The sequence below is a fragment of the Puntigrus tetrazona genome, chromosome 8, assembly GCF_018831695.1.
Source record: "Puntigrus tetrazona isolate hp1 chromosome 8, ASM1883169v1, whole genome shotgun sequence".
In the NCBI taxonomy this organism is placed as follows: Eukaryota; Metazoa; Chordata; class Actinopteri; order Cypriniformes; family Cyprinidae; genus Puntigrus; species Puntigrus tetrazona.
The window spans coordinates 17,041,558-17,113,646 of NC_056706.1; the positions used below are offsets into that span (position 1 = coordinate 17,041,558).

A 72,089-nucleotide genomic window follows, 5' to 3' on the forward strand; every position below is an offset into this window, starting at 1 on the left:
TTTATTTATATATATATATATATATATATATATATATATATATATATATATATTTTTTTATGTTTTTTTCTGTCTTTATATTATGCCCAATATAAAAATCTAAATGAAATTTAATTCCAAAATGATGCTCATAGAAACATGTTTAAGACATTTTATGTATGAATGGAATAATTAGATATTTTTAAATAAAGGAGGGGGAAAAAATTGCACCACATCATTTGTCCTTGGAGACACAATATATATAAATATAATAGATAATAAAAATATTTTTCTTCCTTAAGAGAAGTCACTATGAGTGGCATAACAGAACTAATCTCACAAGTGTAAAAATATACTATTCTGTGCAATTTTCCCCTTGAGCTAGAGAGTCTCAGGTCTCTCGCTGCCGTGAGGCTTATAAAGATTAGGGTCTGATGTTGACATGTCATTTGAAAAACTTATCTAAGGGCAGTGTATTATTGACTCGTAGGCTATTTGAGAAGGTTTGGCTGAATTACTAAAGGATTAGATCAGAGCATATGGCCTCCAAGGGTTAGTGCCCTGAAATATTGACTGGGGAAAATTAGTTGAACTTGACATCATCTTTTAATAGTGCAGAAGCGTGCAATCTTCCAGTCAAGCCTCAATTCTTCACCTCTCAATCTGTCTATCTCTGAGGCATTCATCTGAGCTTTAATCTGGATGATATGACAACTTCAGGGATGGACGTCTTGGCAAACCGAGTGCAGGAAGTGAATGTCTCAGACCTACCTTCGTCAGACCATCATGTGTAAGGTGGTCACAGACATGCGTGTGGGGGAGTTTAATTGTCTACTGTGAATTTGATATGTGGACCTGCACGCTATAATCACTTTTATTTCTGGCTGTAGTTTCAGCTTGAGTGTAGTCTACAGTTTGGATGCTCAAGTGGATGATATGGTTTTGCCGTGTTATTGGACATGTTGTATTCAACATCGTGATATTCAGAAGTTTTGCTTTTCCATGAAAAATATTGCCACTGTTACACTAGGATTTTGTGAATGATTGTCAGGATGTTATTTTATTATTATTATTATATTTACAAATCCAAAGTTCTGGCATGAAATTTTAGATGGTGCAGTCAGATAGGTCAGACTCAATCTGATATAATGACATCATTATCACTTGGCAGAGCTGATTGGCCCTTTTTGTATCAGCAGCCAATGAGCTCATTTCAGACGCCCTCCACCATCCCCAGCTCCACCTGTATAGATCTGCTTAGGGGTGATTCATATATACTATAGGGGTTATTTCATATATGTTATATGAGTAGCAGCAGTATTTCTTACATGCTCACATCAGCAGCAGTGTAGATCTATTCCTCCAAGACCAAACACATTTACATGTATATTACCATACCAATCCCTCTGAGACTGGTCATGACAGAACTTCATTTCACCATAAGCAAAAGCTAAATTAGCTATAATTTACAAATATTAAATAATTAGCTTTTAATAAAACTAAAAACATATCTCGTTAGGTTGAGATTATTTATTACAAATAAAGCCAACTTTCGAAGGACCTTAATGTGTTTTTAATATATCATCATATTAAAATATCACAAGCGTAGAAGACAAATGATGTCTTCTTCACATCAACATTACCTACTTTTAGACCAATTTAACATATGTTTAAACTAGAACCTATGATGAAATGCTTCTTCACTTTTTAGTATTTATAAATGTCAGTCTGTTTGTCACTGGAATTACAAAAAAAGCTTACAAAAAAACCCAAAAACATTTAGGATTGTAATAGCCTTTCACTGGGGACAATGGACACACTCTTTAAAGGGTGCATAATAGAACCTTGCAATAATAAAATGGTTCCTACTGGAATTAATATGTTCTCGTCCTATTATAAACCTTTAGGAGTAAAAAGGTACAAAGGTGTCTATTTGAGGGGTACTGTACCAGTGAGCTGTTGTACCTTTTGTTTTGTAGTTTATTCTTTAAAAAACACATTTGGATGAAATGATGGTGTTTTTGAGGATTTGCTCCTAATAATAATAATAATAATAATAATAGTAATAATGGGAGTCTTGCAAACAAACACAAAAAATAAAAAAAATAGCTAATAAAAAAATTTTGATTTGAAAATTGACACTTTATAATTAAACCCTATCCGTCTTAGCTTTGACTTTTTCAATGGTTAAATTCATGAAAGATCTGCAAATACATATTGCTTATCCTAGTGTCCAAAAGTTGTCAATAATTGTGAAAGCAATTTTAGTTTCAAGGCCTCAACTGTAATTAGCCTCAATCCATCAGGGAAGCGAGTGTGTACTTTTAGATGGTGGGCCGTAATTACGAGCTGTCTCTGTGACTTGTCGCATCTCACGATCTAATCATAGCGGAGCTTTGGAAACCCCCACCTGCCCTCGTACAAGACTCTTTGACCACACTCACATTTATACTGCACATTCATCCATAATTATAACCCCTTATCCTTAATTTTCTTTTAAATCCGTAAGGTTCTGATTGTAATTATGGTCATTGAAATTATTTTAAAAACAGACAAAAAACTACTTTGAAGGAGCTTAAATGAGCCAGTGTGCATTTCCCAAAGATGACCTGAATTCTCTGGGTTAATAAAAGGCTTTCTGCCACTGTGTTTGCAGATTACCCAGAATGCCAGTTGCTTTTCATCCCTACTCTCTGTCAAACATTGACCTTTTCTTGTATTAGGTTTATTTTAAAGTAATGTCACACCATTTAAGAGCCAGCATATGATCAATGTACGACAGATTGCCTCTTCAAACTTTATTAGAAGCCTATTAATACCCACTCCTACAAATAACACGCATTTCCTTTGACTTAAATATCAATGTAGCGGATGTGTAGCAGACTTTTTTGAACAAAAGATCACCGTTCACAATGCCTGACATTTATTTTTATTCATTCAATATTTACATTGCTATTACAAAATATCTGACATACCATAAACTTACATTTACTTACTATGTAAAAGGTGTCCATTGCATGTTTTTCTTTTTTTCGTTTTTTTTTTTTTTTTTTAAAGCCAAACCAGTTGCTAGGAATTGATACAAGGACTGGACCATGTTGAAAAACACATACATCAGGAGTTACTGTGATTAAAAACTGTACAGCATTTACATTCCAATATATTTGCATGAGCACATACTGATATGTGCTCAGATACAGGGGTCATTCTTTATTTTCTGCTCAGAAACAGAGGTCATTCTTTCAAAATTCATCACGAAAGAAACTGGGTTGTAGGTTACCAGATCAACGCCAAACGGCAGAAATAAAAGCACAACTAAAGGTCGAAATAAAATAAAAATACACATCAACTGAGCAAGTAGGGCTAAATCAGGGGTCAGCAAGCTATAAATACTGTGCTAATAAAGAGTTTAACCCACGCTAGTAGAAGCACACGGCTCTGACAAACCAATTAGCAACTGCTTCAGCAGACCGACAAGCAAAACAATCACTATGAGCTCCCGGATTTTAGTGTTTAGTGTTTTTACAAGAAAAAGTAAAAATGCTCTGCACTCTGTAAATGTCACATATGTTTAGTTTTAAGGCTTGAAAGCCTTCTTTTATGATTAAAATACCTCTTCTGTGCTTTTATTTCGACTAAAGAATATTTAGACCAGTAATTTTTAGAAAAACACACTATCATTATCATTTTGGAAATATTAATTACCGTATACAGAATCCTTCACATTCCACACACAAAGTATAAAAACCTACTTTATGTAGGAGAAAAAGAAAAGCTTCAGAAGCAGAAGCTATATAAGATTCTCTGCTATTTGTATGATACTCATCCAATAAGTTTGTGGTGTTTGATGTGATATCATGTTAGGGTGACGCTGATCTTTGGATTTTAACTATAAAATCCATTTTTCCATTAAATTTAAATGAACTGTGGACGCATGGCTCAATGATTACCTTAATAACAATAGCACTTCATAACAAAAAGATTGCTGACCCTGAAATAAATAAATTGCACAAACAGTGCCAAATCGCACCTATTTCAGCTTGAGAAATTATTTACATAAAACACTTTACTCTAGGCACATTTTTATTCTCTCTGAAATGCCTTATAGATTTGAATGTTTAGTGATGATCGAATTGCAATAAGCAAGTAGGGGAGTATTAAGTGTGCAATCTTTTGTGCCACTAGTGCCACTGGATGGAATTGCAAAAATTTTTTTTCAAAATTATTTTTCAACAGGTTTTCCCTTTTGTCTTCCACAGGTGAGAAAACCAAACCAAACCAGAAAAAAGTATAAAATATATATATATACTGCCCATACAAAGAAAAAGTCACATTCTAGCGTTGATTACGGCACATAAACTTCTGCAACGTTTATTCCCATATTTTTTGCCAAGATCTTGTATTGATTGCAAAGTCTTCTCAAAGATTAAGGTTAAGATCTGGACTCTTTGGTGGCCAATCCATGTGTGAAAATTATGTCTCATGCTCCCTTGAACCACTCTTTCACAATTTGAGCTCAATGAATCCTGCCATTGTCATCTTGTAATGTGCCCGTGCCATCAAGGAAGAAAAAATCCATTGATGGAATAACCTGGTCATCCGGTATTCAGTACTGACCTCATTTTTTGGGCACATAACGTTGTTGAACCGACCGACCTGCAGCTACTCCAGATCATAGCACCTATTTCCTTGGTTAAATCCAGGTGGTGATCTTTTTTTCGTTTTTTTGGAAGGGCAGTATATATTTGACACTGAATAAGCTACACACTTCAGCATTAAAATGATTCATCCAGGGCTATTTTTGAATCATATCCTTGCCTTTTTGCTGACTGCTTCTCAAACGATCACTGAGATAGAAAACAGGGTTAAGGTGGATAAAATATTCAAAACCACACCAGTAACGACATCTTCCTTAAAGGAAAGAAAAAAAGAACTTAAATTGTAGTGCAGTTATAACCTTCACCTGCAACATAGCAAATGCTCATTATCATGCTGTATAATATAGCACTTTGCACCAAAACTGTGTGTGATCCACAAAGCCTGATTCAAAAAAGGTGAGCAGTGGATATTTATGGCCGAGTTTAAATTGTGACACCGCTTTTATTACTGGAGATTTTTTTCTATTTTTCACAAATTAATTGTGCTTAATTTTTTTTTTCAACCACAAAAATGAACTGTCACATGTCAAATCAAACACTTACTCCAGTGAACAGACAGAAAAAACATAGACACACCTTTATATAGTTCAGATAGGTTTGTGTACAGGTGATGTACACAAAAATACTATAGACATACATTGGCTGCAATGTTATGAGAAGTACCAATGTAACATGCATGATCATTTTTGTCATGGGCTTTAATAAAACTATTTAATTCATATTTACATTGTCCTTCATAGTCGGTAAGTCAAAGGCATTCATTTCCATTTGCTTAAAGGTGCGCTCAGTTTTTTTGTAAATAAATGTTTTAATATATAACATAATATATTAAATAATATACTACTTTATTTTGGCTAATCATCATATCATTAACATAATTCCTAGATAAATGAAAGAAATAGTTCACCCAAAAATAAACGTTTAGTTCAAATTTACTCAATAAACTTGAGTTTGTTACTGCATTAAAACAGATTTGAAGAAATTTTGCACTGCGTCAGTGGCTCACCATCGGATCCTCTGCAGTGAATGGGTGCCGTCAGAACGTCCAAACAGCTGATAAAAAACATCACGATAATCTAAATTTATTGTGATCATTGGCAGTGAATTCCACTGTTGAGCTGGCGATGCTCAAAAACTTCTCCAAATCTGCTGCAGTGATGAAACAAATACATCTTGGATGGCCTGAGGGTGAGTACATTTTCAGGGGATGATCATTTTTAGGTGAGCTGTTCTTTTAAATTGCATAATTCTGCACTCCAGGCTCCTGGGTGTCAGTATGTGTTTAAAATAACCAGCGCAACGTAAAGAAAAAGTTACTGAGTGCACCTTTAGTATCTTTGTGGTCTGGCTTTATAAAACCGTAAATGGCATTTTCACCTTGTTTATTTGTCTTTACAATACCTATCTCTTTATTAACAAGTTCTCAAACAAAGAAACAGATCGGTGATTAAATAAATACTTGAACAGAGCCGTAAGCATTTTGTAACCAATTGCTCGCCACTAAATTGATATAACGATGTAATTACTGTACGACATTCAGGTCCCTGCTTGCATAAAAGTCTCTGTAGTGAGATCCAATTGCCAATCATCTCAGATTTGCCTTAATTCTACAATTAATCACATTCATACTTCAGTTCCAAAGAGAAGAAACGGGTTCGCACATGCACTGGCAGAAATAATGGAGACACACAAATATAACTTTACTTTACATTCATTTGAACCTCCATTTTCTGTAATGAGTTCTTCCGCTCTGCCCTAAAAGCATGGCTTTGTAAATCCCTCATTTCACATGGCGGTGAAAGATGGCACTAACCTCTTGTGAAATCCTCCATCTCCCCTCGTCTATGCGTGCAGCGAATAAGGTCCTCAGCAGTGCAATATCTTTATGAAAGCCTTTCTGAACTCCACATTGAAAGTGGTATATATGATAGGGTTGACGGCACTGTTCACATATCCCAGCCAAGTGAAGGCATTGTACATTTCCAGCGGCACCACGCAGCTCGTGCAGTGAGTTTTCAAAATGTGAGTAATAAAAAAGGGCAGCCAGCAAATAATGAAAACACCTGCAACAGAGAAAATAAAGCTGAGGTATTCTGAGGACAAGACCTCAATCTAGGACTTTTATGTAGCTTGTGCTCGGCATACGGCTGAGAAAAATGACAGCATCGTGACCTCACCTAGAACAATAGCCAGCATCTGAGTAGCCTTCTTTTCTTTATGCTGGGATATCTTTCTCTTGCTCATGGTTTTGGTCACTGTAGTTCGGGTTTTGCCATTGGGCAGTGCCTGAGTTTCAACAGGTTTGGCTTCTTTAGGGGTCTGGACCTCCTTGGCGTGCCCATTTTTCTCATCTACGTTTGACTGACATTCACCGTGGGAGGGAGAGCCATGGATGGGGCTTGGATTGGCCAGCAGATCGACGACCAGAGTGGATGCCAGTTTCTTTTTCTCTGGAGGGCTGGTGCATGGAGTAACGTCCACCCCCACATCACCACCTTGGTGCAGGACTTCCTTTATTAGTTGCTGTTGAAGACATGTTTATTATTAGTTGTATGAAGACACTTTGAATGCCATGAACTAGTTTAGTTTTTTTTGTTGACATAATTAATTTTGTTTATATTTGCACTATATAAGAATACAGATAACGTACAGCTAAAAGAAAGTAAAAAAAAAATGAAACAATATAAAAAAACAAATAAAATGGTCTTTTAAACATTGTAATGAGATATTAAACAAAAACATATTGTGACACTTTAGTTTACGGACACTATTGTGACACTTATTAGCATGCATATTACTGTTTACTATTACTTATAAAGCTCATATTATTATATCGATAAATTATATTACTAAAATAAAGGGAAACAAAATATTTATGAAGGACAATTTTTGAAGTAATGGAAAAAAAGCTTGACTAAACTATATTGCAATATGAAAGATATAATGTAGATCAATTAAAACTATAAACCTATAATAAAAATGAGTAAAACAGCCTATAGTGTCTTATTATTCTTGTTTTTTTCTAAACATAATTTTTATATAGTCTGGACAGGGCCGGTCCAAGCCTTTATTGGGCCCTAAGCCATATTTACGTATGACGCATTAAACCAGCAGACAATTGAATTTTCACAACATAAATATTAATTAAATTGTACTTTTATTACAAGTTATGTTTTTATTAGGGATGCACCAATATTTCGGTCGCCGAAAATTATCGGCCGTAAACGGCATTTTCGAAAGAGGGTTAGAAAGAGAAAAATGATAATACAAGCTGAAAATATGCTATATAATATATGGCGTGTCCGCCCTGTCATTCCACGCTGTGATGCTCCGCTCAGTATCCGCTCGATGAACGTGTACCTGCCCGTATACGTACGTACGTATGCTCAAATAACAAAGCTCAAAAAGCAAAGTCTGCTCGAATATGCACCGACAGGACTTTTCTATTGTATTTTCTACTGTGCTGTAACATGCTGCTGTACAGCTGATGCTACCCTCTCGTGATGATTGCTTTCTGTTCAATGGAAATTAATAAAAATGAGCAAACAATACATTTATTACAGTATTTCATTAATCTGTCCTAATGTTAGATAATACAGCTGTTTGAGTTCATTCAGAGTGCATTAACTAACAAGAACAACTGATGACTTTAATACTGCATTGGTAAATGTTGCAATTAACAAACATTAATAAATAAATGAATAAACCATTGTTCATTATTAGTTCATGTTATCTATAATATTCTGTCCAGTTTTGATACTTTCAGTAAAAGTGTGGTTCTTTTTAAAAGCTTGCGTTTTCATTTATTTTTATTCAGTATCGTTAAAATTGTGTTAAATTAAAAAGAATCTTACAAAATGACTCTATATTATTCAATAAAATAATAAATAATCATTACAAATCATTTTCGGTTTCAGTTTCGGTCACTTGCATCCAGAATTTTCGGTTTTGGTTTCGACCCAGAATTTTAATTTCGGTGCATCCCTAGATTTTATAATAAAAATTAAACGGCAGAGAGCATCTGTAAAACAACAACTCTTGATCTATATCTAGCTAACTGAGGCATAATGATATTGGAATATAATAGCACCCAAAAGGTAGGCTAGCTTAAATAATGTTAAGCTGTTATCAGTTTATGAAACAGAACCTTATTTTTATTGCAAAATTATATACCCAGGAAAGTTGCTTTTACACATAAAAAAACTAATCAAGTAAAATGACATATTATATTAAAATATCTATTTGCTGATGTTTTGATGTTCAAACATGAACTTAGCTAAAACAAAAACATACCCTAGGCTAAGCTAACAATCTGCTCAGGGAAGCCTTTCTCGAAAGCAACCATGGTCGCAAGTTCTGTTGCTACCAACAGAGTTCAGTGGAAATAATGAGAACGACCAAAGTTAGTTAACTATGGTTTTAAAACACACCCCCCTGCCGCAAAACAACTATTTGTCCCTCCTCCACCCTCAAAATCAATTTAACCCTTTGATGTTTTTACTGCCACTGAGCCAGAGAAAAAAAAAAGTGGAACGACGTGAAAATAAATAAATTATATGTACAGATTATTTACTATTGCACTTTCGTAAAATTACAATTTCCTATCGACATAATATATCACAAATTAAAAAAATTAAATAAAATGTAATTTCATGTCGGCTACTCTTGGGGCCCTCCGGTGGCCACAAGGCCCTAAGCAGCCGTTTAGTTCGCTCATGCCTTGGGCCGGCTCTGAGCCTGGAATACTAGTAGACCAGCATGGGAGAAAAGTACATAGTACAGTACACGCAATATTGAAAATTATGTTACGTGTGAAAATAAAAAGGGTATTCAAGCTTATTTGCACTAACCTGACAGACCCTGACAGCATTAATTGGTGACCTTATGGCCTCTCATTAACTATTCACATTTAAAGTAGTTGCTAAATCAATGCTTGTTTAATACAGGCAGGCTGTCAGCATGGATGTATGACTCACAGTCGTCCAGCTATAATCCATCTGATGTGATATATGACTCACAGTAGCCCAACTGCAATAAACAGTCCGTGAAAGAGAAAAAGAGTTTTATTCACTTACATTTATTCACCCTTACAATTAGTTAAATAAGCTAAATCTAATGATAATAAATGAATAAGAAATAAGAAAATATCAATGTTACATTAACTTAACTACTACCTCGTAAATCTTCTGCTAAAAACTGTTTTTTGATGTTACTGCAGTTTTTTACACTCCACATTACTTTCCCAATGTAATTAGGAATGTTCTTTTTAACTGCAATTGTAATGCTTTTCATTGACACTAATAGTGGATGTATTCAGTGGCTAATAAAAATCTGCTTTGCACAACCAGGGGTGCATTTCCAAAAACCATTGTTAGCAGACTATGGCTGTTAGTCCTGTTGAACTCTATAGGTAACGGCAGAACTTCTGACCATATTGCCTTTGGGAAATGCGCCTCTCAGTGATCGTACTTATAAGTATTCAAACAAAGTGTCTGCATTGCATTCATTCAAAAAGTTTTACATCCCCTTGAGAAACTCTGTTTACTCGAATAAAACTTCTAGGCGAATGTATTGAAATAATTTTTTTCTTCCATCGCATATTTTTCCCATCGCCACGGCCCCTTAGGGCTTTATATATACAAGATCAACAAAATCTAAAATTTAAATCCAGTTATGTCAAATTAAGACTCTTAATAAGAAATAATAAAGTGCATTTCAGTGTGTTAAATACAGACAGAGACTAACAAAAGTAAAATCATCATCATTTATCATGTAATTATTCAGTAAGTACAAAATAAGGGAAACGCCATGCATTAATAAGTTTCACTCATGTACTAATTTGCAATTAAATTAGTAATGGTCCTACTTTTTAGTAATCACAGAACAAAGAAAAACGTATAAATAGTAAACAGGTGTGTTAAATAATGTGATACCGTTAACAGTTTAATTTATTTTATAAGTGCAATATAATCAACCCATGAAATGCACTCTTTTTTATATATAGGCTATGTTTATTAGCCACCTGTTTTCATTTAGTAGTAATAGCAAATGGAAATTTGGCAGCTTTTGTGAAGTCTAGTGTATAATGAGTCTAATTTACATAAAACATAGGTGTGTATGCAATTTAATTAGCATTAGAATGCAGGACAGCTAGTTAGTGAATAATCAATCAATCACTTTTATTTATATAGTGCTTTTAACAACACAGATTGTATCATAGCTAGGTATAGCTAATGAATAACAGAATAGTTAGTGAATAACAGGTATCTGCATTGATTCACCTCGTGGAAAAGTGGCGTAATGGCTTGTTTTTTTCATAGAAAAAGTGCCTGGTATACAACACAGGATCTGTGGAAAAATATCCAATATTTTTGCAATACTCCAAAACTGTACCTATACATATACTTCCCTGCACTATAGAGGCAGTTGACACAGACAATTTTTATCACTTTTCACGCAAATATTGCTCTGCATGGTTCTTCGCACAATGCATGTGATCGCATCAAAACAGATTTACCATTGTGCAGAATTTGCTAACTAATACAATTTAATGTTTGTATCACATAACCAACTCTATGTGTATGGCTTTTCCAAAAAAAGCAAGATTGCTCAGTAGCTCACCTGGTACGGCATTACTGAAGCAACTCCATTCATAAGCAAAAGTTATGTAGTGTGTACTTCAAATGGCCAGCTCCTTTTTTTTTTGTATGGATTTTGTTTTAGAACCGAACTTCTCTCCCCATAAAGAGGAAAGAGCATTGAGATATATTGGATGTAATGGTGTAAATGCAGAGGCAGCTGCATACATATACTGAATCTACAGAATCACAATGCTTAATAGCATTTTCATTACTTGTTTTATAAGTAAAGCACACTTACTGCTTTCTTGTTTTTTGCAGGTAAACCCCCATTGGTCTTAATGATAACTGTGCACAATTTCACATCTTCAGGATGAGTGCACTTTTCCTGTGGCAAGAGTAATAAGAATTTGATTCAGCATGTGGTCGACATTAAATTCCAAAGACAGCATGGAGCCTTGAAAATCATTCATAGGTATATTTGGAGCCTCTTGATGACACACAATGCAAATAAATCCACTGAACACAAAAGAGCCTTTCTAGCCCAATGAAAAAGAGATTTCTTCAGTAATTTGTAAGTACCTCAAAAAGTCCTTGGGACCCTTAAAAACTAGATGACTAAACCCACTGATCCAAAGTGGCCATTAAAAACAGCTGGTGCTAGAAATCGATGATGAAAAAGCACAAAAGGTCAGAAAAAAAGAAATAATTTGTAGCTCTTCTGTATTGCGATGAAAACAGAAGATGAATAAAGGGTAACCGGTATATCATATTCGCAATCTGCGCTGACACATAAATAGCACAGGGAATTATGTTTAAAAACCTTACAGCTCAGGAAAAATGGCAATGACTTCTTTTGCTTTACCGGCTTTACTTCCATAGTGTCCAGTGGGTAATGCATATTCATCAAATTCAAAAAAGGCAATACCCTCATAACCAGATACAATGTACACAGTGGGGATGCTGAAATCAGACTGTCTAAAGATAAAACCACCATTCATTTTCATTTCCACTATACTTAGATATCTATCTGCCAGTAGCCACAACCAAGCATTAATTGACATGTACATGCAAAATTACTTATAGTTCGTCCATCATAAATAGTTAGCAGATATTAATCAGAAAGTCTACTAATACTCTAATACGAGTTCTGTTGCAAAATGTAAGAAAGGGACCATCAGAATAAAGTGTTATCAATGAATCTAACAACACTGTAACATAATACTGATTCAAGATTTTGGGATCATTATCCTGCAGGTCCCAGCATTACCCCAGGAATTCTATAATTAACACTAAAAACTTCTCCCCATATTTTCTAGAAGGAGGGCAACTCTCTTTTCTAAAACAACATTGACACCATGTCTTGTCCAGTGGGGAATGCTGGGTATTTTCTCTGAGGCTACTGTCTCACATGGTGCATATCACCTTGAGAGGGGGCAGAGCATCAGCGTCTGTCTTCTGGCAGCTCCGTTTAGTGTTGACCCGTTTTCGACGCTTACGAAGAACCACGTAGATCTGCACGTACACGAGAAGGGTGATGATGAAGGGCACGTAGAATGACATGATGGAGGAGTAGACAACAAAAGCGGGGTTGGCGATTTCACATACGGTATCATCCCGTGTAGCTAAAAGAGAGAGAGAGAGAATAAAATATGGTTACACAATTAATTACGGCTACAAAACTAATTAGGTCATTGAGGCACTGGCAAATGCCTGTATGGCAAATTTCCCCTAACAATTGCAAATTAGCTCTAGATTAGAATTAGATTAGAAGCGTACTGGAAACTTTATAACAGTATGACAACGTCGAGTGAACTCAAAACTTAATACAAATGCCGTACTGGAAAATATATATAAATACATTGAAATATAAGATAAGATTAAAAAGACTTAAAAAGTTATATGCACATCAAGATTTTTATATTTGGTTATGTCATTGATGCAGTGTAATATTAAATAAAACGTATTTACTACAGGTTTAGGGTTAAGTTTAGCCTTAATTGCTATCAATTATGAATATACTATATATGGGGCTTTTGAAAGTTTGATTCCGACTGACTGACAAATGTTTTAAAGGAACACTCCATTTTTTTGTTTGGAAATAGGCATATTTTTCCAACTCCCCCAGAGTTAATAAGTTGAGTTTTGCCATTTTGGAATCTATTCAGCCGTTCACCGTGTCTGGTGATAGCAGATTGGATTTCATGATCTATGTAAAGCCATGCCTTACAGTGCTATCTTCAGGCCCGGAGATTAACTGAGTAGATTCCAAAACGGTAAAACTCAACTTATTAACTCTGGGGGAGTTGGAGGATGAGCCCCAAAAAAGTGGAGTGTTCCTTTAAGGTGCATGTGCAAATATTGTTTAGGGAACGCACAGCTGAAGTTTAACGCTGGTCTTGATAGCATTACGGTTCCACTTCTTCAAATGATTTCAGTTCATTAAAAGTTATTTCAATCTACAACAGCAAAGGACCAAAATCTGCAAAGCATAATTAATAAACTAAATAATGACAAACATGATAAAAATTACAAACTCTCCATAATTTGCCATTAGATTTTATTATCTATGGAAAGCACATTCACTTCTTTTTGAAATTAACAAAGGAGTCTGAAATTGGGATGAGAATATTAGTTATAATAAGATTATTATTATTATATTTTTGCCCTAACGAGCCACAACAGTGATTCAAAACTAACAACAATGGGTTCTATTTTAGATATTGTTTTATTTCAGAGACGGCTAGAACAACTTTTTAATAAAGTTTTTAATGGAATTTAATAGAAGTCACTTAGTATGTTTGTATTGCATCATATTTGACTATTTTGGGCCATTTAAAAAATGATAAACCTGACCAGTGTTATTTTAACTATATAGAATACTACATTTCATTTTTATCATTAACTTACATTTAAATGTAATATACTTTTTATGTTTTAAAAAGTGAAATTTTCAGTGAATCTCTATGTTGTTGATTTATTGTGAAATGCATGTGACAATTAATTGATTAAATTAATTTTAAAAATTATTTTCATTTTGTATTTTTATTTAGATTGTATTGTGTGTGTGTGTATATATATATATATATATATATATATATATATATATATATATATATATATATAATACAATCTAAATACAAAATGAAATTAAAGGGAAACATTAGGAAAAATAACCTAATGTTAATTCTTGTGTGAACTGTTGCTTTATGAATATTAGGGAAAAAAACTCATTTACCTGTGTTATTTAATCCGAACAACAAGGGGCAGGAAATAGCGAATGAAAGCACCCAAACCACCGAGATCATTACCGTGACTCGTCTCTTGGAGCTGTAGCGTGTGTTGTACAACATCGGCATGGCAACAGCCGTGTACCTACACCAGAAGCCCAGAGGGAAGGAGATGAAGAGGGGGTGGATTTGCATTCAGGCAGACAAACAGAGAAGGAAACAATGATGGTCACACCTGACTAGCTGCCTCTGATACAAGCTGCCATTATTGTGCCATCATCTCTCTTTTTTGTAAGTGTAATAAACCTAAACATCATCATGATCATCACCATCATTTCCAAAGCTTTCAGGGGTCTTCCTAGCCCAGCAAAAAGCTTACCAAGCTTACCAAGCATGAATTGCACTGATGTCTAGTGATCTCTGCGTTGTTTTATAGCACTGGTTTCATGAATTCAGAATGATCTGTTTTTTGCAATGCACTTCTGTAATCCGACATGCTTTAGTGGGACTCTTCAGAATGTCAAAAGTACCCATTTATAACATTATTCTCCATCAAATAGACGTCATCTGATGAACTACTGCTGCCATGATCAATAAAATGTAGATGAAGATCTCTTCTTAACTAATATTCAGTATATCACCTGCTTTCTGTGGATGGGAATAGCATGGTTCTATGTTAGTGACCACTGACTTTCATTATATGGATGAAACATTTTTCTTCCTTTTCCATAAAATCAATTAAGTCAAATACATTTGAAACAACATAAGAGCAGAATTTCCATTTTTGAGTTAATTATTCATTTTCCTTTGTCTTTCATCTTTCCTTCACTATTTCTAACAACTCACTCACCAAATGGGTTTAAATGACTTTTGGGTGCTAGCACAACTGTATAAACAAGAAGATGCCTATTTCATAAGGTATAACATCCCCCCGTTCTACTGACCACAAAAACATGTAATTGATTTAAGACATTCTTGCTATTCAAAAGAATCATTACACTTTTCCTGAACCGACAGCAAAACCTACCTGTCAATACTAATGGCACACAGATTAAGAATGCTGGCTGTACACATCATGACGTCCAGGGTGACGAACACGTCACAATGGATTTTACTGAAACGCCACTCCCCCACCACCTGCAACACACGTATATACACACACAGACTTGAAAAAACAAGTTCAGTTATTTACTGTGAAAAACAGTAAGACTATACTGCCCTACCTGTCTTAGGACATAAATGCACCTTGGCGAACTTTTTAGCGAGACGCGTACCAACAAGTACATATCACTGCAGTTTCCAAAAGAAATGAACACTAGAGGCAGTAAACTCTTTTATTGCTTTTCACACAGATTTACAAAGCTTCGTTTAATAAATCGGTTCAAGTTAAACCATGGATCTTTCAATTCTGAACCGCCGCAATACAAACCTACATCAACGTAAAAATGTGCCAGGGTTCACATATTAAACTTACGTTTTAGCGCCACTCAGTGAATGTTTCACTTTGAAACTGCGGTGAAACATGCGGTAAGGCACGTAAAAACAGTATTGCACAGAGGTACATGTTTTTATGAGACCAGGTTGATACTTGTTAGGATTTCTGTCTGTCTGCCGTTGGTCTGTCCGTCCGTCTTCTTTGTGTATGAATACTGCCATGAAACCTGAGCATAGCTACACTATTTTAGATTCATAGCGGCGCATATCGAAGAATCTTTTTTCAGTTTGATATCATATAAAAATAACAGTATTTTAAAAAGCTTTTGAAATAAAATGACTCATGATTGTAAAATGCTGTTGACGGTTTTATAATAATATCAGGAATATCCAGTTGTTTTCCACAAGACCTTTTATTTAGAACCTGTATGCACTTTTGTATGGAGAGATTTATAACACCCCACAGAGCCTTAGCAGTACTGCTGAGAAGCCATTGATACACACAAATCAGTGTGACGACAAACGGCAGCATTTCTAGGAAATATTCAAGTTTGCAGTTTTACAAGCAAGAGATGAAACGATAGCTCACGGAAATGTAAAAGGGCTAAAAGCATTTGAGAAGTGGGAGATATATTCATGCTTTATTAATGCGTGAAAGGCTATTTCCTCCATCATTCATTCAGTAGTTTGAATAAAAAAAAGAAAAACACATTCCATGGTTGCCTAGCTTTTGTTGTTTAATTTATCTCTTAATATTATCTCTTAAAGTCCACCACATTTCTATTCAAGTGCATTCAAGCTTTTAGTAGTGGTCTTAAGCTCTTAGTATGAATAAGTAAAGAAGTACTTAATGGAATTTGAAGTATGCATACTTAGGATGATAAGTGATAATACAGTAATTACTGTGTGATTTTTTTGGCTCATTGTGCGTTGCATATTTCTTTAATCATTTTTGGCCTTTTTACTTTGACCTTTCTGTTTTATTATAACTATATTCAAAGACTATAACGTAAGACCTAACGTAATCAGCTACTGGAGTTGTTGTTATTCTTAGACATATAAAATGAAGAATGATGCTAAATTGCCTACATATGCCTCAGTTCCAATGCAGTGCAGAAGGGGAGAGTGGGGAACAACACTTTTCAGTTGGTGTAAATCCACAAGGGGTTCAGAGGATAATTTTTATCTCACACTTGTCTAGTACAAATATGTCACTTTGTTTCATTGTTACATTGTATAATTTTTTTCTTTATATGACCTAAAAAATGCCCCATAGGTGGGATACATATGACGACTTACGTTATCTGATATAATGGAAAAAAATATATATAGACAAACAACATATTTTTGACAATAAAATAAAAGTGTCTTAAATTAAACCTAGGTCAAATAGCCAGCCTCGTTGGCAGAGTCTATTTAAACTAACTCCATTTAGTGTAAATAGCATCTAATTGCTTTATACACTTAGTGTAAATAGCCACTTGCAAAATAAAATGATTAAATTCCTTAAATTTAAGTTTTTGAAGAATTAAAAATAATCAGATTTTTCAGTTTCGCAATAAACATTACAACCATTTTTTGGTGAATAAAATAATAACATATTTTTTTATTTTTAATGAATATGACAAACTGAGTTAAAAAATTTACTCCAGTCAGAAGTGTATATTTAGGAAAAATATTAATTTATATGATCAAAAGATTTTAGAATTTTGTTGCACCGTTTTCCTCTATTTAATGTTGATTAAACTGAGTTAATGGCATTAGTGTTGTTTTTGGAAGCCTTTTTTAATTTTTGTTTTAGTCTAGACTTTGTGTCAAGCTTTGTGTCATTTTAGTTTTTATTAGTTTTAGTCACGTTCATACTATTTTTACTCAAGTTTTAGTCAGCTAAAAGTCCGAGCATTTTAGTTATATTTTAGTCAGAATTATCCATGACTATGAGCATTTACTCCATAACTTATAATAGATTTTTATCATCATTATTAATATTACTAATATAACCCAGTTTACATTATTATGGCATACATTTATTATGGCATACATATATTATTGTGAGCCTTACAGCACTAGTGTGCCATTTTTCACTTGTTATTATATATTTACATATTATATGTCACTATTCTTTGATTTTAGTAGATCTTCCCTAAACTGTTACTGTTTTCCTTCACAAACAACTTAAAGTGGGCTTTGTATTTATTAAAAAACCTAATCAGTTTCTTTTGCAGCTGTCTACCTAGCCCTAGTTGATTGTGCCAAACCATTCCACCATCAAATAACTACAAATCAATATGTGTAGGTTATTCTAAAAATGTCATTTTCTTATATTAAACAATTATCCTCCTCAGAAAGTGCTTTCTTAATAGAGTTAGATACCCTTTCCAACTGAGAACTTATTAGTACTCATGTGGCACCACATTAGCCGGCAGTAGCTGATACCAAGGGAACAAGACTTGAGTGAGCTAATAGAAAGAGCAAGATTTTCCAGAACAACTCTATAGAGTAACAATGAGTCGGTCTGCTTTCTTCTTTATCTCAGGAGACGTAAAGAATTTTTCTCCACCTCTTATCACTGCAGCCTGTCATATCTGATCTACCTGTCATTTTCAGCAATAACAAATATCAAAAACTGAAAGGAATCTTTGGATTTGACATTTGACTTCATTATAGTACTCTTTGGCATAAACTTTTGTGCTTTTAGAGATAGCATATAAATCAAAAGAGTATCATAACTCGTGCAAAGCTTCTTGGGAGGAATTCTGCAGTCCACCATGCAAAACTGAACTGAAAATTCATTTTACATTCAAGTAGTAAACAGCGTTGAGTTGGAATTTTAATGTAAAACAATTTCAATCAATTCAAGGATCGATAGCCTTACAAATGTGATAGAAATGTGCATTTTATACATTTCATTAAATTTTGCAAGAATCGAATAGGGGCCAATTCTTACTTTTAAAAATGCATACAGTTCGTGGTTTCTTCTTTCGACCATACATGCAGTAATTACACAACTAATGTTGTAAATAACTCGTATGTATTGTTTTCCAAAACTGTAGCTGCAGGAAAAGTGACACCGCAATGAATATTCTTATATTGTCCTATATTATGAGCACTATATTTACTCATTCTTCAAAACCTTCATAAACTCTCCAGAGAAATAACTGTTATGGATGTCCCTTTCTGCAAGAAGGAAATGATGAAGGTTTTCACTTGGGAGTAGTCATTGATTTGGTGTTATCTCACTGCTTCAGCCTAGTACTTTTACAAATCCCTACTATAAAAACACACTTTCAACAATGAACACTTTGTGCTATATCATCAGTCTATTTTCGAATCCTCCTAAATCATGTCCTGTCAGCTGGAAACGTCAACATAACTCAGCATAAATTTGCTTGATCTTCTTTCCCTCGTCACTATATCTTTGGTTCTTCTCAACACAGATCCTATTAACTTGACTTAGTTTTTTATAAATCAGTGCTGGCATAATTCATCAGCCTTCCCTTTCCCCATCCTCTCCATCATTAGATGCAGGAATCACAGTGAAAGCATGTCTGCCTGAGCACATCTTTATAAAGCTATTCATTATTTACAGGTAAACGATGACAAGGCGACACTTCTTTTCACTGCGGCAAGACTCTCTATCTCGCTCGACAGCTCAATACAGTGTTTGCAACACTGTCAGGAAACTCTAGAGTGATTGAAGATTTCTATCTTATCTGTCTAGCTTTAAGTCTTAAAGCAGGTGCCTCAGTAACCAAATAAATTGTTCGCTGGGCCTAATTCAAGCTCTTCGACAGGGTGGTAATATAGGGGGCACGCCAAATATTTTCTGATCTCAAAAATATGCCATTTAAATATATATGTATATATAACGTTATTAACTTTAACCAAAGATAAAAGTTAGTTTCATTGGTCCTCGTTCATTCAGTAAAATTAAAGTGTCATGTACAATTCTACTTTGCACATCAATAAGATTCAAAGCATTAATATGACAGTATAAACATTTACCTTAATCACGCAGTGGTTGTTGTGTAGATATTTATTACGTTAACACTTTATTTTGATGGTCTCTTATGAACATTCTGTTGATAATAAGTAACTTGCACCAACATGTCAACTAACTTTCATTAGAGTATAAGACTGTCTTCTTATTATCTGTTAATTCTTTATAGTCATGATCTCCCAACAGACTTTCTACTGACTTTAGGTAGTGTTAGTCTACTATACTCTACTAACACTCTCATGAGAGTCAGGAGATATGTAGTGGCAATGGTAATTATGGTCAATAGAATGTGTAGACCATGTCAGTAGACCATCAAAATAAAGCAAAACTTTATTACTATTTTAAGTGGCATTTTAAAACTCTTTTTTTCACTTTCGTTTTTGCTCATATTTTTATTTAATGGATTTATTTCTTTACCACTGCTTTGGCTTTGAACGTTTGTGGACTGGGTGGAATTCTTAATTTATTTAACATTTTATAATATCTATAACCTATATCCTTCCACTATACCATATTTGATTGTTTTAGAAACAATACTACTTACAATTTTGTCGTGACATGGATTACATGGATTTTGAGGCAGTGCTATAATGGCATTTTACCCATGATAGTGACTGATTTGATATATTCATTCGGTCTAAAAAAAGGAAGTATTATAGTGCTTTTGATGCGCAAAGAGTTTTGAGTGCGCAGTTGCTGACTGCTTTAATACACTATTAAAAAACACTCTATACTTCCAAAAGACTTTCTACAACAGCCAAAATCATCAACATACTTCAAGAGACAATGGCACTATTCCCAGCCACCATTCAGAAGGCGTTTGCTAGTGCAATGATTTCAAAAGTCTGGGCATTTCAAGTGGTTTTATAATTAAACTGGCACTCTTTAAGACAACTGAAGACAATGAACGTGTTGACACATGCAGAATGTTACAGTCCTTTCTAGTCATCTTTGTGTATTATAATTTAAATAGCTTTTTCTGTTCAATAATGGTGGATAACATCATTCATGTTTTTGATCTGAGTTGTGAGCTACTTTACGGTAACAGAATCCATTGCATAAACCCATCTAATCATTCACCGTGAACAATCACGGTGGCCACATTTCAAGGAGGTTGAAAGAGCAGCTGAGCTGACCCTGAGAAGTGCAGCCAAAGGCAAGTTCCACAGACTGATGCGGAGTGAGATGGACATTGGTAAGAGACATGGCAATGATGCCAAGTGGGTCTCTACTTTTTTCCTGACCTGCCGTACATGAGTTGTGCAGAGCCACAGTATTTCAAAGTTGGCACAGGATGAAAATGTCAGCATGCTTTCATTTCAACCATGGTAAGGCTTCTCATGTATCTTTAATAATGCTGCGCTACCAATGAGGTTTTGCACATCTGAGGTTACGCTGAAATATGATATGGATTATATTTTATGGCCCCATGAACATGTCCGTGGAGAGTTTGTAAGGTTTGAAGTTCAAATTGAAGCATTTTAACTCTTTTTTACATTTTTTGAATCTTTTATGTATAGCATAATACATGCTGTTTGTTTCATTGCTATGTTAATAACTCGGAATGGACTCAAAGACAGTACATTAAAATTCTCCATTTGTGCTACTAAAAGCACGCATTGCCTACATTCACAGGACTATTATCATTATTTCTGGTTAATGGTGCAACTGAATAGCAATTCAACAGAGCACGCCTGTTGCGCTTTAGCAGTAGAACTGTAGGCTTTTGAGATAATATTGCCCTGAGCACAAACTAAATTTGAATAAATCCAACGGTTGGCTTTAGCTATAAACATCAAGAAGTATTAGGTCTGTGGCAGCGTTAAACTAAAATCATAAAATATATATCTATATATATATATAGAGACAGAGAGAGAGATTAAGTAAATGAATAATGAAAAAAATTCCAATTTCTGAACTAAACTTTAACTAAAATTTAAATGGAAACAAAAACATGAGCAAAAAAATATTTATGTCAATAAAACAAATAACAATAACCCTAAAATAACTGCTGTCAGCCTACATGATTAAAACAAAGGATAATGCAGGGGTTCTCCAACAACAGCATAATGAAAGGTTCCTAAATAATGAAAGGTTAGTCGATTTGTTTTAATTCTATGCCACTCAAAGTCAATCAATGAATCTATCAATGAAGGTCAATGTATCATTATCAAATGACCTGCAGTAGCAATCCATCTGGGAAGGGAGGGACATGAAGGTGTTCAGCCAGCAAAAACATTAGCCTTTTAGAATTATAAATATTACAATGTCCATAAGTCAAACTTTTGGGATCAATTGAAAAGCCATACATTCAGGGAGCTTCATATTTGAAACCATGGCAGAGACTCTAATTCTTAAAGGAATCAGTTGTATCTATTTAAATGCATGGTAGACAACAAATATTTTTGTAACTGATGTCGGCCCAACTTGCCTTATATTGAACAATGAGGCATGAATAAATAATGTTTAGTTTTATTTGTAAGGGACGCGCGCTATAAATTGGGACCATATTAGTTTTCAATACTGTGAATGCTTCTGGAGACCCTATTGTTATGAACAGCACCTCTGTGGCTCTCTCTGACCACCACCGAGGAGCCCTCACCCGAGTACTGATCGCTCTAGGACTCCATTTCCCATAATCCCGTGCCTTGGACTGATTAGCGCTGCCAGGTGTTCCTCATTCCCTTTCCCCTTTAAAAGATCTGCCCTGCCATCAATCTGTGCGAAGTCTTGTTTGTTTGTACAGCAATTCCGAGCGTTTATCCCTGTATCTGTATTCCTGTTGCCGACCTTGTTCCTGTTTGATTCTACGATTGATTTCTGCCTGCCTACCGACCCTCTGCCTGTCTTTGTTTACGTCTCTTGGATTCCCCTGTATACTGTCGTTCGCTCCTGTTTTACCCTGCCTGTCTGACCACGATTAAAGTCTGTCGCAAATGGATCCACCTGTCTTCGACCAGTCATTACAGAAGACTTCGCCACTACCGGATCCAGCGGATATGTATCAGGTGATGTCAGAAGTCTCGTCCCAAGCCGCCATACTCGCCACGCGCACCAGCATCAACTGCACAAACTCACCACTTTAACTGAGGAACTGGTGAGATCGATCCACACTTTAACCCTCGCTACCGGGAATCCAGACCAACACGCCGCTCAAGCCGCTCAACCCGTTCAGCCTACCGTGACTCCGCCTCAATCTAACCTCAGTCCTCGTCTCAGTCTGCCCGACAAGTTCGACGGATCATCCGCAAAATGTAAGGGTTTTTTGTTGCAATGCGCTTTGTTTATTAGCCAACAACCCAGTTTATACCCCACTGAAGATAGCAAGGTTGCTTTGATCTGTTCTCTGCTCACCGGGAGAGCGCTCGATTGGGCCACAGCCACCTGGGAAGCACGTCGCATGTCTTTTCCCTCGTACAATGATTTTGTGCAAGAATTCAGGGGAGTCTTCGAACAAGTAGCCGGAGGAAAGATCCCGGAGAGCAACTGCTTACCCTCGCTCAAGGTACCAGCACTGCAGCGGATTATACTCTCACTTTTCGTGCGCTTGCTGCCCAATCAGGTTAAGGGTGAATCACCTCTCAAACTAATGTATCGTAGAGGCTTGAACACGGACCTTCAAAAGGAACTGGCGTGTCGCGATGAAGGCAGATCGCTTGAGGAGTACATGGAGATCGCAATCAAGCTGGATAATATTCTCAGAGCGCGCCACGACAAGTGTGAGAGTTTTCCCGTTCAAAGCCTTGCTCGATTAACGGCACCAGAGCCCATGCAGATCAGTTCAGCCACTTAGACTCCAAGGAGGCGGGATCGAAGAGTGCGTGGCGCCTGTGTCTCTACTGTGGTCAGGCCGGGCACTTCGAATGTCATGCCCCACACGTCCCCAGCGCCATCAAGCAGCATCGGTAAGACATCAAACTCACTCTGATTCTTTTGAGATTCATGTCCAGCTAAAGGTAAACGGACTTGGATTACGGCCGTTGCCCTCATTGATTCGGGCGGCCGGCAATTTTATCGATCAATCTTTTGCTAAGTCTAATGGAATCTCTCTTGTCCCATGTGAACCTCACGTTGCAGTGGCGGCGCTAGATGGGCGCCCTCTTGGACCAGTAATGTTTCATCAGTCACGGAAACCTTAGTACTGCAAGTAAGCCCCCTTCATTCGAATCTATTCGCCTGTTTGTAATTCAGTCTCCCAAACATCACATCGTCCTTGGACTACCCTGGCTCGAGATTCACAACCCCACCATATCCTGGGCCGACCACCAAATAACACATTGGTCATCAAACTGTCACAAGCACTGTCTGAACAATCCTGTACACCAATCTCCTTCCAAGCCATCTCCCTCTGAAGAGAAGTCATTTCCCTCCGAAGAGAGGGTCACCACGCCACCGAACTTCCTGGGGAGTATCAAGATCTCGCCCTAGCATTCAGTGAAAGGGGTGCAACACAACTACCACCTCACCGTTCGTATGATTGTGCCATCGACCTCATGCCCGGACGCATTCCTCAACGAGGCCGTGTTTTCCCCCTCTCACAACCAGAATCAGAGGCAATGAAATCATACATCGAGGAAGAACTCGCCAAAGGGATTCATTCGCCCATCTACTTCACCAGCATCGCGGGGTTTTCTTCGTCAAGAAGAAGGATGGTAGTCTTCGGCCCTGTATTGATTATCGCAGTCTGAACGAGGTTACAGTTAAATATCGCTATCCGCTGCCACTAGTACCAGCCTCCCTGGAACAACTTCGCAGAGCAAAATTCTTTACAAAACTAGATCTTCGTAATGCCTATAATTTGATCCGTATCAGAGAGGGAGACGAGTGGAAGACAGCTTTTTCAACAACTTCCGGGCACTATGAATACCTCGTTATGCCGTTCGGACTTGCAAACAGTCCGTCGGTCTTCCAAGCTTTCGTCAATGAGGTGTTTAGAGATATGCTAAATCAATTTCTCATCGTTTACATGGACGACATCCTTGTTTACTCAGATAACCTCGATGCCCATGTCACTCACGTCAGGTCAGTTCTCCAACGCTTAATAGACAATCAACTTTACGCCAAGCTCCAGAAATGCGAGTTCCACAAGACCCAAGTGGCTTACTTAGGATACATCATCAGTGCGGAGGGGGTAACGATGGACGAGCACAAGGTCAAAGCAGTAGTGGAGTGGCCACGCCCCTCCACTGTCAAGGAGTTACAACGTTTTCTGGGCTTCTCGAATTTCTATCGAAGATTCATCCGCAATTTTAGTCTTGTTGCAGCTCCCCTCACTTCACTAGTTAAAGGGAATTCACATCGCCTATCGTGGTCACCCGACAGTATCCAAGCATTCAACCTACTCAGGGATAAGTTCACTTCCGCTCCGATACTCCATCACCCAGACCCCAACCGGGAGTTCATAGTCGAGGTGGATGCATCGAATGTAGGCATCGGAGCCATTTTGTCTCAACGTCACGGGCACCCAGCAAAACTTTACCCCTGTGCCTACTATTCTCGTAAACTCAACTCAGCGGAACGCAACTATGATGTGGGAGATAGAGAGCTCCTCGCGATGAAATCCGCTCTCGAGGAGTGGCGGCACTGGCTGGAGGGGGCCAAATTCCCATTCACTATCCTGACTGACCACAGAAACCTTGAATACATCCAGTCCGCTAAACGCCTAAATTCACGGCAAGCTAGATGGTCTCTGTTTTTTTCCCGGTTTGATTTTAAGGTTACCTATCGCCCAGGCTCTAAGAACACTAAGGCAGATGCCCTATCCAGGCAGTTCGAGAGCACCCCCTGCGAATTCTCTATGGACCCCATTCTACCGTCGGCTCGTATTGTGGCTCCAGTTCAGTGGGACATCATGACGGAGATCTCTGAGGCACAACTTGATGAACCTGCCCCCCCAGCATGCCCACCCAATCGAACCTATGTGCCTCAAGCCCTGAGATCAAGAGTTCTCCATTGGATTCATGATAGCCCCAGCTCCGGTCATCCAGGTATCACTGCCACCCTTCACTTAGTCAACAACGCTTTTGGTGGCCAACCCACGCTCGGACACTATCCAATTCGTTCAACAGTGCCAAATATGCAACATCACTAAAACCTCTCACCAACGCCCAGCAGGACTCCTACAACCGCTACCCATACCAGAAAGACCATGGTCTCACATTGCCATCGACTTCGTGACGGATCTGCCGGTCTCCAATTCCTTCACCACGGTGCTCACGGTTGTTGACCGGTTTTCTAAGTCTTGCAGGTTCATACCTCTGCCGAAATTACCCACAGCCTGGGAAACTGCCGAGGTGCTTTTACAGCAAGTGTTCCGCTTTTCACGACTTACCAGAGGACATTGTATCAGACCGTGGCCCACAGTTCACCTCTCGAGTCTGGCAAGCCTTCTGTTCCCAACTCAATATTAATGTAAGTCTAACGTCAGGTTATCACCCCCCAATCCAACGGTCAAGCTGACGCATGAATCAGGAACTGTCTCAATTTCTACGGAATTACTGCCACGACAATCAAAACGATTGGAGCCGCTATCTTGTCTGGGCTGAGTATGCGCAGAACTCATTGAGAAGCAATCTACCGGGCTGACTCCTTCCAATGTGTCCTGGGCTTTCAACCACCACTATTTCCTGGTCTGGAGAACCCTCAGCACTACCCGCAATCAATTCGTGGCTACAGAGGAGTGAGGAAGTGTGGAATCGGCTCACGTTCATCTCAGAGGAGCAGTCAGGAGGTTTCAAGAACAAGCCGACCGCCATCGCCGAGAGGGCCGGAATATTCACCTGGCGACTGGGTCTGGCTATCGACCGGGACCTCCGACTTCGGTTACCCTGCAGAAGCTAAGCCCAAGGGCACGTGGGTCCTTTCAAGGTCATTGCACAAGTCTCACCAGTTTCTTACCGCCTAGATCTCCTGCTAATTACGTATTGCTTCTACATTCCATGTCTCTTTGCTTAAACCCGCCGGTGGCCGGGAGGAGAGAGGGACCAGGATGAGGTTGCTGCCGAGGGCGCCCCTCCTAATCATCGATGGCGAGGAAGCCTACCAGGTTCGAAATCCTGGATTCACGACGCGAGGCAGGGAACTGCAGTACCTAATCGACTGGGAGGGCTATGGACCAGAAGAAAGGTCCTGGATACCTGCTCGAGACATTCTCGATCCTTCACTCATCGCTACCTTCCACCAGGACCACCCCGACAAACCTGCTCCCAGACCCCGTGGAAGACCTCGGCGTCGAATCACCCCTCGCTTCCGGAGCCGCCGCAGAGGGCTCTGTTATGAACAGCACCTCTGTGGCTCTCTCTGACCACCACGGAGGGAGCCTCACCGAGTACTGATCGCTCTAGGACTCCATTTCCCATAATCCCGTGCCTTGGACTGATTAGCGCTGCCAGGTGTTCCTCATTCCCTTTCCCTTTAAAAGATCTGCCCTGCCATCAATCTGTGCGAAGTCTTGTTTGTTTGTACAGCAATTCGCAGCGTTTATCCCTGTATCTGTATTCCTGTTGCCGACCTTGTTCCTGTTTGATTCTCTGATTGATTTCTGCCTGCCTACCGACCCTCTGCCTGTCTTTGTTTACGTCTCTTGGATTCCCTGTATACTGTCGTTCGCTCCTGTTTTACCCTGCCTGTCTGACCACGATTAAAGTCTGTCGCAAATGGATCCACCTGTCTTCGACCAGTCATTACACCTATACTTGCAAAGCTACAGTACTTTTAAAAGTTTTAGGCACTAAAATGAGGATAAAAATTAGGATTTTCAAATAAATAATGTCATAAACAGATTTTTTTTATCAATTAACTTCTATTAAGTAAATTAAATTATCATTTGGTGTCACAGCTTTTGCACTTGAACATAGTTTTTCAGGTAGCTTTGCAGGTTTCTTGAAGCATCTTAAAGAAGTTGTCACATTTCTTCTGGGTTTAGTCTAGTCCCAACCTCAGGCGTCACACCCAAGGACCACTGGCTAAAAGTCTGCTGCAAATGGTGCACTTATCAGGAATATCTTCAGGAGTTTCAAAGTCGAAATCAGATGTTGAATTATACAGGATTTCCGGAAGACGTGTATATCAGGGTCTTTAACGTACTGCCTGGAAACAAAGACGCGGTGACCCTGAACCATTCACGAAATATATATTTTATGTTACATTTACAACTGTGATGACAAAAGCTTATCAAATCAACTTAACGCTGGATTTTCAAAATTATGTGAGATATTTAAAATTTGTGGCATAGAATCTTTAAAACACATCAGATGGTGTCACACACCAGTCTGTTATTGACATTTCCACGCCCTGAAACATGGTGCTGAATGTAATGAACTGTGATTTGTGTATCGACATGTCGCTCAAACGGTCTCATGGGTTTCGCCTTGGCCAATGAATGCTGTCGCAGGTTTAATCTGCCTTAGATTGTTCTGTTAATTCTTTCTAGACAGACTGGAGGATGATGAGATCAGATCTTTATGTGGAGTACTAGCTGTTGTCAAGAAAAAAAAATCTCACCGGATTATTACAATGTTTAGAATGAATGTTTGGAAATTTAAACTAAACTCTTAATACACTACAGCAAAAAAAAAAAAAAAAAAAAAAAAAAAAAAAAATATATATATATATATATATATATATATATACACACACATATATATATATATATATTTTGTCCACCACCGTATTTCACAGCAGGTAAATCTGTGTATTTAATGCATTGCCATAATATATTTAATTGCAATCTCATTATTACCTTAAGCAGTTAGATATTATTATTATTTAGATCTCTAAATCTACTGTAAACTTAATCAACTAAAAACATACTAAAACAATGCAGATGACTAGTCAAGGGCTATGTCGAACTAAATCAAAATTTCCCCCAACTGAAGTGTGACACCTTTCTTTTTTACCAAAAGTGAATCATTTTAGCTGTGTGTGATGCTTGGGGCAAAGGTCAAAATATCTTGCATCAAAAATTGAAAATCGCACTTGCAGGAGTTCTGTTTGTTGTCCTATACAGAGTGAAACACCTAAGGACATGAGAAGGAAATGTGAAATTACCCTACTGATGCATTGCTGCAGCTCAATTAGTCCCCTAGTTCCTATGGAACCTTTGTGGGAGCTACAAATTATAATCTGAGGTGCAATATGTTTCAAGGACAAAGGACAGATCAATTGGCTGTCTGGGAGCTGGAAATCACACAGCTGACACAGAAGCCGTGTGGTGCAGAGTGCATTATAAACCCGAAAGCTGTACGGCGCCAGCTTACAGAAGCCCCTGAGATATGTCCAGAAGGTGTTGTTAGCTGATTATCCAATTAAATTAATTCAACAGCACATATTTAAACAATAGCGAGGCACTTTGAATCATGCCTCATATCCTTAAAGTGTTTAAAAGTCAAAGTTGAGGCTCATTTTTTTGACATACAGTCTTGGGTTATTTTCAACTTCCAGCAACCCAGAAATGTGGCTCCATATGACACAATTAATGTTTCTTACCTCAAGGTACACCACCCAGGGCATAACTAATGTGGCCACGAGAAGATCTGCCACCGCCAGGCTGACAATGAGGTAATTAGTGGTGGTCTGCAGCGCTTTCTCTCGGGAGACTGCCATACACACCAATACATTGCCGAAGACAATGACAAAGATGAGGAGAGTCAGGAGCATGGCATAGTAGTTATACTGATGCTTGGCCTCACAGCTTGTGCTGTTGAGGGCCCCGGTCCCGTTGTCATAATAAGTGTCATTGTAGGGATACTCCGTGAGGAAATCCATGAGCTGTGGCCAGGGAAGAAGCCTGAAACTGAGAGACATAATTCACTGTCAGTGAAGCTGCAAACACGGAATGAAACCAAGCAGTAGTACGCCAACACAAAGGAAAATATTATTGATCAGAGGTTGCTCTATCATTTCTCAGCGGAGTTTTCAGTTATGTTTTATTTATAGCATGCGTGTGCAATTTAAAGCCCATGTTCATCACGAAATGGAAAGAAAATTTGACTTTCAGTCATATAGTGTGAGATATTGAACTGAAAATTCTCACATTTTCTTGCAATTCTGAGGGTTTTTCCTCAGAATTCTTGCAATCTTCGCCTCAGCATAAAAAATAGGGTTACACTTTATTTTGATAGTCCACATTCTACTATACTACATGTGCACCAACTCTTAGAATAGACTATTAGGGTAGGTTTAGGGTTAGTAGAATAAGTTTCTAATAGTATGTTGTATGTTGTGGACCCATCAAAATAAAGTGTTAGAAGACATTAAGCAGGCAGCCTACAAATACTCTAATGGCAAAGTTGTTTACTGTAAAGTGATAAAGAGTTACCAAAATGAGTTTTTAAAGTTGCAGTTAAATTCAAGTGAAATTGTTAAATTAAGGTTGTAAAAGAAAGGTTTGAATTTACATACACATCTCAGACTTTTGATAGCGTCCGTACTAGCATTATAGCAAGCCTGAATAGAACGTTTGTCAAAAACCCTGAAAAAAACGACACATGAGATTTCTTAAGTATATTTCCCAAGACAAAAAAGTGAAACAAAAGTCTTCATTTGCATTTAATCTTGCTGACTAGGAGAAAAAAATTGATTTTAAAGAGGTTTTTTTTCCTTTCCACCTGAATCTCTGTTAACCTTCGAAGGGAGCAGAACTAAACTTAACAGAATTAATGGATTAAACAGTTGTTTAATGAGAGGTCATTTATATTCACTTAAAATGTTTTGTGACTGTGTGAGAACAGATTCAATTTAATACAGTTGCTAAAGCGGCAAGACGCAGTGGAAGACAAAATTAATGAGAACGGGGAATCATGTGAACCCTTGCACAATATGGGTGACACTGAGCATTGTAAATGAACAATCTGCACAATCACAGCATTCACCTGACACTCACACTATCACACCCATCTTCATTTCCTATGTATAATATTTGAGACACACATTAGAGAAAATATCTTCTATCCTTCCTCCAATTTCTCCTCTAAGCTCCATAACACTGGACAGCTGCTGAGACATGATTGATTTTTCTGCGTGAATAGTGGCATAATAGCTGTCTTGTATTGATTTGGAATTTACACAGCAAGATCTATTCCTGCTCCAAAATCAACATCTCAAACCAACAGGAAATAGCAGCGAGGGTACACACCACCACAGCTTAGGAACAATTATTATATATATTACAAATATATTATATTTATTCAAATAATCTCTGAATTCTCTAATGTTTGTCACAAGGGAAATTATGGCTGTGTTAAATATTTATGTGTCAGTACTTCAGTCAGAAATCCAATTAAATGGGTGTCAATGGGTAACACTTTATTTTAGGCTCTCTTAACTAGTTGATTATTAGCATGCACATTACTAGAATATTAGCCATTTATTAGTAGTAATTAAGCACCTACATCTCTAATCCTACTCAGTACTTAAATTTTACACCTACCTTACCAGCTAAATATTATTAAATGAGGGAAGTTAATAGCGAATAAGTGTTCCCTATTCTAAAGTGTTACCTGTCAATGTATGTTTAATTAACCATTTATTTCTTAAATTTCAAAAACTGACAAACACTGACAAATATTCACTGGAGTGTAAAAGTGTGAAACTACTGTATACTGCTGGTTAAGGTGTAAACAAACACACTCCTGAACCTCCTGAATTAGACATGCATTTTGGTGTGGAAAATCAGTCTGATCTGTGTTCACCCTCAATCAAATGTTTTGGACTTGTGAATGACAGTTTATCTAATCTCGCATGTCACCGCCTCCCCGCGCTCATCCACTCTGTTACACAGGTTTCCGAACATTTGCCCTCTTTAACTCGAAAGCCTATAGCTGTCAAGCTTTAGAGTGTTCAGCTTCAGATGCTTCTGAAAGCACTAAATCCTCAAGAGAGTCGTCATTATCTCTTGTTAAACTCCGCAGAGCACAGATGATCCATATGTTGTACTATAAGACATTCACAAACGGTAATGGCAAAATCTAATGAACGAAGAAAAACGCAAATGTTCAAGGCAAATAAATAAAAACATGAAAAAAATACAGCCCTTTATCATTTTCTTTTTCCATAGAAAAAAATAGTAAGATAAATCTACAAACAAAGAATAGAGAATAAAACAAATGGCCTTTTGCAGAAACAATCACCCTGGTCCTTTTATAGCAACAATTTATATCCGCTGCCCTCCACCCTTACTCTCTGTGAATGTGTGTGTGACGCTGGCGCCACAGACTCAGTGGAGCAAGTGAGGGCCGCTGATTGATGCAAACTGTCTGACAAAATGATGTCTGTGTCAAATACAGCAGGCAGGATCCTCCATCCAGCTATGACCCAACAAGAATCAATGAATTACTTCAAACTATTTGAAGTGTCTTCACTTTGTTGTCTCAGTTATTCAAATCCTAAATGACTAGTATGTAATTTGAATATTTTTATGGAGTATGTTAACTTTAATAATGTCTGTTATGGTAAGAAAATGAAGCTATTCATTCATATTCAGTCAGTGACATTTTCTTTGGTGTTGTTCCAGTTGATAACATACTTATACCGAGTTAGTAAAAAAAAAAAAAAAAAAAAATATATATATATATATATATATATATATATATATATATCATTCACGCTTTATTTTAAAGTCCAGTTCTTGCTACCAATAAATAGATGGTGCAGGTCTAACTCACTTAGACATAATTACATCTTTATCATATACCACAGCTGATTGGTCCACTATTGTATATGCAGTCAGTGAGCTCGCAGCTCAACAAATACTTGGCTAGTGTTTGCTGTAGCAGTTACAACACACATCAGAACCCTCCAGCTTCCCCAGCTCCACCTGTATAGATGTGCTGTGGGGTGAGATCATGTATGTTATGGTGGTTATTCATAAGTTGTATTTGCATGAGCATAACATAAAGTAGTAGAAATACTGCTGTTGCAAATACAACTAAATACAAATTAAGTAGGACTGAAATTGTATATATATATATGTATATATGTATTTATATGTTTAGAAATGTATATTTTTATATTTTATATATACATACATTTAAGATATAAATGACATATTTGTATTAAGTATAAACATGCATGTGTTTATATTTATTCATAAATGATAACACATATATTATGTACACAAAAACATTAATTTTGGATGCAATTAATCACAATTAATCTTTTGACAGCACTAATAGCTACATTTTGTAATAAGAATGTATAAGAGTAAGTGGAACAATTTGATCCATGGGTGGAGATGGGTAGGTTTAGGGGTGAAAATGGGTAGGTTTAAGGATATGTAAGACGGGAAGAGTTGATGCACCACTGTAATACCAGTGTACCTGGTAACTCCTCAGTAACTTTCCACTTAAAGGAGTCATATGTTGTTGCTGAAAAGAACATGATTTTGTTTATTTGGTGTAATGCAATGTGTTTATGTGGTTAAGGTTTGAGAAAACACATTATTTTCCGCATACTGTACAGTATATTGTTTTTTCTGTTGTAAGCCCTGCCTTCCAAAATGGGTCGATCCGTACAAAGCTCATTGTTCTAAAAAAAGAGAGGGGTGCTCTGGTTGGCCAGCTGTCCAGTGTGTTGTGATTAGCCGAGTACCTCAAGCGGTTGGCGGAAATGTTATGCCCTTTATCATCACGCCGTGTAAACATAGCACTATGTCTGCATTTGTTATCGGAGAAATGTCAAACGACAACAACACTACCACTGACTGCTCAAAACTCACGTTTGAATATAGTAAGTAGCAGATTCTTTTAATAAGAAAACATAACTTACTTAAAGGTTGTGAGTGAAAAGCGCCAGTCTGTCCTTGCAGAGTTAGGATTGCTCCACTTTACAGTCTCTGTGCGCAACCAGAATGGTTTTTAGGAATCACTTCTCAGTAAATGCGCTGAATACACTCTAATATTTGTGTTGAACTGTTCTAGAACAATGTTGTAAATACAACTCAACCGCTGATTTCTAGTTGTGTCCGCTTTTGGAAGCACAAACAAAGTAGTTTTACTTTCATATCGCTTTGGTTTTGAATCTTTGCAACTTTAAGAATCTATGCGCTAACAGCTTTTTAAGAGAAAGGAAAACTTGAAATCACATCAATTTATATGTAAAGGCTAACTTTCTGTGTTACAACAGAGTAATTACTTCGTAGGAATTGTTTTATTATTATAAAGTTTCCAAAAAGTGCTGTTAGTCCTGTTACGCATTTGTATTTCATTAGCAAAAAGTGTTGTTACCAATGTCCTGTTACACATTTGTACTTACACATATCATTCAGTGAGTTCTTACATAGTAGTTACACGAACAATCTCAGCGCTCAGTTGACTAAACACTTGTGCTGCTTTTTTTTGTAAAAATCATGATAAATTCAGTTCTTTGATTTGATTCAAAAGAACACGTATTTCAAATATTATGCATCAATATAATGCATACAGTTAAAAATGGACGCATTATTTTTGCAACAACTTTTTGCATCAATAATACAGATATTTATGCTAATCCACGCATGTCATTGATCTAAAGCATGACTGACAGGCCCTTGTATATCAGTGCTTCGGGCTTAAAGTACGTCTGTTATTAAGGTCCGACTGCTGCCGGTCTGAACTTTGCCTCTTGGGAAATCTAGGTGAAGGCAGAGATGGATTAAGCTTGAATCAAAATGAATGCTGGGGAAGAACAAGGTGATTTCTGCTTCTGCTAGGTAACAATTAGCCTCAAACATCTTTCGCCAATCAATAGCATGTGACACTTTGATTTGACTGAATGAAGGCTGGTTTCCTGCAGCAGAGGATCTCTAATATTGTGTTGCTCCCTGATTAGCTGTCCAATACATCTAGGCCTAGTTGGATACAGTATTTGACATGTTTTTCATGACCAGAGAGCCCTGTTTCTGACAGTGCATGATTGTGATTGCATAAATGAGAACTGACCCCCCAGACAAACCAGTGGCTGGTAAGATATCACAAAAAACAGTGGGACTAGATCTGGCAATAGGACAGTGTGGAAACTACAGAGAAAGAAAAAGCAATTTCAGTGTCATTTTCTTCATATCCACCCCCACCCACAGTAAAAGTGGTCTTTTTTTAGTGATACGCACTTGAACATATGATGGGGAGAAAAGATTGTATTGCAATTTCTGCAGGCAAAGCATCATTCAACTCTATCTCACAGCAACCAATACGTGCAGTCTGTGGCATTGGGAAGAGGAAAGATATCGTATTGCAGGAGTGATATAGCGAATAGAGATATATTGGGTTGGGAAATTAATCGAGAAGGTTTCCTTTCAAAGCCCAAGATTAAAGATCTTTTTGAGTGTTGATATAGTTTAGTGCATTTAACAGTGCAGGAATACATATTATATATTGTAATGTTATAATATATGTATAATATTGTAATTAACAGACATTTAGGGTGAGAAATTGTTCTTACGTGTTACTTAGATCAAGGGATTTCAAGGGTTTTCAAGGGTTTTGGTTTGATGCCAAGATGTTCACACTGGATAAATGTTTTGATAACGTGGAAGGTGCATATGTGTCAAGATTACATCCACCTCTGGAACGCTTGGATCACAATGTTATCCACTTGTTACCAAAATATAGGCAACTATTAAAGAAGAATAAGCCTGCTGTTCAGCAGGTTCAGATATGGTCCAGAGATTCAATAAAACAATTAAGAAGCTGCTTTGAGTGTACAGAATGGGACAAATTTCTTAATGATTTTTGCAGTTATTATGAATTGTTGAATGATACAATAACTGGTTATGTTCATTTCTGTGCAAATTCTGTTGTTGAAACCAAAAATATCACAATTTATCCAAGTAATGCCAAGCCATGGATAAACAAAGATTTGAAACATTATATAAATATAAAGAAAACTGCTTTCTTGCAGAATGATCAGCAGAAGGTAAAGGAGTTGAATAGTTAAACTTGTAATAAAAAGTTGCACAGAGGAATATAAAGAGAGTGAGAAGAAATTAAAAACAGGAAATATAAGAGAAGCATGGAACGGCTTGAACACATTGTGGGAAGGCAAAGGTAAGAACTCCAATGTGAGGATACACTGAGTTTTGCCAATGATCTTAATATGTTCTTATCAAGATTTGATAACGATATAAATGAGTCTATTGTTAATAGGCACCTTCTGTACAAAACTTGTAATCATAGAACACAAAGTTTGTCATAGATTAAAGATATGAAGATAAATACTGCTATCTAGCTATTCTAACAAAACAACTGCCATGAATCGTTTTCATTTTTAAAAATATTGATACAGTATTGCCAAACAAAATATTGTGATACTCATGTGTAATAATATTTTCTTACACCCTAGTCATGATGCTCCTTATTTTTACATTCAGTCAACAGTGTTTTTTCGACCCAATATAAGCATTATTAAGCAGCTTTCAAGCAGAGAACACTGCGGCAAGGGAAATGTGTGTTTTACTCATGGTACTATCTGTCAAGCGTCTATGATAATTAAATTATACCATACAAAGGCTGTGAATAAATTGCTATTCCTAAACTCCCATCTGGAATATAAATTTAATAACAGTCCAAAACTCAATAATTTTTAGTGAATGTTTTGCTGTAATGATTCTCCTTGCAGCTACCAGTTTGAAAACCCTGTCCCGCATGGTGTACTTGATGTGTACAGACTTGTGATGGATACTGTCTGTGTGAATCTACGCAAACAAAACAGGGCATCCCACAGTGATGCTTTCTGGTTTTAGAAGGGTGCTCAAAATCTCTTTTATGGTTGCTGGCATTCTAAATGCATTATTTGCCAGATCAAACAGCATCTGTGGAACTTCACTAAAAATGATGCTGCTAAAGTGCAGATTTAAAGGAGGACCACAATGATTTAGGGTTTTTCATACTGTCAATTTAAACTGAATGCAATCAACTTGTATGACTTGCCTGTGTAGTTACAACAGTCTGGCATACTTATTTGTGCTCTGTTTAAGTGTGGGATTATAAAGAGACCTCAGATGAAATTGAAAGTAAAAAAAAAAAAATTATTGTATAATATACAACAAATATATAACATTTCTTTTAAATGGTAAACTAAGCTCACAGCACAATTTGTTAAGTGCTGTACTTGCTGTTTAAAGGGCAAATCTGTATAATTATGCAGTGACCTTTGCTTATCTTAGGTCCTATAGAGTGTGCCAGAGGTATATGAAGATGTGCAATCTGCAGTGGAGAGCAGTTTTTATATTTTTTCCAGAACCGTTAAGGTCAACACAGAGAAGTAAAGCTGATCTTAGATAACAAAAAGGGCACTTAGACCTGGAGAATGTAGTCCCACACTTGAATTGTATCTTATCTGCCATATTACGAGGGGAAAAATCACACTTAATACTTGAGGGAATCAGCTGACAGCTTCCCAGGGTCTGTTTGCAGTAATGACACACGGTGTATCACTCAGTGTATCACGTAAACATGGCAGTTTGTTAGGTCATGGTGACATGTGCAAGGATGTTGTGGGTTGCTAGACTTGTTAAGGCTGGGTAAAGTCTGAAAAGTAATAATACAACTCTTCTCAACAAGTTACACATCAATCATGTCGATAGCAGGATACATTCAGTGGCTGTTTTTCGGTTTTAAAAAGTATTAGCCTACAATAGTAGCCTATTCAAATGGAAAACTGCAGTGCAAATAAATGAAAAAGGTCTCCTTGACATGCCGTATTAAACACACAGCACTCATGCGCAAGATGATAAAAGACAGGGAGATGCAGCAAAACATCTAGCAGGTGTTTACATAGAAAAATCAATGAAAAAGCGCATTTTTTGTGAACCGGCGGGTTCAAAATCCATTAAAAATCCTAGTCAAGCGCCCAAGTTTGAGCAATAATTCTGCAAGACGGTGGGCCACCATAAAGTGACTGAAACCAGGTGGTACAGATGAAGACCAAAATGGTGATGCTTTCAGTCACTGCATAAGAAGTTGGTCAGTCCAAATCTGATTTCTTGAATATTGCAGGTTTTCAGTCCCCCAAAAGACAAATGCACAAGAGGACAGGATAATGCAGAGACTCTCAACTGGGAATCTGCTTGCCAGTTCAGAAATGAACAGGGTATGGATCCGTCTCATGATCATGTTCAAGAGAAGTTGGACTGAAAGTGCACTCTGCAGTGATGAAGCCTCAGCAAGAAAAATCAAAAGGTTAAGGTCACCTTTGCTGAGGAGCATGTTGTGTGGAGAGAGATTTATTTTCATTCTTTTTCTGGGTCAAGTGGGAAACATTATCTTTAATTACCATTAAATTAAAATTGAAGGAAGTGTCATGACTTGGGTGATGTTTAATCTGTTGCTGAAACTATGCTTTCAGACACAGGTAGCTTTAGATCCAACTACACAAATTTGTGATGCTGTTAGTGAACGTTCATTGGAACTTTGAAAACAATTAAAATTGCTAAAGTATATTATTAACAACAGAACTTGTGACTATAGTTGATTAACAATATTTACATACATTCACATTTATATTTAATATATAATTTAGCAGATGACTTAAAAATGAGCACAATAAAAACACTGGAACAAGACAGTGTTGCACATGGCTGCCTCTGTGTTTGACTCTCCAGTATTTGTCCTGTTTTTTTTTTCTAAACATTAGTTTTACCAGGGATGAACTGCTGAGCATTTGACAGAACACATGACAAAATCCTCCACACGTTTTTGTTTATTCTGATGTTTTGCTCAACAATGTCGTTGGTGGAGTGGAGCAGCGGTGTATTTTTAGGACGTAAAAATACAGATAGCAAATTACATGTCCCACCAAAGACAATATATTGGATCACTGTTACACCACAATTAAGGATACATATCACTCTGTCCCACAGGCAGCTTTGGGCTTCTCTGATCAATGTTTGGTTCATATTATAGCAACCTACAATCAAAAACTGATTTGTAGTGTTTGAAGCTACTGTCAACAATCTGGATGAGCTCACAGAGACTATAACATCCTATATCAGTTACTGTGAAGACATGTGCATTCCTACCAGGACCTATTTAACATACAGCAATGACAAACCATGGTTTACTGCAAAACTTAAGACAGCTCTGCCAGGCCAAATAAGATGCTTACAGGAATGGGGACAGAGACAGTTGTATAAGCAGGTTAAATACACACTGGGAAAGGAGATCAGAGTGACAAAGAAGAATTAGTCTGAAAAGCTAAGGAACCAGTTGTCTTCCAGTAACAATTCACCAGTGTGGAAAGGTCTGAAAGACATCATGAGCTACAAAACAACATCCCCCTGCACTGTGGAGAAACAACAACTGGCAGACGACTTGAATGAGTTTTATTCCAGCAACCCTCCTCTCCCCCACTCTTGCACTTCAGATCACTGAGAATGATGTGCTGTGACCTATGCTGAACAGCTGACCCTCATCTTTACACTGATCTCCAACAGATCAATGAAGCTGTGTGGAGTGCCTTCCTGCTTAAAGTGTCATCGTTCCCATCCCAAAGAAACCCAAAATTACAGAAATTAATTATTACAGATATGTGACCTGTAACATCTGTGGCCATGAAGTCATTTAAAAAAACTGGTTTTCGCTTATCTGAAGGACATTACAAGACCTTTAATGGACCCCTGCAGTTTTGCTTACTGCAATGATGGGACTGCACTACATCCTGCAGCATCTGGACAGACCAGGGACTTATGTGAGGATCCTGTATGTGGATTTAAGCTCAGCTTTCAACACTATCCTTCCAAACCGCCTCCGGTTCAAATTAACTCCGCTATCTGTGCTTACCGCTGTCTGTCAGTGGATCACCAGCTCCATGACAGACAGACAGCAGTTAGTAAAGCTGGTTCTCATTCAGCACCTGTATAATCAGTACTGGAGCTCCTCATGGTTGTTTTCTCTCCCCCCTACTCTTCTCCCTCTACACCAATATCTGCACATGTAAAGACCCCTCTGTCAAGCTCCAAAAGTTTGCAGCTGACACCACACTTATCGTCCTGATTTAGGACAGTGACGAGTCTGCCTACAGACAGGAGGTTGAGCAGCTGGCTGTATGGTGCAGTCTTAACAATCTGGAGCTGAACACACTCAAAACAGTGGATGATTGTAGACTTCAGAAGGAACCCTCCTGCACTGGTACAACCATCCCCACTCTCTAAAAACAGTATTTTTCCAGAGTGAGCAAAAGGGCTGGCAAAATCACTCTGGACCCCTCGCATCCAGAACACTCCCTCCTTGAATTGTTGCTATCTTCACGACGCTACAGAGCACTAAATACCAAAATGGCTAGAATCAGGAATAGAAACGGTTTCTTCCCTCAGGCAATCCATCTCATGACACTAAAACACTTGACAACAAAACTCATAATAAATGAGTAGCATTAATTAACAGTATATTTTATATAGGTTTAGTTGCTTCTAATTGCGCAATTATTATATAACAAACACACGTAGCATGTGTAACAAGGACCCATTAAAATAAACCTACTTAGATATCACTTGACTACTTAAGGCTAATTGCTTAAAATCATTTTTGCTTAAAATCATTTTAGGTAGGTGCAAATATTTTTGATTATTTCAAAATACGTTTTACAGAAACCTAAATATATAATATTGATCAGAACAGAGTATATTTGAGTGCTCATGTCTTGCTGTGTGTTGGCTCCCAAAGCAACCCATCTGAGACCTCATGGCAGGCATCCTGCATCCAAACATGATAATGCACCTCCTCTAAGTTCAGTGTGCGTGTTCTGTGTCTGGGGTCACATCACAGAGTCTAGCCGTGGAATCGCTCACTGTCTCTCTCTGTCTGTCTGAGCAGTATGTTGGAATATGCTAGTGCCCCGGGCCACTGGAGCTCTGGCTTTGCCCCACTGACGCCCCTGCTCTGTCTCATCTCATTAGTTAGCTGGGGTGCATATGAAAGGAAGCAAAGAGAGAGAGAAAGAGAAGAGAACAGGAGAGAATTAGAGGAGAAGAGAGAAGTGATAATGATAGAGATGGGGTACATCTTTCACACTGACTCTAATTAAAATTATATAATAATAAAAAAACTTATAACAAATGAAAACAAGCAGTTCCTTGACCACAAAAACAAAACTTCACGTAAACCCCATTTTCTTTTTCTAAAAGTTAGATCTTTCATCATATGTCCACTCAACCCTCACAGACACATGCACTGATATTTACAAGAGAGAAAAATCATTATTTTTTAGGAAACATGTCCATCAGGCAATACTATGAAAAAGTGCACTGTGCACAATTTAGTGCAAAAAAGTGTTTGAAAAAAAGAATTCAGTATGTAGTCATTAAAAATTAAGAAACTTTAATACTATACCATTTACGGTAAATACTGCAATAAATATTCATATCAAACCACATTTGAACTATAGTAGTCGTTTATTATTTCATGAATATGAAAGTAGTAAAACAATTTAATTACTCAGAAAACACCTAAAAACAAATGTTTGTTTCATTCAGTTAACAGGCTACTTTGTGTGAGAATAAAAACAAGAAAGCCTGAAAACTAATGTCCAGCATAATGTATGGCTTAAAAAATTTGTCTTATATTTATCTGTTTAACATTTCAGAGCACATAAGCCTTTTTCCATCACTAGTCATAATCATGTACCTGTAAATGGATACATCTGTTCCAAAAGTTCTAAAAACGTGTGAGCTGACTTGTTCTACTTCACATGATTTTAGCAAGCTGTGAGTTAATTTTTTATTTATTTTTTTGCTCATAAAAACTGTTGTTGTAATCGATTTCAATGTCAGTTACTAAGTGTAGTTTTTTAACTAATATTTATTAAAGGTTGGGTACTATTTATGGTAACTGCTTTGTACAGATGTAGAAATTCTGCTGTGTAGGCTCCACAGAGAAGAGAAGAGAAGAGAAGAGAAGAGAAGAGAAGAGAAGAGAAGAGAAGAGAAGAGAAGAGAAGAGAAGAAGAGAAGAGAAGAGAAGAGAAGAGAAGCTCTTTTTTCTTGGTATATATCAGGGGACTTCTCATGTTATACAGACCTTATGCTTGGCTGATCAACTCCCAAGTCCCCCTTTAAGGTGTTTTTCTGCACAACTAAGGCCAGTGCGGCATCAATGAGAGTTTGCTTGCCTTCTTGGTGGATGATTCACAAGACACATTCTCAGGGGGCCTGATTAATTACTTTCATAAAGCCTGAATTCAAAAGGCCAGAGCAGGCTGGTCTAACATGAACTTAAAATAATGAAGCACCATCAAGCATCACACTTTATATGTTTAACCAAGAGGCAATTTTCCATTCAAAAGCTAGCCAGGTAATTTAGCACAAATATATTCAGACTGACAATGCCTGTTTCACAGGAGGTGTACTAAAATGTTCAGACCCAGATGAGAAATACTCAAGGGTAGCGTAAACAACTAATCTTCAATTGTAAATTGGGTTTAGATTGACATGCTGGAAATCACAGCATTCTAATAATATAACAACTCCACTCAGTCGATCTCTGCAGACTGTGTTTAATTTTCTCTCTAACAGCCAGAAAAAATTTTACTGTTAGGTGGGAAGTTGTCAGCAAAAGATCAGTAAAATGAAACTTGCTGTGAATCCTGTAAACTAATCTTAGAGTGTTGCACTTTTTCCAAGAAACTGTCATGAGAAAACATGTCAACGTATTTGTTTTTTCAAAATATTTGGCTATTAAAAATTGCTGCAGTTTCCAGGTGAGTTTTATTTTTTTGCAATACAGATAAGGCTTTAATGAGGTTAAAAATCAGAACCTGTTGATTTAGAATTCAAATAATGCTTGAATTCTAAATCAACTAAGAGAAATGCATTTTTATCTAGGTCTGGCCCCCTAACCCTAAACCTATCCCTACCTGGATTCAAATCTAATTTTAGATCTAAAATCCAACCTCAGAGGAGAACACATCATTTTCTGATGCATTTAAGCCACTCACAGAGCATTCAAGGTTCGTTCTGTGAACTGGGAGTCAAAGTCATGGCCTTGTTGTTGGTAGTGCTATGCTCCATTAGTACAGCTACAGGATGCCCTTAAAAAAGGTTCGCAACAACATATGTATACAGGGATAGTTCACACTATTAAACGCTCAACCTCAGGCTGCTCTTTTTTATATGACTTGCACACTATTTCCAGGTCTTCTGAATTCATATGTTAGCTTTGTGTTGAGTCGTGTCTTATTTTATTATTATTATTATTATTATTATTATTATTATTATTATTATTATTATTATTATTATATTATATAATTACTGTCACTAACTAAAAATCTTCCCCTAATCTTGATCACCTCAATCAGAGTTTTTAGCAACACTAGTTGTCATTTCATGTGGAAACCGAAGCAATTTGTACATGCAGTAATGTATTACATGTATTACACCCATAATAGTAAAAAGGAATCTGTAGTACATGTCACCTTGTCCAAAACACAACCTTTTACTTCAACAAGAACGTATCCTTATATAGAAGGTCAACAAACAGATTAACCTTGACCCCGGACATTTCACTGAGCCTTAAGTTATATCAGTGTTGACATTGTCAGATTCTATATTAGTGATATCAAGTAATCTGTGCTGAGTCTACCTCCAGATTCACTACTTAAAGTTATAGTATCAAAGAATATGTTAACAACACCTTGATCTCATGACAGTAACTATGGTATATTTTTTAAACTCATTAACAATATTTCAATATACATTACCAGTGTTTCCCATACACTGATTAATTAGTGACGGTCAAGCAGAACTTCATTGAAACACGAGCACGTGTTTCATTTGAATGTGTTTGAAACTCTTCTGAATACAGTAGGTTTCCTTCAAAGTATTTTTTTATTCTATATGATGAAGCAGTATTCTTGAGCACAGCACTGCCTTCTGTACAGTCATTACCGGGGAAAGCACTGTTTCACTGTTTCCTGCTGCCAGCTTCATCCTATAATTCAGCCTTTTCATCCGCTCAAACGGCGAAAAGCGGAAAAATTGACTATTCCGGCTTTCCAAACACCTCAGTCTCGCCAAACATTTCACCTACAGCCAAGAGGAAAGAGAAAACTAAAAGAAGCTGTAATTTTCCCGATGGGAAGGCTGTCTCCGTACCTGGATCAAGTCTCAGCCCACCAGGCCGGATCAGAAGGTCTTCTGCTAGCCTCAGCAGAGCCCGGACCCAAACACTCAGCAGCTCCCCTCCAGCCCCCATAAGCTACCAGCCTAGCCCGGACCCACCCAGTTCGTTAGACCAGACGAATCCACACCAGGTGCACTTTGCCCAATTTTCTCTCCCCTATGCCTGGCCACCAGCCCCTCCTAATCCATCGTTCGGTACAAACAACCATCAAGCTCCTCCCATTGCTCCTCCCAACATTTCTGTCTTCACAGCCTAGCCAGCCAAAGGAGCCAGCATAGGCAAAGAGCCTTCTCCACTCACAAACCTCGCTGTAGCGCCCCTATCCCTCCTTTCCTGCTACTAGTCTGAATCCAGGTTCAAGACCTCCCCACCATTTTCACAAGCCTCCCCTCCCCACCCCTATTTTTGCCCTCTGCTGGAGCTGCTATGAGCTCCAACCCACCCAAACTAGTAGCTTCCATACTTTACCTTCCCCCCACCTCTTCCCTTACCTGCCCCCTTCACCCTATCCACTCCTAACCCCCTCCCTATACCCTCAAATGCCATTGCGCTGGATCCCACTCCCATTTCCATTCCCATCAGTACCGGACATCAACCTTTTTCCCTCCTCTCTCCTATTTCCCAGTACCTGCAGACCTCCGAGTTGATTGTGGTGAGTTTTCCCTCACTCTAAAAACCACCGCTAATTATCCGTCATGCATTTTATCCCTTTCTGAATTTGGCATTGCATTCAATACTTCCAAGTCTTCCAAGCCTCTTTCCCCCAAGAAAAAATTGACAGAACCATCCTAGTAGTTTCAAGCCTCCTAGCTAACCCCCAGTGTTCCAAGCGCGAATTACTATCCGTACTTGGACACTTAAACTTTGTATTACGTATAATCCGCCCTTTTATCTCCCACCTCCTCACCCTAGCTTCATAAGTCCACAACCTCAAGACCAATTAGTTCTAACCGATCCCTGCCTCTAAGGCAGTGGTTCCCAACCGGTGTGCCGCGGCACTAAGGGGTGCCGTGAGATCTTTTGAGGGTGCCGCCAAAATTTCGGAGAAAAAATTGCACTAACGTCATTCTCTCTTGGCAGGAGAGGGGAGGGAGGAGGGGACTACCGAGATAGCGGAGAGTAGAGACCTGCAATCCCGCTGGAGTACCGCTGGTCTCATGAGAACCGACGCAACCCAGTGCGGCGCGGGACGAGGTTTGATATGTGAACGCTGGTGCGGCGGTAAGGTCCTCGTGTGTGCGGGTTGCGGGAGAATAAAATTATTTATGGACTCCCGCAAAATGGAAATATCTTAAAATTAAATAGTTAAAAAGAAATAAAATATTATTTATCTGCTGCACGAAAGCAACACGAACAACTCAAAATAACGTAAATTCTCACGTGGTTCTTGCGAGGAACAAAGACCATAGACCCACACCGAGGCAAAATGTCTGAAGAGCATGACACAGGTGGAGCGCTTAGTGCTACAGATATTAGTTCATTATTAAAGAAAGGAACATACAGAACTACAAAGCCAAACAAAGGGAAATCCGATATTTGGAAATTTCGTTTTTCTATAGTATGTGACGGTATGGAAAGCACCTTCCCTTTGCGAGCTGCGACAAATGCAGCAAAATACTCGCATACAGCAGCCACAAGTCTGGAAGTTCAGGTCTGAAGCGTCATGTGTGCACAGTTTTAATGTTTACATGCGGGCGGGAGCGGGACAAAACTTGAATATTGCGGGCGGGAGCAGGAAAAAAAATCTATATTGTTGCGGGAGCGGGACTGAAAAATCTGTCCCGCGCAGGTCTCTAGCGGAGAGTCCTTCTCCACCCCACCCGTTCCTCAGTGAGCGTTGTGGTTTGACGCGTATAACACACGTACAGGACAGGGCGCATTCTCAACAATAAGTCCTGATATCAATAGTTTGTGTTCCAAGCATCAATCACAAGTTTCACACTGAGTATACATGCATGGTGCACTGTGGTCTATTTGTGTGTTTGTCTTGTATCATAGTGTAACACTGTAACTACTTGAATACATTGTGCAACTACAGTAAAACTTGTCACAATTACATATTTGTATCGTAATACAATTTTTTTTATTAAGGCAGAATCAGTGTAAACAGTATTCTCATATCATCTAGGACTAGGTATAAGGTGTTGTTGCATGCAAACTCTCGAAATGAAACAAATAAATAAATAATAAGAAAAAAGCTACAGAGATTTTAAATATCTATTTCCTTATAAGGGTGCCGGGAACTTTTTAAAGGCTTTCCAAGGGTGCCTCAAACAAGAAAAGGTTGGGAACCACTGCTCTAAGGTCTTCACTTATGGATCTTTTTTTTAATAAGTGGAACGTCCAGTCTTTTATCTTCAGGAACCTAATCGCCTCCCTATCTATATCCAAGTATGTTTCTTTGGGGGCCTCTAGCATTGCCATTTACTGTGATAATGAAGCTACAGTTCACTGCATCAACAAACACAGTTCCCATTCACCCGCTCTTCACATGCCCTTGCTAAGATGTCTTATTTAGATCTCAGCTCGCAACCAATTCATTATATTCACCAAACATATTCCAGGTAAGAAAAATCAGATTGCTGATTCCCTCTCTCACTTCTCCTATAGAAATTCAGGACATTGACTCCAGAAGCGAATCCTATCCAACCCACAGTTCCTCCCTATTCACATCTAATATTCCAGTGAACAATCCTTAAAGGTCCCTCCTCAAAGACTCCCTTGAATTTTAATTCTCCAAGCAGTTTCTCCCAGGACCCTGCAATCTTTCCTGATCGCTTGGAAATGCTCACTACTTATTTACTACTTCTTTCATTTCCTTCCTTAACACCTAAAAAAAACTGCTATTTAAGCGATATTAAATTTTTCCATGAACTCATTTATGACAAAATAACCCCAAATAACCAACACTCAGATTTCACTTTTAATCAAGGGCATTCAAAGAATGCACTTATCTCACTCCGACACAAGGCAGCCCATCACCCTAGAAATTCTAACAAAATGCATATAGAGGCTACTCTTCCATCCATATTGCCCGCACTCTTGATGCAATGTTGATTCTGGCTTTTTTCAGATTCTTCAGATGTTGAGAATTTACATTCAACTCCAGCTTTGACCTAAATATTCACCCAACCATTTCCTATCTTTTAATCATAGACAATGAAACCCTATTATTTTTCATTAAATAAAGTAAAACTGACTAGTCCAAAAAAGGGCATTTTATACACATTTTTTAACTCCAAACACCTATTTTTCCCTTCCAAATGCCTTTTAGCTTTGCCCCATTTCACAATTCTGATTTCAAAATCATCTCAAATCAGTCCTGTTCTACTCGAAATCTCAAAACAAAACTGTTCTACACATTCTTTCAGAACAAGTGCAGCCACCACTGCAGCAGAGAAGGTTTCTCCCAACAGCAAATTCAAACCCTTGGCTGCTGGTCTTCCAACACGTACAAAAGATATATTTGTTCAGACCAATCCTTTACCAAAAAAGCCCTCCAGACAATTATCAGTCCCACAGTGGACTGCTCAAGCAGGAGTACTGCACCGATCCGTCTTCTAGTTATCCAATACCACTCTAACAGTAGACCTTTTGGGGGCACTTATGCATGTTTTTGGCTGCTGTCATAATTTGCTTTTTGGGGGCGCTCTGGGATTGGGCCAGACGCCAAGCTCTGTCTGCTTTCTGTGGTCAAGAGGGAAAAAAACCTGGGCTCACGAATCCGTCGAGCTCTAAGCCCTCTCACTAGACAGCATGCCAAACACGTTTACTTTTATTATGATTACTTATATGTAAGTGCAAACCTGTGAAATATTAACTACCTGGTCTCATGGGTGCATAGTGCACTTTTTAGCGAGACACGAAATATGTACCAACAAGTACACATCACTTTAATTTCAAAAGAAATGAACCCTTTTCACACAAGTTTGTCAGTTCTAAATATTTATATAAAGCATAACACTCAGCAATTAAAATGTTACGTTTCTTTTTTTCTGGATAAAAGAAAGTTATTTACACCCTGATAAAATGACTTCAATCCCCAGTACATTTAAATTTTCTATAAAGCTAGATATGAATGGTATGAGTACTACAAAATCAAAATCAATAAGCAATTTTCTTAATCTCTGAGTACAAAAACATCCTTATAAATTGTTTATGGTAAGCGAAGAGTTTCTAAAAAAAAAACAACTGACAGCACCATTTTCCCTGTATGTCCTATGGTGGATTAAGTTACCAGTCCATTCAATATTTAGGGCTCTTGACTGACGATCTTTCTAATTGAAATGACAAGGCTTTGCAAAATTCACCGTATCAAGATACGTGGATAAATCTGCAGGTGCTAAACCTGGATGAGTGATCAGGAGTGATGGGTTTTCCTGAGTTTAGCTGATACACTTTACCTAAAACACATAAACACAGAGACATATAAAGTATATATATATATATATATATATATATATATATATATATATATATATATATGTGTGTGTAGTGTGTACTCTTATAAAGAAACATAAATACGGATGCAGTATAGCTCAAAAAAAGCATGCAGACTTAAAAAAAAAAAGGAAAATGAGAAAAAGTGGAAGGAGGTCTTACATTTCAAGTAATGCAAGCAGTATATGATGAGACACACTAAAAGAGAAATTGAACAGGCTCCTTTCTACTTACTGATATTGAAATTTAATTTGAAATACCACTTGCACCTCTGACATCAGATCATACCTATGGGCATCTGTAAAAGAGCATGCAGCATGCATTCAACGGCTTGATGGCTAAATTATCACATTTATCCTATAGACATATTCTGTCTCTTTCACTGCTACTGTTGAACAAGGAGCTGTACCTGTATGAAGCACAGTGACCTGTGTGAAAAGGTGGAAATCTCTTAACATTTAACCACAACCAGTCAGTTTGATTCAGTTTAAAAGACGTCACCTCTGCTGACCCTGCACGTTACACTGAGACATAATGACTCTCCAGTTCTCTGCTTTCATGGGATCTTAAGGTGAATTGTTTTCTGAAATGGTTGAGAAATTGCCAGATACACCCCAGCAACCTCGACACAGAAGGTTAATGGAAGTATGAGATTATAATAATGGGCATTGTGCCATGGTATTTAAATGCATTTTCAAAATAAATAAATAAATAAAATTCTATTTAGTTCATCTAAAAAATGTAAAAACTATCAATAAGCAAATTTCTTAATCTCTGGGTATAAAAATGTCCATATAATTACTGTATGGCCAGCAGAGCGTTGAGAAAAAAAAGAAAAAACCACACCATTTCCGTTGTATGCCCTAGCTGGATTAAGTTACTAGCACAGAAAATACAGTGCTTTGCCAAATTCACTCCAGCAACCATGACATGAAGATTACAGTTTTCTCACTGCTTACACACAAAATCTTTACTCGTCACACACTCTAACACCAGAACCACACACCAAATCTGCAAAATCATGCACTAATTGTTCTCAGTTTTCAATTTGGTAAATCATTTGCTGCAAAACAGAACTCTATGTTACACTAATTTAACAGAAAATCATATTCTGGCAAAGGTGTTTGCAAATGTTTTCTTTTGAAATGTGTTTGAGATATTTTGAATGCACTGCTTCATTTTGCAAGATATTTGTTGCATTTTGCATTTTGGGTGTCCAATCTGTAATCTTGGATCTGTAACGTTTTGAAAAAACAAAAATTTAAAATAAATGGGTTTTCACTGAACAGTCAGTAGGAAGAACAAAATTATTGTAATGGTCGTTGTGCAGTAATATAATAATGCATAAAAAATATGCGTTAAAAATAGAAATTATTAGCTAATATACTGACATGAAAAGACCTTTAAATTATACTCTAAAGATCATTTTGAAGGTACAGGTATAGTGGGGTGGGATATATAAAATGCAAAAATATACAAAAATATAGATTTTTAATTACAAAAATGCTATTGTTGCAATTGCTATGTAATGAATCCTGTATATATCCATCATAAAGCTACTTAACTGCAGTGTAGAAGATAAAATGACATCTTCTATCATAAACGGTATTAAATGTTCAGTGACTTTCATCTTACCCCACACTCCTTCACAGTTAAACCTGAAGCACCACGCTGTAGTAATCAGATTCTGTGAACAGTACTTTATTTTAAAATTGTCAAATATATAATACTGGGAGGAAAATGTGTTTATTTCTCATTATATTGGGATTGTCCCCTTAAGTATCTGCAGTGGTTATAGCCCTATTTGATATCAATTTGATATCACACTCTATATCAATTTCTATAATGTGTCAAGCGATTTGACAAATATGGAAAGTATAAAATTACTTTTACAGGGGGGAAAAATACAATAAATTACTTTTTATAAGACGTAATATATAAAGGGTTTATACTGAAAACACTCATCAATAATAATATTCAGAGCTTTTGTCAAAAATGCTATAAAAAATGTATTATCTTCAGACATAGCCAAATTGAAAATTAAGGTTTTGTCATTTTTATGCTTTGGTCTACAATTACTACTTTGGCATTCCATGATAAAAAAATCAATTTATCCCAAAGGCCACAGTGTCTGCACCACCCTCAGGTAATCAAAGGTTTAATAGAACGAAGAAGGCACTTCTCCACATAATCTGATTTAAATAAACACTGTGTTTGTTAGATAACATCGATGTGTGTCAAACCCACATTATTCCAGTGTTCCAGTTCTGTCTGTTCCAGCACTCACTCATTCTGAAACAACCATTAGGAAACTGTAGATGCGTCTGCTTCTGGAGAGCAGCAGCGGAGAAGCACTATAACAAGCCTCAGATGAGCTCATTAGGACTGTGTGCCCATGCTGTATCCTAACAACCATGTCTTGAGCAGCCTCTGCCTGTTTCCTATATAGGAGGGTGTCTTCTAGCCTCGAGGGTCAAGCAAGACCTCTCCTGCTACAGGAGTATGGGAAGCAGCATGAAACGAATGATGATACGTGCGTGGAACACCCCTGACGACTTCCCGGCCAGTGTTTTAGGGTGATTTTTCCCCACGGCTAAAGCAACTTGATCTATTCATAAAAACAATTTTTTTGTACAGTACGTTCAATTATCAAGGCCAAATGCAGCGTTTGTTCATCCAGAAAGACAGTGTTTAAAGTTCATCCATATTAAAACCATGAGGACATGATGATGAATGCATCCTAAGGTAATTAGCTACATGCCATTAACATGAAACAGATGTGACACATTAATCAAGTATTTAGTGGACACGTATGTATGAAGCATTTTTCTTCTGTGTCAAGTTTGTTAGTTAAAGGTCATATTCAAATATGTGCATCGGTGCATTCCCTAACAGTGGAATAAATGCAGTTTTCACTACCTGAGGGTGAGTAATAAAATTAACTTAATTTTTAAGTTAACAAAGACTTTGTTTCAAAACCAGTAGGCTTATTTTTGCATGTTAAGCATTTTTGCGCTTCTGTTTACCATATTTGATGTATCTGTGTTGAACAGTGTTCATGTGAAGAAAATCTTAAAAATGTTGCAAATGTTTATTAATTGCAGCTCAATAAAACTGTTTAATATATTACCATAACAATGTCTGTGTATTTTCGGATGTTTGAAAATGTGGATTACATACAGTAGAGGAATAAGAGAATATTATGAATAAAAATGAATAAAGTCTTTTGGGTTTGGAATGACATGAGAGTGAATAAATGATGATAATTTTGTGTGTGTGTGAACTAACCCAATAAAGATTAAGGAATAGTTACTTAAAATACGCATTAAAAATGGATCCTCAAAGATTAATTAATGATTTTATAAAGGATTTTTTTGCATCGAATCTCTCGAAACACTAGCATTAGTTCAAAGTCAAATTCCACCGAAAGTTAAGTACAGTTGCATGATGGAAATCTTTACTCTCTTTAGAGATAGAACATAGCAGTTGAAAGTCCCAGTGCATATAGTAAATGCATGTTTAAATACTGCAAGACATTTGCAATTTTTGGAATTTGAGCCATTATAAACCAACCACCACTGTACTGTAGAATAATAATAAATTGTAAATTGCAAATGAGTTATTAGGGACAGGTTGATTGATTGATTGATTGATTGATTGGTGACAGTGATTGTAGTTTTATCCCATAGCGACTGCATCTGTCAAGTCAAAAAAAGGACATCATTAAAGTAGTCAATGGCTTGTATACAGTATTTCGAGTCATCTGAGGTCATAGCTTTTTTGTGAGAATCAATGACTGCAAATCTGTAATGATGTCGCTTAAATTTTTATTAAATGACAGATATTTTGCTATTAAATACTTTTAACAGTTATAGTTTTCATTGAAATAATAATCATACATTATTTTCTATTCAAAATGTCCTCCGATGTAACTTGAGAGCTGTTTGTCTTCGACCTGAACTGTGGAGAAGTTTCTTCCAGAAACACGCATCGTAGTTTTAAGTTAAACACGGTTGTAAAATGTCCGAACGACTCTTGAGCCGGGCCTGCACTTGCTGAAGCATGCACATTTTAGAGACAGCATTTATTTAAGTTTGCCCATGGTTATGATCCATAACATTAGTCATGGTCTCTGCCCTGTCCTTTAAATTAAACTAAATCACACAGCAGACAGCAAGGTAAACATAAAGCTAGAAATGTCATAAAAGATTTAGTCTGAGTCAAAAATGACTTATTAAAATGTTGTTTCCTATGAGTTGGATGTCATATTCAGAGGTATAAAGGTATGCGGTCTTACATAACACTGTGACTCTTGTTCATTTTAGTCCTTAAATTGCGATCTACTGTGAACTGTACAGTTATAACCAAATCACAGCGGTGACATTTCCAGGACACCAATTTTCTGAGATGCCTTTTGTGCAGCATTTCCAATGCCTATTCCACCATCTGCTACCAAATATATTTAGACCATAATGTGCCATATTAAAATCTGCCTTTTTTTCACAACAGGCTGTCTGAGTTCACTACATCTAAAGAAAGAGTATAAAATAACAGACTTTTATTTGCTTGCCTCCGTGGCTGTATTTTCAGTCCGTGCACTAAAACGCAATGGCAAATGTTGCTGTCAGAGCCCAGCATCTGGCAAGGAGATGAACGACATGGCCATCAGCCTCTGATATCTGTGGCCATGCCTCTAATTCTAGCTGAGCCTCGCGTCAACGTTTCTGATCAATGCAGCTAATCGTCAGATTAATACGGTTCATCACCTGTGCTTCTTTTTCTCAATGGTTTAAAATGTTCTTGTTTAAAGCTGCTGTAAAACACTGCCCCCTGTTCTGCAAGCCCCTAAAAACAGGCTCTGTTAAATAACAAAAGGGCAATGTGTGGTGTCTGCCTCTTTCTCCACGGAAATGTCAAGAAAATGCTCTCGGGGCCACACCTCTCCACGCAAGACGCCCCAAGGGAAGACCGTCTCCCATACACGTTTTCGGCCACTTTCGTTTTTGCACATAAAAGTACAGCATTTCTCACGCGCTTCATGCTTACTTTGATTCCTTCAGTGCAGGGCTGGTCTAAGGGATCGATTTCTGTAGCAGCGGCAGACCATTGGATTCATCCTATTTTACACATTCCACTCTCGCAGAGATGTAGAGAATATTACAGAAAATCAGCAGGTACAGAACGGCACAGAACACTGTTACGGTCTGTACACAGAACAGCACTCCATGAACATATGAACACCATCCCTCCTACTGACTGGATGTAAATGATTTAGCACAGATTATTCTGGGCAGCCAATGGACTCACTTTGCCAACTGTCTAAGATTAGGCGACTTGGTAGATTAGTCAAAGAAGGATATCAAGACACATAGACGCATTGATTGTCGTTACATGTAATCTACTAAAGGGTCCAAAATGTGAAATAACGCAAACTATTACGGTCCCTGAACATGTCTGTGGCCAATGTAGAGAGATAATTAACAAATTATTATTTTATTGAATAAATCAATATACAACAGACTTCATAATATGTTTTTTTCCCCCTGTGGAAAAGCTCTTGAAATAATGCCTTGGATCACATGAACTGCTCTTTACCTCTCTGTTTATTAAACAATGCTAAATATGTGCTCTGTTCATACACTAATTTACTCAATACCTCAGTCATCCTATTATGTGCAGCTGAATACAAGACGCTGTTAAATCATTTTTGCTGAACGTCAGGCTGAAAGACAGTGAACTGAATTGTACTGTAAAATACAATCAAGAATTGTGTTTTTTGAAGTATGAAGTATGAATTATATCATTTACAGTGAAAATATATACTGCATTCAGAAAGGTTATACATGTATAGTTTATTCTAAACCAATATTGAAATAGCTTTTAAAAAAAAAAAAAAAAAAAGTAGTCTTATAATCCAGTGAAAGTGAAATTCTATTTTATTGCATATTAATATTTATGCTTGTTTTCATGTACGTTGGGGTGTTTAAGTTACATTTTTATTTACAGTTACATTTTGGTCTTCATTACGCTATTTTAATGAAGTTATTGTATAATACTGTGTATTTTAAAATGCAAACAGATTTTTGTAGTGGGTTGGAATATAAACATGGCATGCTATATGTGGCTGTGAATACACAAGCACCAAATGCCAAGCAAAGAGCGTCCGAGTTTCTAGCAACCACAGCTGTTTTTCCCCGTAAATCTGACATTAGTGCATTCGCTCAGTCTAGCCTACTTCACTTACATTAATCACAAAAAACAATCACATTTTTATTCATTGCAACCAAAAGTTACGCTATACTAAGTTATTTTTGCCCACAGAGATGCATGGCAAACACCTGCTATTAAATATCATCAATCTCTCTGATCATTTGAAGCAAGCATTGTTTGTTTCACAGGAAAATCATCTGAATAGGGTTAGGTTTAAAACATGCGCCTCACCTTCAAGCCATAGGATATTAGGAACGAGCTCTGTTCTTCTGTCCGTTTATATCCACAACTTCTTGACGTTTAGCATCTTTCCCCCGCACAGTCCGAAACTGTCCATACTCGTTTGTGCCAGAGCGTTCAGTGTTCACGACGCTAAAGAATTTCACTGGACTGAAACAAACGGGAGCGTTATACTGGCCAAAGGGCGTTCGCTTTTTAGCCTTACATCTAACTTTGCAGGGCAGTTTTAGATAGTTAGCTGAAGTGCGTGCTGTCAGCGGAGGACCGTGAACGCTCTGATCCGGCGGTAAGCGCGCGCGCGTGGCAGGTAGGAGGCGGAGTCCACTGATCTCCACACGAGCGCGTGTCGAAAACGCCCGGAGGATCCGGTCACAGGCGAACGCAAAGTACAGTCCAAACCCGGTTCCGGAGGTAAGAAAGAAAACGTCAAATTATTCGAACGCCAAAATTGCACGAATGTCATTGAGAAAAAAAGAGAAAAAAATCTAACCACGCTTTCTATTCCCCTTTAGAAATAAAGCTAAAATGTAGGTTACCGTTCGAGAAGCCTACTAATATAGAAACAAGGTAAATAAGGTACACATGATTGCTTACTAACTGGTAATCATTAACTCATTTATAGCACTATTAATAATTATGTTATTAATCTTTAGTAACAATTTAAACTATACTACATATGAACTGATGTTTCGTATGAACTTATTTTCGCATCGGTCCTCGAAAACACACTTAAACACACCTTTAATTTCAAGCTGATTGCTAATATATATATATATATATATATATATATATATATATATATATATATATATATATATATATATATATATAGTATAAGCAAAACTTAAAAGTGCAAGTGTCTGAAAACGATGCTGTTATCGTCTGAGTGTAAAAGCTCAGCTAAATGTGCATATAGTGCTTTTTTACAAAGTGACATAACAATCAGTTTCTGAAAAATTACCTGACCACATTAGGCAATAGTTCAGACTTAATTAATTAAAAATAGGCAAAACACTAAGTTCAAACAGCAATAGAGGCTATTTACAATAAATTATAAATAACAATTCTATTTACACGTGAAAATAGCAGTATTGTTAGTTATATGTTATTTACTACTTATTTATTTATGCTATTTATTTAAATAACCTATAGATTTTATTTACCCTTTGTTTAAATAGTAGAGTTTTCTGTTATTTATAATTGCCTACTTATTGCAACTAGTGGCAAGTATCTGCACCTCAGTATTGCAGTACATTATAAAACAGTACTATATAATAATAACTTACTAAGTGCGCAATTTAATTCAAATTATTGAACGGATGCTACCTAATACTTTATTTTCAACTTTTTGATTAGGCTATTTTATTTATTTATTTTTTAAATAAATGCTTTTACTGATGTGATGTGATTTGATGCGTATGACACATGATTCACCTTCTGCACCACTGACGACTGACGGCCATCTTTTTAATATTGACTATCCCAGTCACACGTCGCTGGATGGAGTTAGCATAAATCGTCTCCACCTCAAAGGCAAGCTATTTGCACTTAATAGACAGTCCGTTAAAGACACATCAGGGATCCCAGTGATCAACTGCATATTAACAGTACACGAAGCGTACAGTCTCTGATTTTATTCAAATAAATAAAGCCTCACTCTGAAGCGGAAAAGATTCACTATGAGTATCACTGCAGATTATTGAAATGAAATGCTAAATTATTTTATTGCCATCATCATTCTTTTTGCAAAACTGCCTACCTTCAGAACAATTTCCTCCCCTTGACCCACATAATTGCTTCGCCTTAAGGGCATGTGAATCAGTTCTCGCAGTCAGCAGTACACCCCCATGTGACGTGTCAATACCTTCCATAACATGCACACAAAAAAATTGTGATTCATCATATTGTGGTCTAGCTATCAACAGACTGGGGGAGGTACAATACCTTGAGGGGGGTGTTGGAGACATCGCAATAACACAGCCCCGTGCATCCTTTGACAAAAGTGAAAGTGCTTATATCACATCTAGGGAGCACGCTTTACATTCAAGGAATGTGGTATTGTGTAGGGTGATTGCTGAATACATTTTGATTGTATTCATCCACAGCATGTCCGGAATGCAATCAGGGCTCATGCCGCGTTCCCATCCATCATGCAAAATTCATAGTATTCACATATTGTGTGTCCAGGGCATATAAAGCTTCCCCAGAAGCAGGCTATGGATCACTGAAACGTTACTTTGTTCTTTCTATATCTGATAACCCTTTATGAAAATAAAATACTATTCAGTATCACATACCGTCAGAGGATAAGATTTAATTACAGTCATTTTTACTGTAAATCGGCTGCTTAATTGTCTTTAATATAACAGATAACAGAAAAAAAGTCTTTTTTTTTCTGTTATCGCTCTTAGATAATGTTTCTAAATGGTTAGTTGGAAAGCAGCATTCTTTGTGAAGCTGTTTTGGAAAAGTATATATTTTGAGTATATAACCGATCGAAAAAAAAAATCCTAGAAAGCTACTTATTTTAAAGAAGACTGATACATATACCAAAAGCACAAAGACATTTCTGATTTATTCATTAAGCCAGCTGAGAACACAACACTATAATAAGATTCACAGCATGACACCAGTGATATTCAAGTCACAAAACACAAGCTTCAGGGTCAAACCCTTCTACTCTAGTAGCAGTTTGCTGTAGCTGGAATATTGGCTTGAGTGGACATCCTTTCACCGTTTCCTCTTCGTCTAGCACTCTGAAATCTCCAGAGTGCAGTTTTGTGTGGAGAAAAATAGCTTCAAAATTAACCTTGTATCGTGTAAAATTAAAAGATGAATGAGACTCCTGTCAGATGTTAAAACTGTTCAAGGTTGTACAGCATCAAGAGAGGAAAACAAGTTCATGGTAATTTTGGATGAGTCAATGTCATTTAATGTGCCACTCTAATTTAGAGACTGTTAATGCTTCTCACGGGACACCGTGTTCTGCCTCTTCACATCTGGACTTGTCCTCGCGTAGGACTGTCCTAAGGAGGTTAAAAGAGATGTAACATGTTATAAACGCTATATAAATAAAAGTGATCGTTTGATTGACCGTCACATAAAGAACACATGCAGCATAAACATGCACACTTCACAAGACCTCACAACTAGATTGGACCGAGTATGCAAGGTTTGTGCAATTAAATGTTCATTAGTCAACCTAAGATTTGTTCAAATTATATAAATGTGTATTTGCTGATCGCTGACGGCAAACGAGAAAGTATTGTTTGTCTTTATTACTTATTAAAGCAATCATTGCCTACTTTTTGCATACATTTTAATTTGTTTGTTTAATAGTGCCATCCGATTTTTATCCGTATTCGAACTGAACAAGGACAGTGGACAACAAGAGGAAAATGTGAGCACAGTGTGCTGCTGCTCTCAGCGCCCACAAAATAAAAGCCCCGTCTGGAACACAATGCCCTGCCTTTAATGTTGAAATGGTGAGCGTGATTTCACCAACTACACAATGTACCTTGTTTAGCATTCTTCTAATTACATTCTTGTTGATACTGGAACAACATTCCAATCAACCAGTCAGATCTGAGCTTATGATCAGAGTTAGGTGTTTCTACAACCTTGGTAATCAGCTGTCATTTCCCACTGATTTTAGGAATACATTTTGGGTAGGGTTAGGGGTAGGGATTGGGATAAGTGCATATTTTTGGTGAGTGATGTTGAACCAGGATCAACAAAAATGTGTCACGTCTTACTTGGCAAAATCACGGTAACCACAATGAAATATGGTTGAAATAAGGTCAGTTGTTTTAACGTTCTTTTAGCGTTGATACAATGTTTAATGCTGAACGGTTGAAAACCAACAGATGCATGACTAATCTTCAACAATAATAAATGATTGAGAAAAGATGAACAAAAACACTTTTACAAGATCCGTGTGTTGAATCAATTTCATGTTTTCAACAGCAAACAAAATAAACTTCTGTCTTATAAATTATTATTATTAAATTAAGATCAATATTATATATTAGCATTTTACAATATTTGGATCATGAAACCAACTTTAAAATCTAAAGGTATGTGTTAAAATATCATCATGAACAACGTACAGTATGTAACAATAAAACTTAAAAACATAAAAATAAATACATTTTGCTGCATTACCATGTTGAAACAATTCCTATTGGTTGTTTTACCTTATTGTTTTGATCATGATTGGTTAATCTGACTGTCATCTACAAAATTGGCCAATGACTCTGTTTGCGCCTTTCTAAATGTGTGAAAATCTGACCGTTATTAGTCTTTCTGAGTGAAGCTGTTGACTGCAGCTGTTTGCCCGGTTGGCCCCAAATTATTTTTTATTTGCCTGTTGAATTTTAGTTAAAGAGGGAGAATTTGAGTCAGAGAACAAATGTTAACAAAGAACAATAACTGAAACGTGAACACTGGACAGGTGTGATCTGCAGGTCTCATAAATATAGTAAATTCAGGTAATTCTATATTATAGCAAAGTATAATGTAACTAGAGTTTACAAATGGGTAATTGACATGTGAAGATAAATACCTTTGTGTGTGTGTGATTTTGTTATGCTGTATCACAGATGCTAGGCTGATGTTACAAGTTATGCTGATGATAAGCGGGCAACTTGTTGGTAAATTTTTGCGACTTTACAATATTGTTTGGGCACTTTCCCATTGAAAATGGGTAACAAATTTTATCTGGATATTTTAGACCAGTCGTAGGCCCAGTGTATCATCACGCCATGCTTATCTGATGTTGCTAATATTTGTCTGTTTAGAGATTTCTCACATTTTTCAGTGTTTTTTTTATATATATATATATATATATATATATATATATATATATATATATATATATATATATATATATATATATATATGCATTTAATATAATTATATAATCTTCTGTTCATGTTTGCTGAATATCATATAATTGCATATATATTTAAATTAATTAAGATTGTGACACTTTGAGAAGTGATTGGTATGAGTAGCACTAGAGTTACTTAGGCTCCTGTAGTATATTAATGTCAATACATTTTAATTGAATCTTTACTTGACAAGTTTTTATTTACTTATTTTTATTTTAAGTAATATACAAATATGATTTAACCTTTGGTGTAACATTTTATTATAATCATTATTTATTATTATTATTTTCTTCTTTTGTTCTTCATCTGTATGTAAACACTGTGCAGTGTTCAAACTGTATTTACAATGTTAAGGTCGCTTACAAATATATTATTATATAACTATTTTTATCAGGAATAAAACTGATAAAACTTTTGCAGAGTTGTAGCTGAATAGTTAGGACTACTACGCTACTAAAATTTTATGTTGGTCATTATGGTGGTACTTAGAGAGCCAAATATTTTCTAAATAGGTGGTACTTGATATAAAAGGTTTGAGAACTGCTGGTTTAAAGTAGCAATAGTGTTTTTTTAAGGACTTTTCAGTAAACAGTGTTTTCTTTCCTCTTGCACAGTCATCAAGGATCCAGCTATTCACTATTTGGTAAAGTATAATTAATCTGCTACACTGCACTGTCACTTAGTAGAGATTCATTGAACTTTAATTTAAATTTACTTGGTTTTAAAAATTACTTTTATTTTACTTGTTTTGGGGCCCTGAAAAAACTGCTTGTGAATAATTTGTTAATATTGTACACTATAATCTGAATACATGAATAATGAATAGAGTTGTGTGTATATGCACAAGGCTGTTGGTTTCAACATTTTATCAGAATTTGAAGAAACATTTATAATAAAATGCATTTCATTCAAGGCAGGGATTTTCCTGAGTAAATTATTTCAAGGTGACTGTCAAATTTAGTGCCGCCTCTGGCTATCGACAAAGCTCAAACAGGTAGTCACATGCTCCTGTACCCCTTTACCGCAGACACAGTTTCTGCTGTAATTGGAATTTTATGTGTGAACAGTGTTGATCTAAATGCTAATTAGGTTCTACTTAAACATACAGTTGTGTATTTACCCTTACTGAAAGTATGATGGTAAAATGTTGTGTTATCAACATTGATTCAATTTTCAAAATCAAAATTTTAATTTACCAATGCTGAAGGTAAGTTGGTGTAAGTTGGTGATTTCAAAGGAAGGTTATTCAATGTCTATAGAACAACCTTAATTCACTGGGATTAGCTGGGAAGAAATCTGATGTTTTAAAATGCTAGATTATGTAGATAAATTATATTTTCAACTTTAATTGGATAAAAAACTTTGTGTCACTGATCCTGATTTGTCACAAAATAAAGACAGAGGATTCAGTTGTAAATGAATAAGAACAGTTTATGGAAGAAAAAAATGGATGTCCAGTCAATTGTCGAAATGAAGCTTGAGCACATCTCTCACAGACAGGGTAGAACAGGGACACAATGGACAAGATACAGAAGCTGAAGAACCCGTTAGCCTGGAGCATGGTGGAGACACCATGAATCTGACAACAAAAGGTAGCGTTAGCAGATCTTAATAGAGCAACTAACGAGCCACAGCTGTAACTGATCAGCTCACGGACACAATCAACAGCACACCCACTGACGCACAAATACACACAGAGACAGTGCAAGGATGAGACCATGATCCCATGAATCTTGACAGTACCCCTCCTTCTAACTCACTGTAATTGTCAATAAGGGAGTCAATAAGAATGTCTTGGCAGGAACCTAGCTTCTCTCCTCCGGAACGTAACCTTCCTGGCCCACCAAGTACTGGAATCCACGTCCCCTCCACCTTGAGTCCAGAATACGACTGACCAAATAAATTGGTTCCCCGTCTACCAGTCGCTGCGGTGGGGGAACCAGAACCAGGGAATTAAGAAAAATGAAAAACTGGGTAAATTCTCCTGTACCCCAGAGGAAGTTTGAGGCAGACTGCCACTGGACTAAGGATCTTACTCACAGGGTGTGGGCCAAGGAATTTGAGAGCAAGTTTATTACAGACAAAGTGGAGCAGAATTATTTTGAAGAAAGCCACACTTTTTGACCCACAATGTAGATGGGAGGCTTCGACTGGTGATGATCAGCCTGAGCCTTGGTGCACGCTCCCACCCGGAGGAGAGTCTCGAGCTCTTTTTCAAGTCCGGTGGCACTTAAAGATACACTCAAAATTACTGAAAAATTGTGATTGAGTGACACCACAGGTATGTGAAGGTGTCAAGTCAGTGCTCTGTCCAGGAGGTTACCTTCCCCTCTGTAGTGCCTTGCAATCATGTCTTCCGGCCACCCATTGCAATCTTACCAGGAGTAGAGTGGCAGATGAGGCTTCACTTAATGATACTACTCCTGGCAATAACCTTAGACCCACTGACAGATTTGACCTTTTACTGGGCATTCTACCAAAAAAATTGGCCCGCATTGGCACACTGTAAGCATAAGTCTCTCATCCTCCAACAATCTCTCTCCTGAGAATGCAGAGCTCTACCTACCTGCATGGGTTTGCCCTCAGACAAGTGGCTGATTATTCCTCTGAAATCCATGGAAGAATACTCAGAAACTTCTGACATTAGCTTATGAAAACCTCGCTAGTTACACTGTTGAAGATGTGAGTCCACATGGAGAATCTAACTCGGTGGGTAATTCCAGTGTGAATATCTCCCTTTGAATCCAATCTGCCAACCCATGCAAGGAACATGTCCCACTGCACCTCCTCGTTCCACTTACACTCTGCCACCAGAGTTGAACTTGAAGTGCTGCCTTTTCCGACAGTATAGACACTGTGTCTTTTCTCTGAACTAGAAAATACAGAAAACATTCAAACCAAACTGTAAAACTGTGTTAAATTGTGACCTATGCTCTCAACGCCAAATGCAAAAATGTTCATTCACGTGTTTATGACCTCGAGGTTAGATTATTATAATGCTTTTTATTGGGTGGTTGTTCTGCACGCTTGATAAACTTCAGCTGGTCCAAGCGCAGCAGCTAGAATCCTTACTAGAACCAGGAAATATTATCATATTAGCCCAGTTCTGTCAGAACTGCACTGGCTCCATATCAAACATATCAACATATCAAACATTTAGCTTCTTAATACTAGAGTGAGCTCTTATCACATTATAGTCCTCCATGTCCCCGCATTCTCAAAACTCTGGTCATTTGATAATACCTAGAATATCAAAATCAACTGCAGGCAGCAAATACCTTTCCTATTTCCTATGTCATAGTCCTTTCCACAATCTGACATAGCTGCATTTAAAATTGAACTGTAAATGCTGGTGATCCAGCCAGAAGGGAACTGTCCCCCAACTGAGCCTGGTTTCTCTCAAGGTTTCCTTTTCTTCCTTTCTGTCACGGATTAGGTTTTGGTTCCTTGCTGCTGTCGCTTCTGGCTTGCTGAGTTGAGGAAATTAATTTCTAGTGGCTATTGTCAATTACACAGATTGACATTAAACAGAAATAAAGTGTTTAATCTTGTCATAACATTTTTAAGAAGGTGGATGCTCTTGATTTTCTTTTGAATGTAATTTTTTTGCCTTATAAATTACACACAAATTGTATGAATTTCAATGAGCAAGCACTCTCAAGACGTTTCTGTAGTAATCAAAGCTATTCCCTCTCTGGGCTGGGATTTAATGTGAAGTAATCTGACTTTCTATAAAGTAAAGACAATAAAGATTGTAACTTCAATTTAAATTGTAAAATTGAACTTGATAAAAAATACTAACAAAGATATAAGACAACGCTTTAATGAAAAAAAGAGTGTTATTCCAGGAAAATTATATTGGAATATCATCATAAGGGATGTTAATTAGAGGAAAGCATGGCTGTTTCCTTACATATTTTGTATTTCAAACAAGGTTCACCTGAGGATTTTACTCAAAATAGATCCAACTACCATGTTGTTTCTAACTTTATGGATATTGGGAAAGAATATTCTCTTTGTGCATTAAAATTTACATTTTAAAAGACAAACATGAAAGTATGTTCTTAAGTACACTCAAGTGACCTATTACTTAATTTATGCATTTGATTATTTATGAAATTTACTTAATTTATGCATTGTTGCCCATAACTTGTTATATACTGTACCTGATTGGCTCCAGTGTTTTTATTTTATTTATTATTTTTGTTTTATTATTATTAAAACAAATAACATGCATTTATTAGTATTATTATTAATTATTTAATTTAATTTGACATCTAAGAGGATATCAGTATTATTATTAATTATTTAATTTAATTTAATTTAATTTAAAATGACATCTAAGATGATATCATGTGTTTGTGCAGAAATGCACTGTCACTGAAATAAAAAAATGTAACACTTGAAAAAACTACTGTGGAATACTAAACATGATAGACAGGGAAAAGCTAATAGCCAATTAAATTCCTGCATAATTAAATGTGTTATCATATTGGACAGTTGTAGTATATATATATATATATATATATATATATATATATATATATATATATATATATATATATATATGAGAAAGGTTAAAATAAACAGCATAAATGCAAATAATTATGTGATTTGACCTGAACAGGTACCACTGTGATCTCTATAAACAAAGTTATGTTTGGTAGATTGTACACTAATAGCTTCAAAGGAATTTAAATTTGCTGAAAATATACAGAAATCCAAGAGTAATCCATCAATTAATCTTTTGTGAGTGAAAAGCTGCCTGTCTGTAAAAAAACAAATCCATCATTAAGGCATTTTTGTTTCAAACCATTGCTTTTCTCTGATGAAAATGTCTAAATCAGAAGAAAAACATGCATGTACAAAAGAAGACAGTTCAAAACATTTCTTTGTGTGCTGGTGGATTTTAAAAGACAACAAGGAATGAATTTTTTCACTTATTATGGATTATGTTTTTGAATTTTGGCCAGAAGTGACAGCTTTGTTTCTTTCAAGCTTTCCGCTTCTTCATAACACGTAAATTCAATCAATCAATCAATTAATCATTAATCATTTTTATTTATATAGCGCTTTTAACAACACAGGTTGCATCAAAGCACTGTACAGTATAATGTAGAAGAGTACAAGGGATGTATAATGGCGAGAGTGACCAATTTCTTATTGAATGCAGAGTCTCTGTAGTCAATTCAACGACAATCACTAGAAGTTAAGTGTCCCCAACCAAGCAAGCCAGAGGCGACAGCGGCAAGGAAACAAAACCCCATGCATACAGAATGGAGAAAAAACCTTGGGAGAAACCAGACTCAGTTGGGGCAGTTCTCCTCTCTGACCGGACGCCCAGCACTTAACTTCCAGTTCAATTTTAAACGCAACTGTGTCAGATAGTGTAAATGACTTAGTGTCTGTGTGTAAGTGTGTGTGCATCAGGATCTGGTGATTGGTCCACGGAGCGCATCTAGATGTTCTGGTCTCTGATGAACATAATCTCTGGGTGCTGATCCACCATCTAGTCTGGATACAAACTGTGAAAGCAGATTGAGAAAGAGACAGGACTAATATTAGCGTAGAGATGCTATTTCTTTTACGCATGTCACAAGTGCATCGTATTGAAGGAGTAGTGTTCCCGGTTCCAGCAAATCTAAGTAATGCAGCCTAAAAATCCTTTAACGGATTTGAATAATAAAAGTGTGTTGGTGTGTTATGTGTAGGCTAAGTTAAAAAGATGTGTCTTTAATCTAGATTTAAACTGGCAGAGTGTGTCTGCTTCACGAACAGAGTTAGGGAGATTGTTCCAGAGTTTAGGTGCTAAATAGGAATAATAAATTAATGCAATCATATTGGTTACTTGTGGATTATTGTAATGTTTTTATTTTTTGATTCTTACTCTGAAGGCACCCATACACTGAAATGAATCTATCACTGTGCAAGTGATGTAATGCTACATTTTTCTACTTCTACATCTTGATGGCCAAGGCTGAGTAAATTTTCTAGACAAAATGTTCCTTTTAAACAATATTTCAGAAGAAGCACTTGAATTTCTGTTGGCTTCAAAACAAAAGTACAACACTTAATCTTTGAGAGTTCATTCTGAGTTGCTATACCCAAGTCATTCCCATGATAACACTACTGTCTACATGATGTATTACGTTCTATTTATCTGGATTCTTTCTTTTTCCAATTTCAAAGCAGTCAAAACAGTAACATGTAGTTAATCTCTGGCTGTACTGCTGAAAATGGCTTTTATTGAATTCTGGAAGACCTCAGAAAAAGATAATCATGAATTGTGTCACTGGAAATGAAAACCTTCTCAAGCAGTAAAGCGTGTTTGTTTTTAGTGTGATGTAGATACATTTTGACTCTTAATAGCAATACGCAATGCCATTATTCAAATGATTTTGTTTTTCTACAGCAAATAAACAGATTCTGGAATGGATACTACTCAGTTAAATGTTAAACTAGAATATGTAGCAAAGTCACTATGACTGAATAAAAGTGTAACTTTTTTATTATTGAACTGTGGGGATGTTCAAAGACAGTAAATGCACCAACAAATATTGTATTAAGAGTAAACGTATCATGACTCTGTCAGCTCTTGCTTTTCCTGTGTAGATCATTTCTGTTGGCACAAGAAACATATTCTGTTAGAGTTAACTTAAACAGATGGGTATAATAAGCTGACATAACATAAGTAACTCCATTTGAAATGATAGCTTAGAATGGGCAAAAATTGTAGTAGCCAAGACTTCACAGCATTCTGACCACGAGGGACAAAAACAACAGGTGTCACAGCATCACTCAAATTGTAGTTATTTTCAGTAATAACTGTGATGTATTATGTGTATATGTATGTATTTTGTTTACAGCCTAGTTATGTTTCTTGATTTTAACTATGTATTTTGGATTAAATCTTTGCTTGCTGTTTCGGACTGTGTTTGCTCCTTGACATTTGCTCATGTTTACGGATACCCTCTTGTCAGAGACAGATACCTTCTGGATTACTCAAGCCTATTTAGAATTGCTCTTAAGTCTTGCCTCTGCCATACCTTTGTTTTTGTTTCACCCTGCCAGTGTTATGACTATGTCTATGAATAAAGCTTGCGTATGGATCCGCCGCCTCTTGTCTCGTCGGCGTTATTACAATTTCTCAGTAGGCGGATCTGCTATGATACGGTCCACGCACAAAAACAAAACAAAATGAATAAAGATAGGTAAATGGATGAATAAGTGTCATGCAGTGAATGCAATGAATGCAAAAAACCATGCTTTTGTATCACTGCTCTAATGGCATTCCCTTGTTTATTTGACCTCAGGGTCACAATGTCAAAATGCGTTCTTCACAATTTTGAGCAGTGATGTCAGACCTTTATTTCCATATACTATTTTCAGAAATGTATCGATTGAGATAGGAATGAATATGCTCTGGAAACAGAATCAGTTAAAACGGTCTGCCAAGGGATCGAAAACAGGAAAAGTTATTTATATCAGAGTCTCTGCAGTTACTTTGCACTATCAGTGGCTCTGTTTTCAGCTCTTTCAAAATCTATTACACTCAAGGTCAAAACCTGATGATCACGACTTGAAAAAACTTGAAGAAATGCTGAAAGAATAAATTATAATATTAGTATGTTATTATTATTGTTGTTATTATACTAGTTGGACCTTGAAGCCTGGCTTCAGGCAAATGCAAATTAGCAATAAACCAGTTAGTCGGTGATGTTTGGAAATTGTGATAGTTCTGCTCCAAAACTCACACAATCAAGTTAAGTCAATATTGCTCTGTCAGTCTATTGATGTTCAAACAAACAGAGCAATGTTTGAAAGGACTCTCTGTGTTTACAATTTCAGGGAATCAATCTATAAAGGTTAACTTGTTTCTTTACGGTCTCTGAATATGAGACCATACGGGACACACTTCACATTTAAAACTTGCTAAAATCCATTTTGACTAGTACTGCACTAGTCTATATATCTATAAAAAGCATCGATTTTTATTGTCTTCTAAACACCTTGAATCGTGTCATTGCTCTGTTGCTCTGTTGCACAGGATCTTGTGTCATTTCTGTGCTGCCCCATTTTTGGAAAATTCCCAGTGGAGTGATTCTAAACACCAGACATTTCATACCTTTTTTATCCATGTCAGAGATGCTTTATTTTGACAAATAGATTAGTAGCGAGAACAAAGACAGATAGAGGTTGTAAGGCTGGTTCCAGCTGTCTGAACTTTAACAGGAAATAGACAACACACAGCAACCTACATCTAGTTTATTGCAAAGTTTAACTATTTGTTTCAGTCTATGAAATACCTTTAGAAGCTATGCGAAAATGCACCAGCTCTATGCAAAAAACAAGCACTTGCTGCTTGTGACTCGTGACAAGAAAGTAAAAAGATCTACTTTAATTTAATATGACATATTTTAGTATTAGTAACTGCAAACTTTGCACTTAGCATTATTTTTTTAAACAACACAATTTATTAAATGACTCACTCTTCCCTTTAATGTTTGATTTGGTCTGCTGTCACATCTCTGATTAGTTCTTTGTTCCTGTTCTTGTTCCGCTGCCTGTTTTTATTATAATTACTATAATTATCTTGTTGTTTTTCTAGGACATATTAATGTTATTAAAATAATGTGTGTTCTGTGAAGGTCCCCTATAAAGCTCCTATCCTATCCATAACACGCGTAAGAGCACAACCTGATTTTACCTAGTGCAACACTGTTCCTGGATCAACATCTTTGTTGACTCCTGGAACAAAACTTTGATTAGCCAATCAGATTTGAAGAACCAATTTATAGTTTGGTGTGAAGTTTAGGCTTACAGTCAGCGTTTGGTGCTTGTGCTTGTGTCATTCATCTATCATTTCTTCTGTTTTAGATTACTTTGATTACTCATGGGTAAGGTTAGGAATATAGTGTATAGAAATATAGGAATAACTACATCTTTGGATTAAAAAATTGTGCCAGAGTCAACAAAAGATGTTGACCTAAGAAAACATCTAATCTCAGCAAAACTCAGGATGTTTGTGAACGGTATAACACATCCATGTAATATATTTACTGTTTCCCCTGAAGTTCCTGCAAGCTATGTTGCCCTTCAAACAGCAAAGGCTACTCCGCTCACAGAGCAGATCAATCATGTCTGACAGCAGCAGATCAGGGAATATTTTAAACAGAAAAAGCAGCCGTGTCACAAGATGGTTAATGGGCAGTGTAAAGACTCTATGGCTGTAGTTCAGCCTTGATGCAATGACAGGTAAAGAGAAAAATGAGAGCTATTGTTGTTGATGGATACTGGGTGACGACTGAGTAAATCTCTGGGATTTTGTTAACAGAAACAGATGAGTGAGTGATAACGAACAGAGATAACCTTAGCCTTGTCTGTAAGCTCTTGAGCCTGAGAGAAACTCTGAATGGAGATCAATTCAAACAAATTAATTAAGCGTGAAAAATGCAAGGCCAGATTTCCATTTAAATGGATAGTCTATCCTAAATAAAAATTATTTCCTGACATTTTCTGTCATTCCAATATGCTCTTGTGTTCACAGAATAAAAAAAATGAAGTTTTGAGAAGAATCACTATGAAGCTCTCACTTATCCATCCTGCGACAGTTTAATGGAAGGTGGGCCTTTTAATTTCATTATTATATGAACATATAAGTAATTAAAATAAACATCTCAGCTGCATTTAGATTGACAAATTTAGTCCACATACAGCATTATATTTAAAATGGGATGAATATTAGACACAAATCTTAACAGGTTTGATTTTAGCCAAAGGATGCAGGGGTTAACTAATGCCTTTAAGCTGGCAGCCACATGCCCTGTTTATAAAATACAGCGTAGTTCCCCTTCAGTAATGATTAGCTGTATCCAAAACACTTTGGGAATGCTCTCTGTGAGTCAACGAAGTGCCTAGCTACGTGTGAAATCAGTCCAATAGACAAGTTAATGTGACAAACCTGGAAGCTTCTTGCTCTTTCAGCCAGCACATCTGTGGTGTGTGTGTGTGTGTGTATGCAAAAGCACTCAGTCAGTCAGGAAAATCCATTGAATAGAAATTAGTTTCACAATATCTAAGTCTAAATCCAAATGAAGTTCTTTAGCGAGTGGATGGCATTTAAAGTCATGTGTTCCTCTCTTCCGCATACTCATCTCTGGGTTAGAGGATTACATGCATCCAAAATTTTGTCTAAATCTAAATCTGTTAAGTAGTAATGAGTAATCCCTAACATCAGGCGTGAAAGATAGATGAATGACAAATGGCGATGTGCAAAGGGCAAACAATGACAAAAACTACACAAAAATATAAACTGGTTCTTCAAATCTTGACAACACAACAAAGATGCTAATCCAGTAATAAATATGTTGTAATAATAATGTGTGGGATACACACAATTTGTGTATTGTCTGTTTGGGAGTGGAGCATGCATCATCAACTCTTGTGGGGCTATCTGGTCATGACTGTGACAGCCCCACTCTGTATGCTCCTTCCATGCTCTGTCATGCTCAATCCAAGCAGCCAGGTTCGCAATCCTTTTGGATCTGACCCTGCTGTTGCTCGAACATATTAGAGGCTGTTATCGTGAGATGTAAGTGGATTTAGAGAGGGATCAGACATCGGCTGATCTTTATCTCTTGTCCTCAAGCCTAGATCTAGGCTCCCTCTTGGGTTGGAAGCCAGCCCTAGCCCGATTTCTTCCCCTGGAGAGAGAGCCAGGCGCTTCATCTTTTTCCATCGAGGGAGGTTGGTGTGATGAGCATCGATATAATGGAAACTGTGGACTTGCGCTGTAGCCAGGCTCAACGTAATTGGCCAGCCAAGAAAGCTGGACACTCATCCCAAAAGCAAGCTGGACAAGCACTTCCTAAATGTCAGATCTAACCTTGACATCAGGGCATTCCTTTTTCCCCAATCTCCATCCTGAGGTGTTGGGATCCATGAAACCCTATAGTCACAAACTAACATTGTGTGGAACAGATTGAGAAGTGTTTTGGGGTGATGCTGGCAGGAGCAGACACTCCTAAATTATTCTCCCCATCCTCAATGTCGTCCACAAATTGTCCCATTTTTTCAGTTTCGTACAGCCCATAATGCAAAGGGATTTCCTGGAGTATCATTATGTGAATAGATATGTGGATTTTTGTGCAGGGTGTACTCCAGCGTCAGAATGGAACAGACATCATGTTTATAATGCTAATGGCCAATCCATCCATTGGAGATTTTATTTATTTATTATAAAAATAAAAAAACACACACACACACACACACACACACACACACAATGCAAACCCTACTTATATGTCAGCAGCTAAGATTGTTGCATGTCTACACACTATGGCAGTTTGGAGGGTTTACCAGGTTGACCTTCTAGAAGACCTGAATGAAAGTGAGAAGAAGAGTCCGATCTGCATTTTCTATGCAGCACTGGTGGCAATGGAGCCACAACAAGAGAATTTCTCGAGCTGCCGCCCAGAATTCATACACTGTTTGCAAAAATCGTACCTGGGGGTCAGCAAGGAACATAAAGGGATACCCTTTATGGGACACATTGTGCCTTCTTTACCTCCAAAAGGTGCATCTTAGCATATGTACCCTAGTGTATTATTGAGCCAGTGCTCAGTAATAGAGCCGTTCTGAAATTATTAATACATAACCTAACATGCGCCTAACAACACAGGGACACACAGCAATGTGTAGATATTCTGATGAAGATCTTGAGAGACACAATGCTGCAGGATTTTCTGCTTTAAGTAATGACTCTTTTGACAGTGCCTTTAAATACTCCAGCAGAACAAAGAGCTGTAATTAATAACTATACATGTATTTATGTAATTGTGTTTGGGTCTGTTATGCACCCCATGTCTGCAGTAGACTCCCTTTTGTATTGTTGATGGCGCCACAGCGTCACCACAGCTCTTCGGCTCTACGCCTCTGTCTCAGTCTCTCCACCACCTGCTCCGCCCGTCGATTACAAGCCCCATGGAGTCGATGGCCACTCCTCCTCCATGGCTCCTCCTCCGTCGCCACCGTGGACCATCATGGCTGGGTTCTGGTCCTCTGGATCTCCTCTTACTCCAGACTCCTCCTGTCTCTCCCTGGCTCCTCCCTCCGATCTGCACCTCCTGGACTCCTTCTGCCTGCCCCCTCCTGGGGCTTCCCGTCCTCACGAGGTATCGTTTTTGTTTAGTTTTTTTCCAGTGCAGTCGCACCTTCAGGAGGGGAGTAATGTCACATGGACTCCTTTGTGTTGTTGTTTTATTAAATTGTGCCATGTGTTCTGTGTGACCTACTTTAGTTAATTGTCTTAGCATTTTCACCTGTGTCTTATTTATTAGTATT

General features: G+C 37.2%; 1 protein-coding gene across 3 annotated transcripts; it reads right to left on the bottom strand.

Annotated features, from left to right (window-relative positions):
• Nucleotides 1-4,909: 4,909 nt before the first annotated feature.
• Nucleotides 4,910-55,238, bottom strand: LOC122350945 (D(2)-like dopamine receptor). 3 transcript variants are annotated; one of them, XM_043247728.1, is made up of 8 exons: nucleotides 54,847-55,238; nucleotides 29,366-29,672; nucleotides 15,473-15,582; nucleotides 14,454-14,590; nucleotides 12,824-12,840; nucleotides 12,641-12,730; nucleotides 6,815-7,160; nucleotides 4,910-6,700 (listed from the first exon to the last, which is right to left on the bottom strand). In XM_043247728.1, the coding sequence occupies exons 2-8, from the start codon at nucleotides 29,642-29,644 to the stop codon at nucleotides 6,504-6,506; spliced, it is 1,176 nt and encodes a 391-aa protein (XP_043103663.1). In that variant the 5' UTR covers nucleotides 29,645-29,672; nucleotides 54,847-55,238; the 3' UTR covers nucleotides 4,910-6,503. The 3 variants fall into 3 exon arrangements, with proteins under 3 accessions (XP_043103663.1, XP_043103664.1, XP_043103662.1); XM_043247729.1 differs by adding an exon at nucleotides 11,517-11,603 and having other exon boundaries at nucleotides 12,641-12,840; nucleotides 54,847-55,234; XM_043247727.1 differs by having other exon boundaries at nucleotides 12,641-12,840; nucleotides 54,847-55,233.
• Between the last annotated feature and the right edge of the window lie 16,851 nt (nucleotides 55,239-72,089).

Bases quoted from the DNA above. Each gene is read 5' to 3' on its own strand.
- LOC122350945 (XM_043247729.1), bottom strand. From the start codon at position 29,644: ATGGATTTCCTCACGGAGTATCCCTACAATGACACTTATTATGACAAC. The intron at 7,161-11,516 runs GTAAGTGTGCTT...TGTCTTCAACAG, and splicing joins CTGCAAAAAACAAGAAAGCA to CAACTAATAAAGGAAGTCCT. The intron at 6,701-6,814 runs GTGAGGTCACGA...TCTCTGTTGCAG, and splicing joins GATGCTGGCTATTGTTCTAG to GTGTTTTCATTATTTGCTGG.